The sequence below is a fragment of the Anabrus simplex genome, chromosome 1 (assembly GCF_040414725.1).
Source record: "Anabrus simplex isolate iqAnaSimp1 chromosome 1, ASM4041472v1, whole genome shotgun sequence".
In the NCBI taxonomy this organism is placed as follows: Eukaryota; Metazoa; Arthropoda; class Insecta; order Orthoptera; family Tettigoniidae; genus Anabrus; species Anabrus simplex.
The window spans coordinates 353,325,034-353,397,122 of record NC_090265.1 but is presented as its reverse complement, the minus strand read 5'-3'; the positions used below and the strand labels follow the sequence as shown (position 1 = coordinate 353,397,122).

Sequence of the window (72,089 nt, the reverse complement as noted above, 5' to 3'; positions counted from 1 at the left end):
CCTCATTACTACACCACATTAACGAATTTTGAACTCAGTGCCATACATAAGTGACGCAAGTTGATCTTTCTTGAGGAACAATATTCAAAAAAACTCTTTGTTACCGGTACTTCTGTGCATACCGTAACAAATGAATCATGGCTGCAACATTCATGTGCTATATGTAACTGACGCAAGTTGATCTGTAATGACATTCAACATACAAAAGGTACTCTCTGTTACTCATATATATAATAATATGTAAATCATAGCCATAACATGCCATATATAACCAACAAATTTTTACCTACTATGGTATCAAAGACAATCATCATTTGGCTTTTAGATTTTTAATTTATTTTAATAGATGACTTTCAAGTTTCAACTTGAAAAACAGTTGTTGTATGACCATCAAGTTTTATACTTGTAAAAAGCCGTGTTTGTTTATAACATGGATATCCGCTCTAAGCTACTTAGCGCATTTTAATTATAGGGTTTATTATGATTATGCCTATTCTATATGTCGTTGTAAGTTCCCTATTTGGCTGATGATGGCATTCGTTATGCAGAAACAGGTCCCATATAATAAATAATGTGGTGATTTAAAAACTCTCACATAATTTGTATTGAAAAGGATCCTTATACTTGAATGTATTGCTTTGTGAATCTCGATTCAATACGGACCAAACAATGAAATTCTTGACGTTGAATAAAAGAACCTACCAGGAAAAAGTAAAATCCCATATTATATGAACTTAAGAAAAAAAATAAGTAAACTGAGCATGGACATAGAACTTATTAAAAAGGGCATTAGGCATAATCTGACCTCAAACTGATGGGCCGATGACCTGCGATGTTAGGCCCCTTAAAACAACAAGCATCATCATCATAATCATCATCATGACCTCAAATGTTTTAAAGGGCTTCAATAACAAACGACGCATTCTTTCTCACCAGCGTAAAGTTCATCAGCGAACTAATGAACTATGACTTCAGAACGAATTAAAAGTCTTGCATAAGGAAAAAGTCATATCTAAATAACTGCCTCAACGAAATTGACCTCGAGGTCACACTTTTGCTATCAAATGCGCAATAGAATATCTTTCAAGATAAAGTTTAGGACAAGTTATCTATTTTGCTTTCTCAAAAGCAGTTAACCCTAAATAATAAGTTACAAACGCTCATGAACAAATCAAATACGGCTAACAGACTATCAAAAATCCAAAAATCAGGTCGCAAAAATGGCAAGAAAGATCAAACACACCATAACAGTGGTTCTGGCACATTTATTAGGATTGATGGTTGCGAACACTGTTCGATATAGCCTCCCAACTCAGTAACATGCTGCACCGTAACACGGTGTGGTCTGCAGTTGCCCGCAGCATATCGGGTGTAATCAGAGCGGCATGTCGTTCAGATCACGCAGAAACCGAATTATGCCCCTGATTAGAGATTGTCGATAATTCACAGCCGGCTACTTTGTCATAAATATGGTTCTGTTGCCGTTATATCAGGTACCGTACGCCGTCACGGAAGTAACTGTGACAAAATATCCTTTAAGTTGTGTGCTTGGATCACGTTCAAAGGTCTAACTCGAGGTCTATATCCGTTTTTCATTTAACAGTTACCTATAGCGATATTAAAGGTGTTAAGTCATGCATTTTAATCATAGTGTATTAATGATCACAGTAGAGAGAATACCTATCTAGCAACTCTGTATGTCAACAGCTAGCTCATGTTTCATACGTAGGTCAGTCGTCCGCTGGCCAATTAAGCACGTTTGAATACATAATTTTTTTACGAGTAGTACTTGTCCGATTTTCAAAATAATTACCGTGCTGAATGTATAATGTTTGTAGATTTAAGGTTATGTACACAAAAATAGCGTGGTGCTGTTTAAAAAAGCGAAGTAACTACCATGATCTCAGAAAATATTAACGCCATGACACAGTACCGTAAGTCCGAGTGAGCCTTTTAGTACGGTACCATTACTGAAAGAAAAAACAAAATGTCAAGATCATTAACCATTCACGAGTTATTTGAGGTGGACAAATTTGCTGAATAACCCTGTATATGTGAGGAATCTTTGTATTAATTTCATAAATTTATTATTTTTATTCATATATTTTTAAACTTACATTAAGTACTGTAAATAACTGGCATCTCGGAGACACGGCACGGGTAATCACATTCCGTTTGTCAATTTATAGCGCCTCATATTAGCAACCTTTTCCTATGCATTATTTAAACTTTATATATGTGAATATTATTTTTTCCCCACTTCTAATGTCCCGAACCTTCCGAAAAATACTACCCGACTTTGTCATCATATCAACTAGAAGTATATTAGAACCCCGTTTATCCGAAATAAAGGGGGCGGAGCTACTTCGGTTGATGCATTTTTTCGGATGACACATGGTAAATATTTTCGGAAGTTAAATCTCGAAAAGAATGCATAAACTCTGTTAAGTAAAGGTGCATACTGTACATTAACATTCAAATGTTTACATAATATCACTTATTGTATAAAACCAGTGAGTTTCTTCTGAATTTTTTTGGTGCAGCGCTGTCGTGCAGCTATGTTGCCCCACCGTTTAATCAACAGGACATGAGCTGGTGTAGATTCATTGCTTTGTTCAACAAAGCGCAACGCAATCTGAAATAACGCAACTTTTTTGTTACTATTGAACTGAATACTGTATACAGTAATTTTATTACAGTACTGCAATTAAAGCGTGTGGTACTGTATTCTAATAACAATTCGAAATCAGTCTTACCTCCAATGCATTAAATCCGTCATCTAATGTAACTCGATTCTCAGAACTGCTATTGTCAAGGTCGGAGTCGTCTGCATAATCTTCATGACGAATAATACATTAACAATAATAGTAATGATAATAATAATAACAATAATAATAATAATAATAATACTGTAATAATACTACCTAATAATAATTACGGCTTGTTCAAGAAAAATGTATCATTGGACGAACTAGGGGGCTAGAAACTGTTTTCTTTTATGCTACACGTGCATTCTGGCATAAGATATAATACACTTAAGAAAATGGAAATTGCAACGCCATGACGGCATTGGTCGTTTGTGTTGATTTTCAAGATATGGAATGATGCCATGTAGGTATGTAAACGATCAAATCTTCGGACCCATTGGATTGTTGCTACAGGTCTCCCCACGTGATTGGTCGCGGAGGAATCAACTCCAGTATACGGACTCTGGTGTAGCGTAGTTGACTTGCAGTCTGTGCAGTGAAGTGTTCCCCGTCAAACATCCCTCGACGACAAAGAAGAGCGCGCTATCAACAACTGTCGCCGTTTGAGAGGGCTCGGATAATTGGGCTGTGTGAGGTTGGATTATCGCTAGGGACTGTCGCTGCACGTGTTGGCCGACAGGCATCTACGGTACAACGTGTATGTCAGCAGTGGCCAAATGAAGGTACCCACACTCGTAGACCTGGCACAGGCCCAGCGCAACAGACAACTGTGAGAGAGGATCGCCGCATCATTCGGATGGCCCGGATGGAACCCCATGCAACAGCAGCGCAAATTCGAGCAGCTGTGGCACCCCACATAACACAACAAACAGTTGGTAATCGCCTGCGTGCAGCTGGTTTACGAGCCCGGGTGCCTGCAGAAGGTGTTTCATTGACCCCACAACAGCGACGTGTAAGGCTAGCCTGGTGTCGAGAAAGATCAACGTGGGTCGACGAATGGCATAGGGCCGTCTCTAGTGATGAATCGCGCTTCTGTCTTGCCCGCAGTGATCGCCGGAATCGTGTGCGCCGACGTACCGGGGAGGACGGGCCCCCCAGATCTTATTGTCGAGAGGCACACAGGGCCAACACCAAGCATAATGGTCTGGGGAGCTATTGGCTTTAATGTGAAATCACAATTAGTGCTTGCTGAGGGCACTATGACTGCTCGACAGTACGTTGATAGGGTACTCAATCCAGTGGTTGTCCCTATGATGGCGAACATTGCTAATGGGATGTTTCAGCAGGACAATGCCCGGGTTCACACTGCACGTATCTCCAGAGAAGCTCTCCACGACATCACAACCTTAGAATGGCCCGCCAGATCCCCGGACCTCAGTCCTATTGAGCATGTGTGGGACATGATGCGTCGAAAACTGGCCAACCGTCCTCAGACACCCACAACTCTGGAACAACTGACCCGTGCAGTGCAGCAAGCATGGGCCACAATTCCTCAGGAAGCGATCCAGGACCTTATTGATTTCATGCCTCGACGAATTCATCAATGTATTGCAGCTCGTGGTAAGAACATCCTGTGTTGATTATTGTCCAAACTTGCGGTCAGAGGGACCTGGAAGTGCAATAATCGATTCACAACCGAACACTCGCCTGCATGTTCAATTGCAGCAATGTAGCACCACTCCTTCCGTGTGTTGCAATTTCCATTTTCTTCAGTGTATAAACATAGGGTTCGCCTAGTAGCTCTCGGCAAATATAGCAAGAGAATTACTAACATCGATGGCTAAGAACGAGAGGGTAAAAACAAAGTATTAAAATGCAATTTTGCCAGAGCATTTCAGTTAAGCCAGGTTTCGGTTAAGCGGGGTTCTGGCCGCCCGCGACCAAAGATTGACCGTGACGATAATCATATGCTCTTGCTTCCTGTGACTGAATCACATATAAAAGTCACAGATACGCCGGTCACAGATACTATGTAATATCATTTTTAGCTCATCTCTATCTCTGATAGGTACGATCTTTCAAATATCCCGACAACTAGAAGTCCCATGGATTTAGGCACGAGGATATTAAAGGTCACGCATCTGGACGATGTCCAGAGATGGTGCGGTCGTAACTGAAGGTTTCTCGCAGCAAAACTTTCACCTGGTGAACGACATGTGGAGTTACACCATCTTGCATGAAAATAACGGTGTGATACTAATGTGCGTGTCCGACTCGTTGGCTGAATGGTCAGCGTACTGGCCTTCGGTTCAGAGGATCCCGGGTTCGATTCCCGGCCGGGTCGGGGATTTTAACCTTCATTGGTTAATTCCAATGGCCCGGGGGCTGGGTGTTTGTGCAGTCTCCAACATCCCTGCAACTCACACACCACACATAACACTATCCTCCACCACAATAACACGCAGTTACCTACACGTGGCAGATGACGCCCACCCTCATCGGAGGGTCTGCCTTACAAGGGCTGCACTCGGCTAGAAATAGCCACACGAAATTAAATTAATCTAATGTGCGTGCGTGACGCTTGGACTCGCGAGAACTGAGCCTGGCGGTTCTGAGCATCTCTGAGTAACCCGTGCGATATACTCGACTCTCCGCGGTGACATCACGATCGGTAACTTCGATATAGGACATGTTGCCGCACAGGCGGTACAAATATTCCAATCATTAAGTACTATCGCAACAGCTAAGTAAATGATGACCATAACGTAAAACACGCGAGTGTAAGACCGTATCATATTTGTTTCGATATCCTATTCGTTTCGTATGTTTGTCACACAATTACATCCATTCTTCTTCTTCTTCTTTTCCTTCTCCTTCAATATTGCTTTGGGCGCTTTCATTATGCTGCTGCTGCTGTTGTTGTTGTTGTTCGAGCCATTAGTCCATAGACTGGTTTGATGTAGCTCTTCATGCCACCCAATCCTGTGCCAACCTGTTCATTTCTACGTAACTATTGCACCCTACATCTGCTCTAATCTGCTTGTCATATGCGTACCTGGGTCTACTTCTACCGTTCTTACCGCCTACACTTCCTTCAAAAACCAACTGAACAAATCATGGTTGTCTTATGATGTATCCTATCATGCTATCTCTTTTTCTCGTCAAATTTAGCCAAATCGATCGCCTTTCACCAATTCGATTCAGTATTTCTTCATTCGTGATTTGATCCATCCCTCTCACCTTCAGCATTCTTCTGTAACACCACATTTCAAAAGCTTTTATTCTCTTTCCTTCTGAGCTAGTTACCGGCCATGTTTCACTTCCATACAATGCCACGCTCCAGATGAAAATCTTCAGAAACATATTTCTAATTCCTATATCAATGTTTGAAGTGGGCAAATTTATTTTCTTAAGAAAGCTCTTCCTTCCTTGTGCTAATCTGCATTTTATTTCCTCCTTACTTCATCGTTAGTTATTTTACTACCCAAATAACAAAATTCATCTACTTCCTTTAAGACATCATTTCTTAATATAATATTTCCTGAATCACCTGCCTTCGTACAATTGCACTCCAATACTTTGGTTTTGGACTTATTTTTTCCACCTTGTACACTTTACGCAAGACTTCATCCATACCATTCAGCAACTTATCCAGATCTTCTGCAGTCTCATATAAAATAACGAGATCATCGGCATATCTCAAGGTTTTGAATTCCACTCCTTGGATTTTGATACCATTTCCAAATTCCCTTTTGATTTCTTTTACTGTCTGTTCTACTGTATGTAAACACGATTTAAGGAGGGGGAGGACAAACTGTAGCCATACCTCACTCCTTTCTGGATTGCTGCTTCTTTTTCAAAGCCCTCAATTCTTATCACTGCAGACTGATTTTTATACAAATTGTAGATAATTCTTCGTTCTCGGTAACTGAAGCCTATCAACTTCGGAATCTCAAAAGCTTGTTCCACTCAATATTATCGAATATCTTTTCTAGGTCTACGAACTCCATGTACGTGAGCTTGTCCTTCTTAATTCGATCCTCTAAGATCAGATGTTAAGTCAGGATTGCTTCACGAGTTCCTATATTTCTTCCGAAGCCAAACTGATCTTCTCCCAACTCAGCTTCAAGTTGTCTTTCCATTATTCTGTAAACAATACGTGTTAAAATTTCTGGGCATGAGATAATAATCTAATGGCGTGGTAGTTTTCACACTTGTCAGCACCGGATTTCTTGGGAGTAGGTATAACAACATTCTGCCGAAAATCGGATGGCACTTCTCCTGTCTCCAACATCTTACACACTACATGGAATAACGTTCCCATGCTGTTTTCTCCTCAGGCAGTCAGTAATTCAGAGGGAATGTCATCAATTCCAGGAGCCTCGTTCCTATTTAGGTCTCTCACAACTCCGTCAAACTCTGACCCCAAAATTGGGTCTCCCATTTCATCACCATCAACAGCCTCTTCTTTTTCCAGTACCAAATCATCTAAGTTTTTACCTTGATACAACTGTTGGATATGTTCCTGCCATCTTTCTGCTTTGTCTTCTTTTTCTAGAAGTATTTTTCCATCCGAGCTTTTAATATTCATACACGTAGATTTCCTTTCTCTAAAGGTTTCCTTTATTTTTCTGTATGTAGCATCTACCTCTCCTAAGACGATACAACCTTAACATTCTTGCACTTCTCCTTCAGCCATTCTTCCTTGGTTATCTTGCACTTTCTGTCCACTTCATTCCTTAATCGCCTGTATTATTTTCTGTCCTCTTCATTTGTTGTATGCTTGTATTTTCGTTGTTCATCAATCAAGTCTAGTGTCTTCTGGGTTATCCACTGATTCTTCGTTATTTTTTCTTCCTTCTTAACATTTCTTCAGCAGCCTTATGACATTTTTCATGACTATCCATTCTCCCTCTATTGTGTTTTCTTCAGTCTTTTAATTTAGTCCTTGTGCTAGCTGTTCCTTGAAACAATCCCTCACACTCTTTTCTTTCAATTTGTCTAGATCCTATCTCCTTGCATTCCTTTCTTGAATTTCTTCAACTTTAGATGGCATTTCATGACCAACAGGTTGTGATCAGAGTCCACGTCTACTCCTGGGTAAGTTTTGCAATCCAACATGTTGTTCCTGAATCTTTGCTTAATCATAATGAATTCTATTTGATACCTTCCAGTGTCTCCAGGTCTCATCCACGTATACGGCCGTATTTTGTGGTGTTTGAACCAAATATTAGCAAGTACTTCATTATGATCAGTGCAGAATTCAACCAGCCGACTTCTTCATATTGTATTAAATCTTCTATCTCTATATATTCTTTCGATATCCTCATCATTCGCTGAACTAGTAGGCATAGAGACCTGCACTATTGTGGTGGGCATTGTTTTGGTATCTATCTTGGCGACAACGATTTTTTCACTATGCTGGTCGTAGTAGCTTACCCGCTGCTCAATTTTTTATTCATTATTAAACCCGCTCCTGCATTTCCCCTGTTTGATTTTGTGTTGATAATTCTGTAGTCGCCTGACCAACATCCTGTTCTTCCTACCAACGTACTTCACTTATACCAACTGTATCTAACTTTAGTCTATCCATCTCCCTTTTCAGATTCTCTAACCTACCTACAACACTCAAACTTATTCGTCTACTGATGTCATTCCACTGAGAGTTCCACTTGGAGTAGAAAACACGCCAACATGTTAAAAGTGTTAAACTCAAAATTCTCAGTGAATATGCGAAGTCAATTGGAAGACACAATCACAATATACACACTACATTTAACCTTGACGGTGTTCAGAGCCATCCATATTTCGGAAACCGTGCTTCGCTGTGTCGTCCTCACAGCTAATTATATCTCTCGCTGTGCTAGCTAGAGCGACGCATCGTGCAATTGTACTTAAATTCAAAACAGTGTAGGCCGGGAGTAGGCTATCACTTTTTGGGCAAAGAAGTTATTTTAATATGTAGTCTTGGCAAGGTCTCCTATATTCCCACAGGAACAATTAAGATAACGTTCCGCAGCCAAACGCTACCTCAATATGTTTCTATTTATAGGGTTCGATCCCCAGTTGAACCCTTTGTTTTCCAACTCACAATGTGCCATAAATGTCAACGTTACGGACATACTAGGAAGATTTGTCGAGCTCAAAGCCCTAGATGTGCAAATTGCGCATAAAATCACAAGACCCAAGAGCGTACTGATTCTCGACGACAATGTTCCAACTTTTCGGGGGAACATCAATTGGGATCCATTTACTGCCCCGAGCATAAACGACAACAGGAATTGAAGAGAAAGCTTGCTATAGAATTTAATACTTCAACTTCCGAGTCCTTTTCCCCAGTCGAAAATCGATTTGGCCCCCTTATGTCCCTACAACAATTCCCCCCTCGACCACGAACTACTTCTCAAGTTGCACAATCTCCTCCGTCAAGGAGAAGAAATTTCACGGTGGTTGTCCAATCGTCACCGCTTAAACACGATCCCTCACCAGGATTCTACGTACGGGTATACCGTGAGATTCTCCACGTGCCTTCCTCCTCCCGGAGTGAACTTACTCCCATGTCTTCCGTTTCTAGAAATCGCACATCGGTTCTTCCTGGGACGGTTGATACTGATGATAACACGTTAAGAGAACGCGCTCTAGAGTATCCCCCTTTCACTGCCACAATTACCGCTATTTCCGATAAACTATCTGCATAAACTCGGGCAGCGGAACATGATTCGAAATGGTCTAGGATGCTTCTAACCATGCAGGAGGAGGTCATGTCACTTCTCCATTCTTTAGCACTGTTTGTTCTAAAATCATGATTATTCTACAGTTGAATGCAGATAGTGTTTTAAGTAAGAGGCACGAACTTTTTTTTACTTTTTGATTCCTATAAACCGCACATAATTTTGCTCAGAGTAACTTGGCCGAATCCAGCCAAACAATTTTATGTTCCGAACTATATTTGTATTCGACATGATAACTATGGTTATGATGGGGCCTGTATTTTGATATCCAACCAACTACAGTTCCATTCTACACCTTTGCCATACAGAATTCCTGGTACGCAAGTGGTTGCAATTTCTGTTTCAAACATCCATGTTATTTCTCTGTACAGTCCACCGACAATTCAAGGCTCATATTCTAATTGGACACATTTTTATCGCAATTTCCGCACCCTTTTATCCTCGGGGTGATTTTAATTGTCATCATCATAGCTGGGGATGCAAGGTCTCTAATTCTAAAGGGAATGAGGTAGATAAATTAGCAGCACTATATAATTTATGCATCTTAAATGACGGTTCGCCTAATCGGGTGATGTCACCTTTCCAGAAGAAAAGTGCTGTTGATTTGACAATATGTACTAGTGAACCTGCACACAGAGTTGAATGGGAGATAATAAAGGACACTCACTCGAGTGATCATTTCCCCATCCTTACTGTCCTTGCTGACAGTCATCCAGCCGAAATGCCCCCGGTCAAAGTGAGTAGGAGAATGCGACACTTTAATACAACCGAGTTTCAACAGTTTCTGGTGAACAAGTTATCTGGTATTGACGGTCAACAGATGTCCTATAATACCGTTACGTCCATAATCACTCAGTATTTAAACCTATACCACCTTAAACGGCCACATTTTACATCCAAACTATCCAATACGCACGCTGGCGGGATGATGAGTGTGCTTCTTTAATTTCACAAAGGAAAGCAGCACTTCGCTCCTTTCGACGTTTTGGAACTTTCCAAGCATACTTACATATTATAACGTACTGGTCGCCCAAATTAGAAACACATTTAACGAGAAACGCCGCCTGGTTCGGAAATTCTTTATTTCCTCCCTTAATAGACTATCGCCGTCAAAGCACATCTGGAGAGCGATTGCACACCTGTCAAACCATTTTCTTCGCACACCATCTACTGTACACTATAATATGGAGGCTATAAATGCTTTTCTTTCATCAACTAACCCCGGATTTAGTCTCCCCGCATTATGGCTTCCACACCCCTCCTATCTCCACTAAATTTTCTTCGCTCCTTCGTCCCGTTGATATGTACGAATTAAATCTGGATATTCAAACGTCCCGCAACTCGGCCCCTGGCCGGGATGATATATCGTATTCGGTATTAAAACAACTTCCTACCTTGGCGAGACAGCCCTTACTCGAGATTTTCAATCGTTGCCTCGAGTCTGCTCAGATGCCTCCCACATGGAACGAATTTTATTTGGTTCCCATCTTAAAACCAGGTAAAAACCCTCTACTTCCCGAGAATTACAGGGGCATTTACCTTGGACAATGCCTACGGAAAAATTTCCAAAAAATCTCCTTGAACGCCTCAAATGGTCTTTATATATTATAATTTACTCCCAAATACCAATTCGCATTTCTATCGGGTCGTTCTGCCACTGACACTATTAACTTGTTGTTAATCGATATTACTCTGGAACGCTATCGGAAAGAACCCTTGATGGTTATATTTTTTGACTTACGTGGGGCTTATGACAACGTTGACCTCCACGTGTTATTTCAAAAATTGCTCCTCTATAACTTCCCGCCCCTACTTGTTAATCTTCTCTCGAACATATTTTTGAACAGAACACTTCAATTAAAACATTTTCCTCATATCAAGGCAAGAATGACGTCTACGGTGCTGTCTCAAGGTGATATTCACAGTCCTATTTTATTTACCCTATATTCGCTGTCCCTTGAGAAAATTACAACACGCAGGGATCGTAAGTTACAATTTGCCGATGACCTCGTTATATATCTTAGTCTACCGTCTATCGAAGCAATCTACACTTCCTTACACACGACTGTCCTGGATTTGACTACTTGGCTTCAAGATGATCAATTAGAAGTGGCCTACGAAAAATTTAAAGCGGTAATTTTCTCTTGGTCCCAGCGTACTGCTCTTTCAAGGTTTTTCGGTCCCGATTGTCCCGTCAGAGGTAAACTATTGTAAATGCAAAAATGACCTCGACAGGTAATTATTATGACACTCTCACATTCAATACCTTGCAGGGAGATCTCTGACGAACATTATATTTTGTCTTAAGGCACAGGTCTTGGGGATCCAATCCTAGTACATTGCTACTGTTGTATCAAAACATCATTCGTCCGACCTTTGATTATGGCTCGGATTTCGTTGATACGGCAGCTAATCAGAAGCTTGCGAAATTGGACTCGATTCAGGCACAATTTATTAAACTCTGTATCGGGGCTCTGCAATCTTCCCCCAATTGCGGAATTCCCATTATATTTAAAGAGAAAATTGCTTGGCTCCAAATTTATTCTCAGGACTCTCTCAATTACCTCCCACCCCTTCCTTCCCAAATTATCCTTACTCGTACGATACTATCAAGAACGAGGTATTCCCCTACGCCTCTAGCCAGCTTTTGCCTGGGCATATATTTCCCTTTTCCCTTCGACATTCTATCATACTTTCCCCGACTACATCTAATTATCTTCTTACCTTTCAAGCAAACTATGACATCCCTCACATTATTCTGCCCTCATTCGGTGGTTCTTAACCCTTAGGTAAATTCTTAGGAAACAGCTCTAAGATATACGTACGAATAGCATTGTCCCAGGATGTTCAATACCCTTCCCGATGGGTCCAAACATAATAACCCTCCAGGTGTAGGGGCCGCTTTTCCCCCCAGATCTACACATCTGGAGACATCTATTTTTACGGTGGAGGCTTTTGCGATCCGTCAAGCCTTACTGTGCATGAAGTATTCGCAACTCGACAGTGCCTACATTGCTTCTGATTCCCCGAGTGTTCTCCAAGCCTTAACAATCCAAGTTTCCGGAAAAATTGGTACATTCAAAATCTTTGTTCGATGTACATCAGTTAGGAATAATGGTCACACTACTTTGGATTCCCGGTCATTCTAATATTAAAGGAAATGAACAGGCTGATGCCTTGGCTAATGTGGCGGCTCCAGGACAGAGTGTAGCATACCATTTGGCATTACCATTTTACTAATTTTTGGAGCAGTTGTATAGATAAGATCAGACAATTATGGCAGGATGATTGGAGTCGCCCGTCGCGTAGAACGGGTCGAAGTTTGTTCACGCTCCTTCCGACTATACCCAAAGCTCCGTGATTTAAACAACATTCTTATTCTAGACGTCATATCACTAATATTATTCGCTTGCGTCTCAATCATATGTGCACGCCTGATCAGTTATATCGTATGAAATTGGTTGAGTCTAACCTCTGTAAATGTTGTACTTCGGTTAGTACAATTAACCATATTTTGTTTCAATGTCCGATGCTCGAACTTAGTAGAATAAAATTTTTAGGCAACAATTCGCGTTACCCACTCAACTATCAAGTTGGATCATAAATCCCACGCCCACTGCGGTGGTAGCTCTATCTAATTTCCTTTCCGAAACCAACACCTTCCTTTAATCATTTCTCCTTGTATCTCCCTTGTATGTTGATCCGGTCATGTTCGTGTGGGAGCAAGTCGCCGAGAAGGATCGCTCTGGCGTGGAGCTTTGCACCTTGTGTTCTTGTGCTATTCCTATGTGTTGTATATTCATAGTAGAATTGTTATCCTCTATTCTCCACTTTATCACTTGTGTTTTTTCCTCTCCTCCATACTTTGATGCTCATTATAGAGTCAGTGACTGGGTATACCGCTATTCAGAGAAGCCCATTACATTATAAAGTAGAGGAAGATGAAGAATGTGCAGTCTTTTGGAGGAAAATCTAGTCCATTCTATTCTATCTAGCGCTGTTAACGGAGCGGTTGTTTACGGAGCGGAGGCTCCGGGCGCTTTCAATCGGTGCCTCCGGAGAACCTCCGATTGAATTACAAGCGCGTAGTTTAACACTTTGGCGACTATGAGACCCGCCGGCGGGTCACGCCAACTCTTTACTTCTGGACGGTGAGACTCGCCGGCGGTCTCATGACACATTATATATACTGGAGCTGTATTGCGCGCCGTTCACAGATTATGCTTTCGTCCTTTCTGGTTCGTCTCTACATAAGGCAAACTAACTCCGTATACAGCGGGACATGCAGGGAGTACATAGGAGCTAGGATAATTCAACTTGCTTGTTCCATTACTCAAATAATTTTATATGAAGAAAATATGTACAAATATAAGAATAGACACACACTTAACATGTTGCTTCACAACACTACGTTCGATCAAAACGAACAATGCTGCATAAAGAGCGCCAATTTCAGTGAGGTCGCCGGCGGGTCACAGAGTGCGCACGAACCCCGTGCGTTACTTGTGGACGATGAGACCCGCCGGGCGGGTCACAGAGTGCGCGCGAACCTCGTGCGTTACTTGTGGACGATGAGACCCGCCGGGCGGTCTCAGCACACAGTGCACCCTAACGCCTATAGGCTGTACTTAAAATGTGTAATAGTATGTAATATATCCAATAGAGTTCAAGTACCTCTGATTTTTCACTTCGTTCCTCATGAATAAACTCGGAAAACAATACGCCGTCGTCAACGTGTTAAACTTGACACGGGAGAAATGAAAGAGCATTTGTACAGGAATTTATAACTTGTCGCTATTAATGTGAGAAACTACGCCCCTCCGTTAATACTTTAGTTATTTGGCGATATTACAGATAGCATTCTTTCGTACAAACATAATTATGTAACAATACCGCCGATTGAATTACAAGCGCGCAGTGTGAACTTGGTACAGGAGAAATGAACTAGCATTTCCTCAGGAACTTATAACTTGTCACTACTATTGTGCGAAACTACTTTTTTTTGCAAGTTGCTTTACGTCGCACCGACACAGATAGTTCTTACGGCGACGATGGACAGGAAAGGGCTAGGAATGGGAAGGAAGCAGCCGTGGCCTGAATTAAGGTACAGCCGTAACATTTGTCTGGTGTGAAAATGGGAAACCACGGAAAACCATCTTCAGGGCTGCCGACAGTGGGATTCGAACCCACTATCTCCCGAATACTGGATACTGGCCGCAATTAAGCGACTGCAGCTATCGAGCTCGGTGTGCGAAACGAGGCCCCTCAGTTAATACCTTAATTATTAGGCGATATTACAGATAGCATTCTTACGTACGGTACAGACGTAATTATGTATCAGAACCTCCGATTGAATGTCAAGCGCGTAGTGTGAACTTGGTACGGGAGAAATGAACGAGCATTTTCACAGGAATTTATAACTCGTCACTATTATCGTGAGAAACTAGGCCCCTCAGTGTATACCCTTATTATTGGACGATATTACAGATAGCATAGTAGTGTGAACTTCATAGGGAGGAATGAACGAGCAATTTCAGAGGAATTTATAACATGTCGCTATTACTGCGCTAAACTACACTCCTTCTTTAACTTTTTTAATGTTATTTGTTCGGGGCGTCGACCTATGAAGATATTTCGCCCCTACTTGCACCATATGTGAGGAAACCTGCGTGTATTTTTTTTCAAAAAGTACGCCACCGTACGAATCAACAAGGACTACTTTTTAATAATTGCTAGTTGATGTACCCGTGCTTCCCTACGGGATTTTCGGAAAGACTGAATTTGTGGTTTTCCTAACTGAAGTCAACATAGGTTATTACAACAAAGTCAGTAGGAATGTAGCGATTAAAAGCAACGTTATCATATAAAATACTCGATCAAATGAAAAACTGCAGATTTTCTCACTTTCAACGAACAGTACCTACTACGGTGCCGATCTAACAGTTCAAAGTTCCAGAGCTGGAATGACCAGGCCGTAGACATCCGTGAAGACTCCTCTGCCGTTATTCCATTAAATATGCGCACTGCTCATTCGAGTCGGTGCCACAGAGTAGGGATTGAACACCTCGAATGCTGTGATGAACCAGTGTGTTATGTACCAGTAGCATCAGAAAATTTATGAACCAGAGGAATATCATGCTAAAGAAGAAAGTTATATAACTCCCCAGCTACTTCCCGCCAATATTCAGGTAGGCTGTTACACTCGGTACGACCTGGCGAGTTGGCCGTGTGGTTAAGGGTGCGCAGCTGTGAGTTTGCATCCGGGAGATAGTGGATTCGAACTCTACTATCGACAGCCCTGAAGATGGTATTCCGTGGTTTCCCACTTCACACCAGACAAATGCTGGGGCTGTACCTTAATTAAGGCCAAGAACGCTTCCTTCACACTCCTAGCTCTTTCATATCCCATCGTCGCCATAAGACATATCTGTTTCGTTACGATGTAAAACAAATTTTAAAAAATACTCGGTACGCAGCAGCAATCCTATCTATCGCAGATAGGTGGCAACAGAAGACACAAAGCACGTCACAACAAACAATGGTCAATGTGATGTTATTGTTGATCAATTTTATGAGCTTTCTATATTGTAGCCCTTTAATTTTTTTCGACTCTGCTATATTAGGGCGTCTTATAAAATTATTTATAGCGTAGATTGTAGTTCCTTATTCTCCGAATTTACATACCAATTTTCATTAAATTCTGTTTACCTAATTTTTCTTTGTGACTCGGCGCTGATATGGACTTGGTAACAAAAATCCAAATTCATGAATATATCTGTGATCATAGCCGGTACGGTAACAATATATAAGACATAAATGATCGGAAATTTAACACTATATAACTTTAGTTTTGCAGTATTTATTGATACGACCACTATTAACATAAATATTTGAGAATTAAATGTTAGGCCTTCCCTCAAACTGCCACTTAACTCAGCGTGAATAAAATTATTTATCGCCTAGATTGTAGCAACTTATTCCCCGACTTTTCATACCGATTTTCATTAAATTCTCTTCAGCGGTTTTCTCGTGATGCGTGTATATACATGCAACTGCGACTTTGGTGTGGGTCACAGTTTGACCTTTGAGTGTGATGCTGTGATACAGACAGACATTACGGAAAATTAAAAAGTTCATTTCCTTGCTACTGTGGACATGACTGATACAGAAATACCATCCTTTTTAAAATCTGAGCAATGTACAGAAAAAAAAACCCTCATAGATTTGTGGGTTAACCAGCTGTCTTTTATCAAAATAATTGGTATAATTGTATTGGAATTATAGACCTGCTCATTAAGGAAGAAAATCAGGGAGTGAGGTGGAGGAAATGACTTCTTCTTCTGACACTTTTCCCACACCTGTGGGTTCGTGGGTGCGAACTGCGTCGCACATGTGTATTTCGCCCTGTTTTATGGCCGGATACCCTTCCTGACGCAACCTTATATGGAGGGATGTAATTTGCGTTTTTCTGTGGTGGTTGGTAGTGTAGCGTGTTGTGTGAATATGAAGAGGAAAGTGTTGGGACAAACTTAAACACCCAGTCCCCGAACCAGAAGAATTTCTTTTTTTGCTATTTTGCTTTACGTCGCACCGACACAGATAAGTCTTATGGCGACAATGGGACAGGAAAGGCCTAGGAGTGGGAAGGAAGCGGCCGTGGCCTTAATTGAGGTACAATCCCAGCATTTGCCTGGTGTGAAAATGGGGAAACCACGGAAAACCATCTTCAGGGCTGCCGACAGTGGGGTTCGAACCCACTATCTCCTGGATACAAGAAGAATTAATATGACGCGATTAAAATCCACGACCGGCCGGGAATCGAACCCGGGATCCCTCTGAACCAAAGGCCTCAACGCTGACCACTCAGCCAAGGAGTCGGACAGGAGGAGGAAAATACTATTCGGATAAAAAGCCCAAAACTCACTCAGAGTTCGTCTGCTGCCAATTCTCTTGTTGGCAATACCACTCATTTTAGTACCGAGTACTTATACTACTGTACAATAGTGTAAAAACAAAAACGATAGGCAAAATATTATGCCTACGTCGCAAATCACTGATTAAAATGCTGCTACCAAAACAATTTTTCACTTTTAGACCTACAACCACAAGCCACACCCCATTAAACAGAATGAGATAATGAGAAGACTAAAATAAATCGCAGGTTGGGAGGTTATAAATCCCACAACACGACAATAGCTCCTTTCAAAAATGGGCAAGATAGCTTTCACGGCCCCAGATTCTATTCACTTCTCCTTCCTGTGATCGTATGACAATGTCGACACTTGGTGTTTACAAACACAGCGCAGCCGCAACTGCGACTGTGAATGAGCCTTTAAGGGGCCCATAGACGTGCAATATTATTGCGCAAAATGGATTGTATAATATACTGTTAGCTGCCCACAGACATACAATATTATTGCACAACAATCGGGTTTGTGCAATAAATGGAATCGTGTGGAGATAATATTGCTGGTTGTGCAATATATTGTGCAAAAGCGCCCATAGACGTACAATATACTTGGCGATATATAGTCAGTCCATGCCGGTATTTTGATTGGTGAACACTATTTTCTGTATCACGAAGCCGCTTCACTTCCTTCCGGAAGTTTGTACGCAGAGAACTGATTTTTAAAAATAACTTCTTGTTTGTCGGCGTTCGAGTATTTTTCGCTATATTTCTCAATAAGCACCTCGTTCTGTTTACCTTTTTTAACGCGATTACTGCAATCTTTGCTCTTAACGTCCCATAGAGCCGAAAGGCTTCGATAAACTCCAAAATAAACTTTTCCACCACCTGTTTGTCTGCCATCACGATACGTTCTCCCCCACTTGTTGATACCAACTGGCTGGAAGACGTGATATTACACAATATTGCCAACACACGGCACAGTATTTTGCGATTTGCGCAATATATTTCAAACTATTTTGATTTCGTACAATATATTGCACAACCCTTCAACATTAAATACACACTATCAATTATATTGCACAAACCCCAATATTGCGCAATAATATTGCACGTCTATGGGCCCCCTAGACTTGGACTTCTGAGTGTTATGCTGTGATTACTGATTAGATTAGTTGCTACTGCTATCTTAACTGCTACTGGCTGCTATTGGCCTTGCGCAGCGCTGCCGGTACTTGATTAGGTTATCTGCTACTGCTACTGCTTTCTTAACTGCTAACTGCTACTGGTTGCTATTGGCCTTGCTGTGCGTTTCACGCTGGTTGATCACGTTAGTTTAGCGATTTCTCGCAGTGCAGCGCTGCCGGTACTTGATTAGGTAAGCTGGTTCTATTGCTGTGATTATAATATCTGCTAACTGCTACTGGCTGCTACTATTGGCCTTGCTGTGCGTTTCACGCTGGTTGATCACGTTAGTTTAAGGATTTCTCGCAGCTCAGCGCTGCCGCCTGCGAATCATCACAATCGCAGTTAAGACCTGCTAGTCTGGCCAACCCGCTAGCAGGTTAAACTGTGATTTCACACTAGCAATGATTTAGTAGCAGGTTTGCAAATCCCTTCCCATCACTACTTGTATTTCTTAACAACTTGAAGCGGTACACCTTCTAACATTATATTGTCTTTTGTTGCTTGTTTCCCTCCTTTTCTGAATACCATTTGGACAGTTTTCTCCTTATTTATATTAAGATGATTCACCTCAGACCATTTCTCTAGTTCAGCTATTGCTGTTTGCACTTCTTCTTTGTTTGATGATCCAATCATCATGTCATCTGCATACATGACCAAAGTAGCCTTCGAATTATCGTTTATAATTGATTTGACATCTGCCGTTAGTATATTAAACAGAGTAGGACTGATAGGATCACACTGCATGACACCGTTGGTTTGCCTTATTTTCCTTGACCTTATATCGCTATTACTAATTTCAATGTAATTGTATCTCATGATGTTTTGTATTATCAGGGTGAGTGGGTGGCTTTCCCCTATAACGTCTCTCATCTTTTCCATTAGTGTTCTTCTGTTCACTAGGTCAAAGCCTTTTCTGTAATCTATGAATACTGCATAGTACTTTCTCTTGGGATGTCGCAATGCTTCTTCTATATCCTGCATTAGAAGTTTCAGGTATATGGGATATGTATTATATATGTCGATATAATTACATTTTCTTGATAACAAATGAGAGGATGCATTAACCCTCTACTGCATGAATTATTTTTCGTTTCCGTTTGGTGAAGAAAATTTCAAGCTTTAATGTTCAACATACGCTCAGTGGTTTAGATATACCAACAATTCTTAACTGGGCCTCATAGCTTAACACTCGTATGTGAAGTGAATTGCCATATTGGAGTATATATATGATTTTCCACGATTTTACGCTAAGCTTTTAACATTCAAAGACCGAACATTACTGCCTGCTGGCCATGGGTACGTATTGCAGGGCGCAAGTATACTTGCACGACCGTAGGTCGGTAATGTCTTTGAGGTTGAGCCAGAGGTACTCCTGAAGCCTGTGGTAATATGATGGGGAGGGCCCACGTGAAATAAACGGTGGTTGGTTCGCGTGGATGTTGACGGGGTGGAAGGAGTACCTTTGGCTGTAGGGCTGTTTTGTCTTATGTTATATATATATATATATATATATATATATATATATATATATATATATATATAAACCAAGGCATCACTGGGATATGTGTTTAATTGACTGTACAGTTGAAGGTGTGCCGTAAAACTACCTCTGTCTATAATATTTATCCATTTACACAGGTGAAAAGTTATTTGTTGCCTAATGGCAACAGTATGCAGTAGAGGGTTAATTACTGTGAATGACTATACGTTCTTTGTTAAGGGGTATTGTATGGAATATCGGTGATATAGATCAATTTTTGTGTACGTAGGTAACGATTTTTATAGGGCGCCTACATTCATGGACGTAAGTTTGAAATTATAGGCCACTACGTCCTTACGCTACTGTTGCGAATAGGAGGCGGCCTTCCGATTAACCTCCGGAGCTCCGTACTGCCTTGCCTCCGTCGGTAGTACCGGAGATCACCGGAGGGGCGCTGTAATCGTATTATCCGATTCAATCAACAAGAGGTCCACCTCCTCTTCACAGCGCTAATTCTCTTTGATTTAGTCAAATACAGTCTTCACCACTCATTCTCTTTGGTCTTCACCTAACCTCTCGAAGGATCCGTTATCGGATAAGGCTTATCCGTCCTAGAGAAAATTAGGACAGAAAAGTATGCTCGGTGACTGATGCCTAAAGGTCTCTTAAATAGACAGTAGTATCCCGGGACGAAACTATTAAAGCAAACCATTCATTTGATATTATAAACGACTGAAATGCTATAATAGGAGTCTGATTCAAAAATCTTAGATAAGAAGGTTTACAATTTTACAACGTAAAATCGATGGCCTTTAAGGATTTGCGCTGTAGTTACATATCTGTACAGTCATACATTTCGTGGTATATCCTATAATCATATTTTACAAATCCGATAGCTAATACTGGTAAATAAATTAATTTATACCAACAGTTGTGGATACAATAATTTCCACGATGGTAAATTTAGTGATGCAACGGAACTTGTAAAAGGGAAAAATTATGTTCATATAACATTAGGGATAACAAGAGAGGAAAATGATGCGTCAAATGTTGGGGGGAATAATCCATTTCACAACATAATTTCGATATTATCTCCTGTTTTAACTAGCTATTTTATCTGTGTCGTAATTTGTTCTCCCGGTAATTTATTTGAGGGTATTGATTGCGTAATTACCGTACTCGTTTTCGGTTTCAGTCAAGAACTGAAATGATGGCATCACCTTCGTGTTCAGTGTTTCATCTATGCAATATTAATTTTAAACGTTTGTACCAATTGTACTTACATTCAAACAGAATATCACGTTTATGGCTAAGAAGTTCTTTTAATGTGCGGTCTTATGCGGTAAAATCTAGTCTTCAGACAGATGAGCTGTCTTCACCTAACCTCTCGGAAGGTCCCATATCCATCCTACAAGAGAAAATTAGGACAGGCGAACTTATGCCTGATGACTATCAGAAACAAATTGCTGAGAGATTACAAAGAGTGTACGAAGACATTCGGACCTATTCGCCTCCACGAAGAGGTTTATTTTATAAATTATTTAAAGGAAAGGTAGAAAATGTTCCTTTGGGTTTGTACATTCATGGTGCTGTGGGTGGAGGCAAGACAATGTTAATGGATCTTTTCTTCAATTGCTGTGAGGTTTGTCTATTACACATCTCTACAATTACGTTAAGAAATATGATAAGACAGTAAAATTTTAAATAAATATGGTAGGCTAATTCCCCTTGTTATTTCCTATTGATTCTGAACATAGTTTTTATATAATAACATTACTGCAATTAAAATTCAGAGATGTGGATATATGTGGCAAGAGATTTGCTTACTGTTATATCAGACATGCAGCCAGTTAAGAGTGACAAGAGATGGAGGTAGTCTGTATGGGAAGTAATAGTTCTTATGAGCGAAGTCCTACTAAGGTTTTGTTTGCTAAGTTTTATTCGTTGTATTCACAAGCCCCATGGAGTAGGGGTAGCATTCCTGTCTCTTACCTGGAGACCCTGGATTCAATTTTAATTCTAGATTGAGGGTTGGAATTGGCATCACTCAGCCCCTTGAAACAACTGAATAGCTGTCTGATACGAGAGGCATCAGACCCAGTCGCAAAGGCAGGCAGTATGGCTGAGTATGTTGTTCCAATAAGCATGTGACACGTCACTTTCTGGGTAAGAGCTCTCTTGGCAGGCCAAGGCCCTCGGTGGGTGGTGATTTATTTACTGTTAAAAATAGCAGTGAATTCAGTTTAAATCATTGCAATTGCCCTTTACTATGTAAACAAAGCTGGAAAGGTCTCTTAACACCAAACAAATTGCTACACATATAGGCCATTAAGACCCTTCACCTGCCAAGATGACTGATCCCAGCAAGATGGCCTGTGTCTCATGGTCATCATGACATCAACATCATCAGTCTTGGCTTTTTTTTTTAAATTTATTATTATTATGAATTTCAGCTCATTCAGTGGTGGACACACTGGCAGTGCTAGGTGCCCAGATAATTTTGAAATATTTATGGAGAAGTGGTGATATTATACTCCATTATAATTTTCTAAAGGTCATGCCTTGTCAATATAACAATGTTTCTCTTCTTTCTGCATCAGTTCTTTGTATGTGTTATTTCGTCCAAGTTTTCATCTGCAAGGTCGTGCTTTCAGTTATGTTTGTGAAAAATGACCAGATAGTGATTTCTTCTTTTTCTGAATTACATTTATTTCATTAAGACTTGTTCTTTTTTTTTTTTTTTGTCAGTTTCCTTTCTGTCAGATTAATTCTGGTCATTGTTCTCCAAATCGACATCTCTATTGCCTCCAGATGTTTGTAGTCTTTCTTTAACAACGTCTAGCTGTTGCAGCCATATAAAACCACACTCCAGATGAAAATCTAAACAAATTCTTTTGTATTTCAATGTTGAGTGACAATTAAAGTAGCAACAACTGATAGAGAATCTGCAGCCCTAAATGCAGATTGATAGTGACTGATTGAGAGTTGTTGTATGAATTTAATGTTTACTTCTGTATGGCATGAAAATTTTCTTCCTTTGAGATAAGATCAATGGCTGACAATTGAAAGAGAATAAGTTAATATTGTTCAAGTGTGATAGAATGTTAGAGGGTAAGATTTTCTGTTCTTGATATTCTTAATATTTTAAAAGTTTTATGTTGTGGCACTTTGTAGTTCTAGTTTTCATCCACCCTCAGTTTAACAGAGCACCTGACTCTTCAGGTAGATAATTCTATCTATCTACAGAAACTATAGTAACAGAATCTATCAGATTTTTCATACCTACTAATTTTTTTGAAGTTGATGGCCCAGAAGGATGACATTTTGAAATATTTATCGAACCATTACCACCACCACCACCACCTATAAGTTATATGTAGGCCTAGGCTTAATATCAGTCATAACTGATCTGCATTTAGGGCTGCTATTTTTTACAATCTGCTTTATGTCGCACCAACACAGATAGGTCTTATGGCGACAATGGTATAGGAAAGGGCTAGCAGTGGGAAGGAAGCGGCCATGGCCTTAATTAGGTACAGCCCCAGCATTTGCCTGGAGTGAAAATGGGAAACCACGGAAAACCGTCTTCAAGGCTGCCGACAGTGAGGTTCGAACCCATTATCTCCCGGATGCAAGCTCACAGCTACACACCCCTAATCGCACAGCCAACTCGCCCGGTTTAGGGCTGTTGACCAAGTGACAGATTCCCTATCAGTTGTTTACGTAGTCTTTTCTTAAATGATTTCAAAGAACTTGGAAATTTATTGAATATTTCCTTTCATAAATGATTCCATTCCCTAATTCCTTTCCCTATAAATATTTCCCTGTATTTGTTCTCTGCAATTCCAGTACTATCTTCATATTATGATCTTTCCTACCTTTAAAAGCTCCTTAGGTGAGTTCTGGCATTGCTTCTACTTACTTGGGCCAGGCTCTTCTCTTTCATCTATCCTGTCCGACCTCGTTGGTATTAGAGCATTCAAGGCCTAGGGAGTCTTTCATTTTCATGCCCTTTGTGGCCTTTGCCTTTCTTCATACGATAATTCATTTTTCGAAGTGATGGATTCCTTCTTTTTTTTTTCTCTCTCTACCCCTGTGGGTGGGGGATGCGAATAATACACCCACAGTATCTCCTGCCTGCCGTAAGAGGCGACCAAGGGATGATTGAATTAGAACCATAAAACTACTTGTGATTAGTACCATCACACGGGGATCACAATGGGTTGCCTTTACTTGCGAATAGTACCACTATGTGTTTGGTACACAATATGTTTGTGATTAGTAGCAGCAGAGAGTGGTTCACTGTGGGTTTGCAGTACATGTGATTAGTACCACTGTATGCAGAACACCACAAGCTTACGTTGCCTGCGATTAATACCATTACGTGAGAAACACCACGGGTCTGGGCGTTGCCTGTGATTAGTACCACTATATGAGCGACACCGTGCGTCTGTGTTGCCTGTGTTTAGTACCCACTATGTGAGGAACACCACGGGAATACCGGCATCCGTGATTAGTACACCTAGGTGAGGAACACTATGGGTTTGCGTTGCCTGTGAGTGGCGCCATTATGTGAGAAACACCATAGGTCTGCATTACCTGTGTGGCATACAATACTTGTGGGTAGTACCATAATGTATGGAACACCGTGAGTCTATTAGTACTGCAACATGAGAAATACCATGGTTCTACTTTACTAGCAATAAGTACCATTATGAGGGGTTGTTGACCTGATTTTGGATTTCTTTAGAAAACAAGCATCATCGATTCAGAATTGTGCTTTGGAAGTAGTCCCTTGGTCAGTACAATACTATTGTTTTAAGATAGTTCAGATCCACTGATTGTTTTAAGTTCATAATAATTGATTTCATCGTTGTCTCTTTTTTAATTCTAGTCAGTGGAATGGTTTTGGAATTTTTTTTGAACTTTCAGTGCTGTGAATTGGATCTGCTGATTATGTTAAATTCATTTTTTCCTCTCATTAATGTTAATAGAGGATGGTTGCCTAATTGTACTTCCTCTTAAAACCATCACCACCACCACCACAACCATTAAAACTGGGTAGACTTTCTTGTGATCTGAAAGTAATAGACTGGAAAGAATCAAGAGTGATTGGTGGTGCAAATAGGTGAGACCAATTGCAAGAGGGTGCTTGGAATGAGGAGATAAAGTTAAGGATGAACTTGAGGATGAAACTGTGCTTATGAGCCAGCTTTGGTGCTGTTATCATGTGAGGTGAATAGAGTATGATAGATTACCTAGGGCAGTAATGGACTCAGCCATTGAAGGTAAGAGAAGTAGAAAAAGACTAACATGCTAATTCTTCTTCTTTTTTAAGGTAAGAGATTTGGAACTGATGAAGCCTGAGATAGTTACAATTAGAGGGTTGTGGGATACTTATTTCATTCACAGAAGCTTGCAAACTAAATACCGAAAGGCATAACAGTTTATAATGAAGATGGATGTGTTTTATTTAGGTGAGGCGCAAGAAACGTGTGCATTTTCATGCATTCATGCTTGACGTCCATTCCCGCATTCATGAATTGAAGAAGAATGTCGTTAGGGATCATTCCAGCACTAAACCTCAGCCATTTGATCCAATTGCTCCTGTTGCTGAGGCCATCAGTGAAAAGACTTGGCTTATTTGTTTTGATGAATTTCAGGCAAGTTATTTAAAAAAATAATAATAATCTTCCGTTGCATTGTTTTCTGCATTGTGCTGGACTATCAAATTGGATTTGTTTTTAGGTTACTGACATTGGAGATGCAATGATTTTGAAACGACTGTTTACAGAACTCTTTAATCACGGTGTGGTGGTTGTGGCCACAAGCAATAGACCTCCTGATGATCTGTATAAAAATGGCCTTCAACGATCTAATTTTGTCCCTTTTATTAAAATACTCAAGGATCACTGTGAAGTTGCGTCACTGGACTCAGGAATAGATTATCGATTGAAATCTATTCCAGGGAAGGAGAGAACCTATTTTATGTGAGTATATGAGGGCAATATGTGACAAATTAGTGTAGAATGTTTACTATTTTATTTAACATATGGTAAAGCCTTAATGTATCATAAAACTTCACTTAGGAGATTTTCAATGGATTGGTGACCTCGAAATTTGGCCTTTTAAGACAACAGTCATAATCCATCTTTATCAAGAACTAGCTGTATTATCCGGCACTGCCCAGGTACTTTATTGAATGTTTACTTGTAGAATTTGTATTACCTGTTAATTATGTGTGAAGCAAATTTATGTAGATTTCTTTATTGTGATGTTGATTGATCTTCTAAAAACTATTTTGTAGATATAGCTTTATTGTTTTGCATTTAATTTTTTATGTTTTAGTTTCAGATTATTTTGTTTCACGCTAATTAAATCATGGCCTTGTGGCAACTGGGATTATCTGGGAAGGAGTTGATTCTTTCAAATAAATAATAAAATTATATGATAACTGTATGTATTTACACATATGATATGATACATTACATATTACATATGATATGCACAATTCCAACTGTCACCGGGACTGTCGCCAATCAGCCTAAGGATCCTGAAAACTGTGTATTCAACATCAATCTCGGTCAGTTTGGACATTTTTAATTTTCACCCCTTCTCACTCCCATGCCGATGGGGGCTGGAGTTATAACTAAACGTCATCCAGAGTGTCACTATTCATCTGGGTGTCCCTAAAAACTATGGATTCGACACTAATATGTGTTGTTTTCCATTATTTTTGTGTGTCACCCCTCACCTAGGAGTGCTAGGGGTGTCTTACCTGTATAGTATATTCTCCTGATAGTAAGTCATGTGTACCAAGTTTGGTTGAGAACTGTTCTGGAACATACGCAGATCACATCCATAATCTCAGGCCTTTGCACATTCTTTTTCATCTCTTGTTACTCCCCATGCCGATGGGGTATGAACATGGACTTAAATGACATCCGCAATGTCACTATTCAGCTCAGCAACACAGAAAACTATGGATTAGACACTAATATTGGTTGTTTTTGATTATTTTCACATTTCATCCTTTCCCTGGATGTGCTAGGGATGTCTTACCCTGACAGAGTAATTTTTCGAGATAGTAAGTCATATGTGTAGGAATTTTGTATGAGGGCTGTACTGAAAGTAACATACATACATCCATAATTTTGATCATTTTGGACATTGTCTTTCTTCACCCCTTGTCATCGCCATGCCAATGGGGACGGAACTTGGACTTAAACGACATCCAGAGTGTCATTATTTGCCTCAGCGACCCCGAAAACTGTGGACTGTAAATTAATATTTGTCCCATTATTTTTGTATTTCACCCCTTTTTCTGTATTTTTTATGGTAGGGGCATCTTAGCCCCATAGTAATTTTTTTCCAGATAGAAAGTCATACTTGTACCAAGTTTGGTTCAGAGGTATACTACAGGGTCTTTATTTATGCTTGGAAGGGACTTTATCGCTCAAACTTGGCCGCCGATGCCAGGTCGCTACAGGCCGCTGGTGCGCGCGCTTTCTGGCACTCTGCAGTTGTTGAGAGTCAAGCTCCGAGATAGTAGGGTATTCAATGAAGCTACTGCGTACTGTATGTTGTATGAAGGTGGTTTGAAAAGTCCATGCAAAGTCTATATGATGGCACCACTGGCACGTATCGAGGTCATGTTTAGTTAGTAGCATCTCTTGAATGAACACACACCAAGTTTCAGCCATATTGGTCTATTTCTTTGTGTTTGGCATTCGTGTGAATCAAGGAAGTTGAGTGATTTTCAAGAAATGGACGAAAAAGAATTTCGTATGGTGATTAAACATTACTTTATGAAAGGCGAAACGCCTCAGGAGACTAAAGAGAAGCTTGATAAACATTATAGTGACTCTGCACCTTCGATTAGAACAGTTTATAACTGGTTTCAAAATTTTTGGACTGGCCATATGGGCACAAGTGACGCTGAACGTTCTGGATGCCCTGTGGAGGTTATGACTCCAGAAATCATTGATCAAATCCATGATATGGTGATGGATGACAGAAGAGTTAAGGTGCATGAGATTACTAGTGCTGTGGGCATCTCGACTGAATGGGTACATAATATTTTGCATAAACATTTGGACATGAGAAAGCTATCCGCAAGATGGGTGCCGCGATTGCTCACACTTGACCAAAAACGGAATTGTGTGAAGTGTTGCAAGGATGGTTTGCAGCTGTTCCAGAAGAATCTGGAGGACTTTAAGCGTTGTTTCGTCACTGTGGATGAAACATGGATATATTACTATACTCCTGAGACCAAACAACAATCTAAACAATGGGTTACCAAGGGGGAATCTGCACCAAAAAATGCGAAGACTGTTCCTTCGGCTGGAAGGGTTATGGCGACTGTCTTTTGGGGTTCGCAAGGGATAATCCTCATCGACTATCTGGAAAAGGGTAAAACTATTACAGATGCATATTATTCATCGTTATTGGACCATTTGAAAAACAAGCTGCAAAAAAAACGCCCGCGATTGGCCCACAAGAAAGTCCTTTTCCGTCACGACAACGCACCAGCACACACCTCAGCATTTGTGGTCGCAAAATTAATGGAAATAGGATTCCAACTCATTTCACATCCCCCCTATTCTCCAGACTTGGCTCCCTCGGACTACTATTTGTTCCCCAATTTGAAGAAATGGCTGGCGGGACAAAGATTTTATTCAAACGAGGAGATGATTGCAAACACTAATGGATATTTTGCAGACTTGGACAAATCCTATTATTCGGAAGGGATCAACAAAGTAGAACATCGTTGGACAAAGTGTATAAGCCTAAAAGGAGACTATGTCAAAAAATTAAAAAGGTTTACCCCAAACACATAAGTAGTTTTTATTTTTGCACAGAATTTTCAAACACCCTTCGTATTGTATAGTGCTGTAATGTGTGTGAAATATTTGTTACTTGAACGTGTATATCTGCATAATACATTATGTGCAGAAAATCGTGCACTAGGACAAGACAAAAGTTTCGAGCGATATTTCCAGGGAGACCCATTCCTGTCAATCGGACAATAAAACAACTGGCCAAGAGATTCAAACCTACAGGTTCAGTAAACAATAAAAATACACATAAAGGTCGTTATCTCCTTACTGAAGCGTGTTTGGCACGAGGATCGTAAGTAAAAATCTGTGGCCCCCTCGTAGCCCAGACTTAATGGCATGTGATTTTTATTTGTGGGGAATGTTAAAAAATGTAGGTTATGGGAACAACCCTCACACACTAGATGAACTTAATGGCAATGTAAGAGTTGCAATTGCATCCGTCAGTGCTGAAGGACTTGGTAGAGTAACTGAAAACTTCCTTAGGAGATGCCAATTATTTTGGCAGCGTATGAAGAACATTTTCACCATAAACTGTAAAAAGGTGAGTAAAATGCATGATAATGCATGATAATGTTTTTTGAGCATAAACTGTAAACGTGGTGAGTAAAATGCATGATAATGATTTTGAGCACCATATTCTGCTGTACGTACGCACGCACGGTAGCCGCCAACTGAACCGTCACTGGTGGCCAAGGTCGAGCGAGAAAGTCCCTTCCAAGCATTAACAAAGACCCTGGAGAACATACATACGTCCATAATTTTGGTCATATTGGACTTTCTTTTTCAACCCTACCAACCCCCATTCTGATTGGGGCTGGTCTTAAATAGACTTAAATGACATCCAGTGTGTCACAATTCATCTCAGTGACCACAAAAACTATAGATTTGACACTAATATCGCTTGTTTTTAGTTTTATATTTCCTGCCCCTCCCCAGGGGTTCTGGAGATGTTTTGTCCACACAGTATTGTTTCCGGATAGTAATATTTGTACCAAGTTTAATTGACAGCTATGCTGGAGCACTCACACATACATCCATTTTATTTTTCCCACCCCTTCTCACCTCCATGCCGATTGGGGTTCAACTTGGACTTAAACGATATCTGGAGTGTCACTATTCATCTCAGCGACCCTCAAAACTGTGGATTTGATATTATTTTCATTTATTTTTATATCTCACCCTCTCCCACTCCCACCGTTAGGGTGCTAGGGTTGTCATACCCCAACGCAGTTTGTCTCCTGATAGTAAGTCATAAGTGTACCAAGTTTTCTTGAACTCGCTCCAGTAGTCCCAAAAACTATGGATTCAACACTAATTAAGTTAATAAATTTCATTATTCGTCCGTATTGAACCAAGATTACAATTTATTAAAATTTGTATGCACCTTAATCAATACATTAAAATGTTAAGATAAAATTACAACATATATTTTATCAGAACTAGTTTCAACGCCTTATTTTGCGTCATCATCAGCTGATATACATTTTAGGAAATATTGGCAAACACATAAGTTTATCTACGTCACATAAAACAAATTTTAAAAAACATATTGATGATCTAAAAACTGTGTTAAAATTATATTATTTCAAAGTCTTCTTAAAGAAACATTAGCTCAGTTTAACACTTCTTTAACCGTGATGTAGAACCGTGTTTTCAGTGGTTGTTCTTGATAAACCCACTTGAATTTATGAGGAAGCAAACCAACTTACATCGGACCTCAGCAACTTAAAGTTTAATACTCACAAGTCTCAGATAATATGGACTTTGAAATAATATAATTTTAACACGGTTTTTAGATCATCAATATGTTTTTTAAACATTTGTTTTATATGACGTAGATAAACTTACGTGTTTGCCAATATTTCCTAAAATGTATATCAGCTGATGATGACGCAAAATAAGGCGTTGAAACTAGTTCTGATAAAATATATGTTGTAATTTTATCTTAACAACATTTTAATGTATTGAATAAAGTGGATACAAATTTTAATAAATTTCAACACTAATATCGGTCGTTTTTAGTTATATTTATATTTCACCCCTTCCCCTAGGGGTTCTAGGGGTGTCTTGCCCCCACAGTATTTTTTCCAGGTAGTAAGTAATATTTTTACCAAGTTTAGTTGACATTTATGCTGGAACATACCACACATACATCCACAATTTCGGTCACTTTGGACATTTTCTTTTTTCACCCCTTCTCACTCCCATGCCGATTGGGGCTTAACATGTACTTAAATGACATTTAGAGTGTCACTATTCATCTCAGTGACCTCAAAATCTGTGGATTTGTCACTATTTTTGATTATTTATAAATCTCACCCCCTCCCATCTCTTCCTTTAGGGGTGCTAGGGTTGTCATACCCCTACGTGGTTTGTCTCTTAATAGTAAGTCATAAGAGTACCAAGTTTTGTTGAAATCACTCCAGTAGCCGAAAATGATGGTTTTGACACTAATATTGGTCATTTTTAGTTACATTTCTATTTCACCCCCTCCTCTAGGGTTGTTATTCTCGTGCAGTATTTTTTCCAGATAGTAAGCCTACTTGTATCAGTTTTGGTTGATAGCTATACTGGAACATACACACAGATACGTTCATAATCTCGGTTGTTTTGGACATTTCCTTTTTTTTATTACCCTTCGTCATCCCCGATGTCAAAGGGGACTGAACTTGGATTTAAAAAGAATCAGGAATGTCACTATTCATTTCAGCAACCCCAAAAACTATGGATTCGGCACTATTTTCCATTATTTTTTTATCACGCCCTCTCTCATTCCTCACCCCTAAGAGTGCTAGGGGTGTCTTACCCCCACGCGATTTGTCTCCTGATAGTAAGTTAAGTGTACCTAGTTTGGTTGAAATTGCTCCAGTGGTTTAGGAAGAGATGTAAAACACACATACAAACATACACTGCCGGAAAGAAAACATGCAACATCCTTAAGGACTAAGGACTATGTTCTGTGGTACCAGGGTATAATATGTGCATATTGAGGGGTGGTTGTGTTAGTGATTCATTTGTCATAGACATTGGCGATCACATGGTGTTTAGGTGGCGTGTCTGTGCGCACTCTGTTTTGACTCAGTAGGCAGTAACTGTGCTGAGGTTAGAGATGAACAGTATTTGCAACATTCATTCTAGGGTACAACCATGCCCCGTCAACAAGTACGTTCTCCTGTTGAACAACTACAGCCAGTGGTTTGGGGCCACGTTGTGGGTCTGCGGGAAGCTGGATGGACATATCGATGGATTGGTGCACATGTTGGGTACATTGTATCAGTGGTGTGTCGCTGTTTTCAGCAGTGATTTGCGGAACTTTCCCACATCCATAGACCAGGCTCTGGATGTCCACTTAGTACAGATGCACTTCTTGTTCAAGCAGCGGGGGCCTACCGAACGTCATCTAAGAACGAAATCTAGTCACATGTTGCACCAGCTGTGTCAACAAGGACCATTGGGAAACATCTGCTTGCAGCAGGATTATGATCACGTGTGCCTCTGGTCAAGCTAATACTGACACCACTTCACTGCCAAGCACGGCTACTCTGGTATTATGAATAAGTTGACTGGAGAGGGAAATGGTGCTCTGTTGTTTTCAGTGATGAAATTAGGTTCTGTCTGTCTGTAAGTGGAGGACGTACACGCGTACCGCGTATACCTGGTGAGCGGCCTGTTCCAGAGTGCATTCGCCCATGACACCCAGGTCCCACCCCAGAACTTGTGGTCACAGTTGGTGATGCTGGGTGACATAACCACTGCCCGCTACATTGCACAGGTTGTTGTCCCTGTGCTACTACCATTTCTGTGACAGGAAGTTGATGTGCTTTTTCAGCAGAAGAATATACGTCCACATACAGCTGCTGTGATGCAACGTGCTCTACGCAGTGTACAAAAAATGCCCTAGCCAACAAGATCACCAGATCTCTCACCAATTGAATACATATGGCACACGATAAAGTGGGCCTTATGCGTTCTCCGGAGCCTGCAAGAACCATTGCTGAATTGCATCAAAAGGAGCAAGATGCTGGAACACACTACCACAGGATGCCATTTGGCACCTTTATGATCATTTGCACGCGCGAATACACGCTTGCATTGCCACCAGAGGGGGGAGAGTTACACTGTGTATTGATGCAACTGTTTGGGCACCCTTTACTGTGAGATGTGTGTTTCATTTGGTCTGAATTAGTAATCTTATACTCCTGCAATGATGAACTACCTGTCGCATCATTTGTGAACAAAATGACCTTGTCCTTGAGCATGTGCGTTTTTTTTTTCCCCAGCAGTATATATAATGTATATATTCTAGCTGTAGTACCTGTCATTGACGGGACAATAATATAGCATGTGCAAAGTTATTTACTCTCCAGCTACTTCCCGCCAATATTCAGGCATGGTGTTTTACTCGGGACGCAGCAGTAATCCCATCTATCGGAGATGAGTGGCAGCAGAAGAGGCAGATCACATCACAACAAACAATGGTCGATGTAATGTTATTGTTGATCGGTTTTATGAGCTTTTGATATTGTAGGCTTTCACATTTAGTTTTCTTCCAGCTAGATGATATTAGGGCATCTAATGAAAAGTGATCGTTCCTTTACGATTTTTCTCAGTTTTTATAACCATCTTCAATTTCATAATTTTCCTTGTTGATATGGACTGATGACCATGTGGTTCACATAACACTATCCTCCACCACAATAACACGCAGTTAACTACATATGGTAGATGCCGCCCACCCTAATCGGAGGGTCTGCCTTACAAGGGCTGCACTCGGCTAGAAATAGCCACACGAAATTACTATTATTATTACCATGTGGTTTTACACTTGAAGACAATCATGACAAAAACCATTGCCAGTTTACATGACTGAACAATATTTCCATGTAGCAATGCTCGGCATTGATATGGACTAAGCAACGAAAGTCTAAATTCATAAATTCTATTATCATAGTTGGTACAGTAAAACTGTATAAGACATAATTGTTCATAAATCGGATTCTCTATAACTTTTGTTATTTAGCATTTTTCGATAGGACCAGTAGTATAGGTATTTAAAAATGAAATTTAGGCGCCTTACTCTAGACTACCGTTTCATCCAGCATGAATAAAATTATTTATAGCCTATACTGTAGTGCCTTATTCCCTGACTTTAGATACCAGTTTTCATTAAGTGGGGGCCCTACTGAGTTTTCTAAGTCTTGCAATTTTCATCGGATATTCACCAAATTTTGGGAGTTCATTTATGATGCCAAAATTAAGATTATTCTAAAATCTGGAACAATTTGATACAATAGTTTCTGATTTATAGCACATTTTAGAAAAATAGTTTGCATAATTTTAAAACATCCTTGCATGCCATTTTTTGAGTTTGTCATTTCAAACTTTTTTGTGATAGTTCTTACGGGTATCTGAATAACTATTGATATCATTATTTGAAAAATCACATTAGTAATGTTATTAAAGTACTTTTTCTCTCACCTGTTTGCATTTTTCTTAGAAATTCTCAAATTTTCATATTTGACTGAAGATATCTCTGAGAGATATCATTATTTTTTTAAATGGATACCAACTTTTATGCATCTCACATGGTAATATAGGCATACCAAGTTTAAATACAATCAGATAAAAACTGTTGCACTTAGAGCATTTTGAATACTGAAAAATAAAGTTTTGAGAAAAAGCTAATTTTGTAAAAAATATTAGTTTAACTTACAGTAGTTGCATCAAAACTTCCCAGCACCATACATTTCTCCTTCCTTGGCCTTTATCCTCTCCTTAGCATTCTACTCTTCTTTTTTGCAGTTTTCTCTCCATTTTATCCTCTCTTCCTTGTTCTGTCAGGCTCCACACATACCCTGTAAGACGTGTCACATATATCTGTTCCTTCATTTGCCATCTTGAGTTTATTGCAGGCAAGTGCACGGATATTGAATTTCCCTACAGCATTCACAACTGCCATATCAACTCTGAATTTGGAAACAAAGGTTTGCTTAGGGCACTTTTACCAAATTATAGAGTGTAAGGTCTCATTTAGGTTCTGAGTCCTGCCCCTTACATACTTTTTCAAGAGTTCATTATTTGCCAGTCTCAAATACAAGGGCATTAGTTTTTCCACAAACTTGGGGTCAACTTAACATGCATTTTATCATGTGGTGTTTCGCCCTTCGCTATCGCTTTCTTATAGAAGCACCACGAGTTGAACAAACACTATTTAAAATAGTTTTATTTGAATCCATCTTGTTAATACACTTATTAATGAAAGAAAACTATTTATTTAACCATACATGTTTCGGGAAGTCACCCATTCCCTTCATCAGTGGCCAGTTCAAAGAATAAAACAATATAACACAATCTTTTGTTTTTACAATTCAAAGAAGTATTGTGTCCTAATACACCATATCAATGAATAAAGAAAACATGAAATATTATAAAAATGATCAATACATAACATTTTGTTGAACTGAATGAGAATACTTATATAAATTTAAGAACTTTAAGTTTTTCTTCTTGTTTCTTCTTTTTGTTCTTAAATGATCAGATGCTAGTCTATACAGAGGGTTATCTTATGCACTTCTCTCATTTAAACTTGATTCAAAATTATTTTTTTGTGTAAGATAAATATCTAAACTTTCCAAAAGAGTCATTAATTTTCCCTTTTTGGCCGAATGTAATAATTTCATGTCGTTAGAAATGTCTGTAAATTTATGATTCCTTTCAACCATATGTTCTCCCATTGCCGAATATCTTTTAGGTTTGACTGCATTAACATGTTCTTTGTACCTTATAGCCAAACTTCTTCCAGATTGTCCCATGTATCGTTGTTTACATGTTTGGCATGTTCATTTGTAAATTCCTGATTTATTAATTATACATTTATTCTCTATCTTATCTGAATTGAAAATGATCATATTAGTATTATTATCCATTTTGTATGCGACATTGATGTTCTTTTTTCCTGAATATTTTAGCCAGTTGGTAAGAGTGCTTATTTCAAAAAGTTAGAACTGCTAGACATAGGTATGTTCATAATTAAACTGTAAGATGTTGCCTTTTTATGTTGACCTGGATGATTGGTGTCATTTCTGATAATAGTATCTGTTTGAGTAGCTTTTCTGAAAATTTGAAAATCGAAATGACCAGAATTTCTAGTAATTGTTAAATCTAAATAATTTAAAGTCCTATCATTTTCAGAATCCATCGTAAAATGCACTTTTTTAACCAAAGTATTTAAATACTCTAATATACCATCAGGTTTAACCTTTTGTTCATCGATAATAACAAATATATCATTGACGTATCTCAACCATGTAATCAGTCCATCTATTTTATCCACTATTTTATTATATTCCATGTAATCCATGAATATGTTTGCTAAAATACCTGAAGCCAGTGAACCCATTGCTAGGCCTTTAGACTGTTTGTAAATTTCGTTGTCAAAAACGAAATAGTTATTTTCCAAAGTAAATTCTAGTAATGTGAAAAATTCTTCAGTTTCCACCTTACTTAATGTGCTTTGTGGCATTAAATTCTTTCTTACAATTTTTATAGTATCTACGGTAGGAATGTTGGAGTACATATCTTTGATATCCAAACTATGTATCATGTAGTACTGTAGTCTGTTAGCTCAATGTTTTCAATTCTGTTACAAAAGTCAATAGTATTAATTAGGTGCATCTGGCTATTAAACTTATAGTGTTCTTTTCAAAATCTTTGCACGAATTTGGTCGTCTTATATGCCGGACTATTTCTAAAATTAACTATTGGTCTAATAGGAATTTCTTGTTTATGAATTTTTGGTAGTGCCTTTAAAGTAGGTATTTCTGGGCTCATGTTAACTAGACAGTTAGTATCTTTGGAGTCTAATAAAAAAGTTATGTTATTGAGAATTTGTTTAAGTTTTTTCTATATAGATAACGTAGGATCTTTTTTTATCAATTCAAAATTATTGCTAGTTAGAAAATTCGTAGTATTTTCAATATAATCTTGTCTTCCTATCAGCACAATAGTATTACCTTTATCAGCTTTTGTCACAACAATATTATTATTATCTATCTTATTCTTCAATAATTAATATTCTTATTCAACTCCTTATGGTTCTCTACCTATGTGCTTTCATACTGGATAATGTTCTTCTAACTTCGTATCTAAGAGGAACTTGTTCATCAACTGGTAGGTTAGCTATGGCCACTTTAGTTTCAGCTATTAACTTTACTAAATCTTTTCTATTACTATAATTCTTCTTTTCCCAATTGAATTTAGGCCCTTTACTTAAAATGTTCATTTCATTAACATCAAATTTGACTTGAGTTAGATTTCTAACAGGTTCAAATAACTTGTGTTCATTATCACGCAGAATATTTACCTTCTTATTACCTTTAAAGTGTTCTACTTTATTATCAAGTACATTTTGGAACTTCTTATCCAATATCACTTGTTTCTTGCTCAAAATATTATACATTGAATTTTCTATGTTCTTCTGTAACCATTCCCATTCTATTTTTGATGCTGCAATAGTTCTGTAATACATTCAGACTAGTCAATACGGATCAACCAACCATATTAACATTATCAACATTGGACAAACACATCAACACATGACTGAATATAAACATTGTCACATGCTTCCTGTTAGAGTTCCAAAACAATCAACACTCATTGATAAATAAACAATATTTTAAACTGATAATACCCAAAATATCAACAGTAATTAGTCTTCAGTGTATAATAAACATGAAAATCAGCACAGCATTTATGTACAAAATTGTCACGTGAAAAAGATTTTAATTTGACTATTTCTAATGTTTCTCTGTGCATACAACTATGGAAACTGTCTACAAATGGCAGCATAAACCAGTATTATTAATAATAATAATATTAATAATACTTTATTAACGGTAATACCATTTTACATAACAGAAGAGAAGAATAAACAAAACAAAACACACTAAAAAGATGTTCAGTGGAGTATAAGTAGAAAAATATGTTCAGATATATACACAGGTTATATTACAAGTAATCACAGGAAATAATAGTCAATTCTGGAGATTATGCAAGTGATTTCTCAGTTTCCACCTTACTTAATGTGCTTTGTGGCATTAAATTCTTTCTTAATCCAAGAATAGGCAGGAATTCAACAGAGGAAATATGAAATACATTGAAATTCTGGAGGTATTCATCAAGGTAGTGGGTGTGCTTGCTTCATTTGAATGCCTCAACTGGACTTTTAAAAATGGCTGTACGTGAAAAAATCACAATTTCTATTTTCAGACAATTTTGGCTTAAAAACTCAGTAGGGTTCCCATTAAATTCTGTTCACCCAATTTCTCGTGGTTGGTCGCTAATTCAGATTTAGTAACAAAAATCAATATTCTGAATATCTTTGTTATCATAGTTGGTATAGTAAAAATGTATAAGACGTAAATGATTGGAATTGTAATTCTGTATACCGTACTGAATATTGAATTTTCACGACCGCATTGTAATCGAAACCGACTTTCAACCTATTAGGTCGTGTTATGTACATTTACTATGTGTTGAAGAGATGTTAAGTACAGAACAAAAATGGCCAACCAGATACCAGTGGGATCCGGACCCACAACCTCCCGATTTCACGTCAGTTGCTCTACCAATTGAGGCATGGTGGCCCAGGCCATCTTTATTCTGTTGGAAAGGAACTAAGCTACAGGTCTGGCACTACTGCCATCACACTGTAGAGTATCATGTTTAAGTATGCCAAATTAGGTAAGCATTTTAGTGTTGATTTCACTGGCGACTGCTCCACAGATGAGAAAGCTGTTGTTACGTTTCTGTACTTATTGCAGATCTTTTAATTTATGTCCAATTATTCACATTCCCTATTTTAAATGCACACTCTTTCCCCCACTATAATGCTATTCTTAGGGGATGTGAAAATCTGGTTTGGTAGTGATATATAATTTGCTATTAGTTTTGCATCACACTGACTATGATCTTATGGTGACAAAGGGATAAGACAGGGCTAAACTGGGAAGGAAGCACCCATAGCCTTAATTAAAGTACAACCCTTGCATTTGCTTGGTGTGAAAATGGGAAACCACAGAAAACCATCTTCAGGACTGCTAACAATGGGGTTCGAACCCGTCATCTCTGATATGCAATCTTAGACGACCCAAACTGTGCATTCTACTCGCTCAGTTGATTCATAGTATGTCTTTGAAACACCAATATGGACTCTCTAGTGACCCACCCTGCAGTAACCAAATGCTCTTCACCAGAATATGCACTCATATTGACTAATCACCAACTTTTTTTGGTGAAGCTGATGCATGCTACCACCTTTCCACATGGTTAACAATTATTAATCATTGTTAGATGTCCTTTAGAATACTCAAAAAATTCTATTTACAGTAGATCTTACAGATCTGAGCTGACAAGGGAGAATCAACAAAATAAATAATTGGATTATTTGTAGTAATTTAAGTCATGTGGGCATGAATATGAAACTTTGGTTTAAAAAATAATAGTTTTGAATAATCTCCTTCTGATGTGCTGCATTGATTCCAACGTTGAATGCATTGTTCAGAGCCCTTTCTTTGATTGTTTGTTTAATACACATAAAACAGCACTGTTGAAGTCACTGTCTGATAGAAAATGAACCAGTTCTGTCTTCTTTGAGAAAAATTAATTGAAGTTAAAAGGTGAAAAATAAATCATATTAAATTTTTCTTTCTTTCCTGGCCTGTCTCCCAGTTATCTGGGGTTGGCACTAATTTGGATTGTCTAACTTTATAGCCATATGCCCTTCCTGTTGCCAACCCCATTTGGAGGGATATATTTCTACACTTTTGTGTTCCTGTGTTGGTGGTAGTGTGATATGGTGTGTGTAAATAAAGATGTGTATTAAGACAAACACAAACACCCAATCCCCTTGCTAGATGAATTGACCAATCATGCTTAAAATCCCAACCCCGGCCGGGAATTGAACCCGGGATCCTATGATCTGAAGGCCACTATACTGACCATTCAGCCTAGGAGCTGGACGTATATCATATTGAGTTGTTATATCTCTATGTCCAGTTTATTGATTTATTTGTGTAACATTTTTAATGAGCCTTGGTGCTTATGCACTTCAGATGAATTCTTTGGCCAATCCATGAATAAAGTGCACTATTGTTTCTTATACTTCTAAATAATAATAATAATAATAATAATAATAATAATAATAATAACAAGAAATCTTTTTTTATTCATTTCATCAGTGATGTTAGTATTTCCATTTCTTCTCTCTTTTTAATTGACAATCTTCAGCTTTGTGAAATCATTTTTGCCCTCTACTACTTTTTTTTTTTTTTTGCTATTTGCTTTATGTCGCACCAACACAGATATGTCTTATGGCGACGATGGGATAAGAAAGGCCTAGGAAGTGGAAGGAAGCGGCCGTGGCCTTAATTAAGGTACAGCCCCGGCATTTGCCTGATGTGAAAATGGGAAACCACGGAAAACCATCTTCAGGGCTGCCGACAGTGGGGCTTGAACCCACTATCTCCCGATTACTGGATACTGGCCGCACTTAAGCGACTGCAGCTATCGAGCTCGGTCCCTCTACTACTAGTTGTATTCTTTGTATAGCTTGCTGTATCATTTATGAATTGTCAGTTGCAGATATATTCGAAAGAATTCTAAGCCCTATTGCTGTGCACTATTTTCACTTCAAATCTGTGGTGGGTGTAGGAAACACATTTTAGTGCAGCATGAGCCATGTGTGATCTGTGAAGTTCCAAACTCAAATTAAGAAATATAACTTTAGGAAGTGAAAACATGCTTTCAATTGCAGTATGTTAACTTTTCTTCTTTTTCTCTTTGCTATTTGGTTTATTTTATAAAAAGATGTTATGAACCTTTAAAATAAATATTTGTATTTTGTTTTCTTCTACAGAAAAAGTGAAACCAAAGCTGATGAAGACCTAGATAAAATTTTTAAAATTTTGTGTTCACATGAGAATGATATAGTGAGACCTCGAGTCCTCACTATCTTGGGACGTAATGTAACATTCAAGAAAACTTGTGGTCAAGTTATGGACACTACATTTGAAGAAGTTTGTGACAGGGTAATATATTCTATTCTTGTGGTTATTATTATATTATTATTATTATTATTATTTTATTTCAACAAACCTGAAGGACTAATATAGTGTGTTCACATTTTTAGCCTCTTGGAGCCAGTGATTATCTACAGATGTCTCAAGCATTTCATACGATAATAATTCGAGATATCCCTCAAATGAGTCTGAAGATGAAATCTCAAGCACGGAGATTCATCACACTCATTGACACCTTATACGATAATAGGGTATGTGATACATCAATTTTAATTTTTTCTTTATGTAATACAGTAGTCTCTCAAACATAACCTGATGCGGACTTGAAAGTGTATGAAATAATGAAAATATTGATTTTTACAGACTCATGGAAGGGTGATATAAAACTCATTTCAAATTATATTCAAATACTGATAGAAGCCAAAAGAAAATAGGTTTGTTCCAACAAGGAGTTTGTGTATGGTTTTGTACCAATTTATGGACTGATGTAAGTGCATGTGCAAGATTTGTATTAGTTGGGAACTGTCACTAAACAGGAGTCTGTTGTGAATGGTCAAGAGAAACTACAATGCGCATGGGTTTTTGATTTTGTGGGAGATTCATGGACTGTACGTTTATGAGATTAGACAAACTGGTTTTTGTTGTGCTTCTGCTTGGTCATTTATTGAACTCAGCTAAACAACTTGTTACTCAATGGAAGGTAAGTAATTGGCTATAAAATCACTCACTGTTTCTAAAAATAATAATTACTTTATTCCAGAATTACATGGATTTGTCATTCTGTCAGCAGTACTGTCAACATCTTCTGTTTCTGTGCCCAGTGTTGTGAGCAATACTGAGTGCAAATGGACTGTACAAATGACGAAAATGTTGATTGACTTGTATGATAAATATAGACCAAAAATGGGGAGTTTTAAAATTAGAAATGTAAAGCAGATGTGGGTTGTCCTTGTAGAAGTTTTAAGTGGAGACTCGCAAATGAACATCTTGCCTAATAATTGTGAGAATATAATACCAATATAATGGTCCGTTGTGAGAATAGGTAGAGAGTGCTGGAACGGAATTACAAAAAGTATGGGTACCTGTATGGAATAGTGTCCTTTTCTGTTTATCTATGAGTCGGGATTCTTCACAGGTGTGTCAATTTCAATGTGACAGCAATCTATGGCACCAATGACTCTTTGAAAATCGATTTTCTCTAAAATGTAGGAAAATCGATTTTCTCTAAAATGTAGGTCACGTTATAACTTGTGGAGATAAGTTGCTAATAAAGACTGTCAGTCAGCCATCTGACAGTTCTATGCAGAGAGCTCAGGGAAATATCAAATCTATCTGCAACATCCTGAAAACTTGGATTCTGAACCTATATCAGCAAAACTGCTGATTATTATCATCATCAACTAAGGACCACAATGCACAGCTCACCATTATTTTGGTGTACTGAACATGTCTCTGGTGAACAGTTCTTGTTCTTGTTCTGGACTACAAACTGCTTTGCTAGTCTGCAAACTGGTTCGTGAACAATCTACAATCTGTTGAAACAACCGATTCTAACTCTGCGTTTGAGTTTGAAGTTAGTTGGAACGCTCTTTCCTTACTGTGCATGCGTTGGGCAGTTTGCAAACTGTTTCTTGTCGTGTTGGAACAAACCTAATATAAAGCTTAATCTAAAAGAATTTATTTAAAAAATAACAAAACAACTTACATACATGTGTATGAAATTTTTAACTTCTTTTTTTAAGAAAAATATGTGATGTGGCTTGCTTCTTGCACTCATTCCTTCTTTTGGAGGCTTTATCATGCAGACATTGGAGGAATAAAGTGTCCTTGGCAGATGCACCTTTCTCCTCAAAATAACACAGTATTCCTTGAGCAGCCTTCAGTCTTTCAGGTTTTCCATTGTCTTGCAGCTCCCCATCCTCTAATTTCTCTTCATCTTTTTCTTCTGTCTCTCTCACCACTACAACTACTTCACTGCCACCTAGTAATTCACCATTTTTATCCTGTTTTGTTAACGTTATTATGTATTAGAGAATGTTCCAAATATTATTGCCCCTAGTCATACCACTCAACCAGAAGTACAGTAATAAATTAATAAGGCTAATTTCATGATTTATCCACTAGGAAAAAAAAAAAAAAAAAAAAAAAAAACACAAACAACTTCAGCAAATGTCAAGATACTGAGAGTTAAGTTTCCAGGACTCTGCTATATGTATATATCTTAAAAAATTGAATGGTGTTCTTAAATAATGCTGTACTATGCAACATTTCACAGAGTTTACAGAGGAGTAGTGATAAAGTATTTGTTTAGCTACTGATTTCTATTTGTTTGGTATTATTAAAGTAGCCTAAGCAAGTATTCCATTAACATTTATGTTCCTTGTCTTAAGATTAAAAATAAAATAAAAAGGCTGTATACTGTGGTACCCATTGATGTTTAATGTCATTACTTAACATGTGTTGTATGGAACACTGTTTTGATCATCAAATATGTTCTCTAATTTTGAAAATTTCATCTATATATATTACATCAAATCACCCACTGTCATAGTTCAGATTGCAGATGTGGCAGATCATTTTTCTGCACTGTTCAGAGCTCCTGATAAGTGACCATTCCAGATTTCATGTTTTCTTCACTCCTTCCAAACAGATAGGGTCAAAACCAGTTTTAACATCTCTGCAGGGACCATTAATTAATTATCGTTATAGGTGACAGTCGCACACACTTTTTTTTTTTTGCTAAAATTGTCATATCTGTAAGTTTTAAGCTACACACGTACATGGTCAATTAACAGAATAAAATTAAAACTTAAAGAAACCTGCAATACAGTATTTGTGGAGTGGGACCGAGAGGGTATTTTCTTCTAATGATTACACACTATGTACAGCAATAATATGCCAGCAAAATATAAAATAATAAGTGAGGAAAGAAGTAGCAACAATGTAAATTGATCAATAATGTTGTCGCACATGGTCTTGGCTAATAAATGAGATGTTCTCTCTATCATTCCAAATTGTAGAAATCGTTGAGTGTGATACATCCAATTCCTTTGTGACGCTGGTGTTGTTTCCGTATTTTGTAATCGTCCCATTATTTCCGATTTTCCTTCAATATCCTCTTTCCCTCTTTTTTGCAACATCTTCACAGTGATGCTTGCCTTGACTATTTATTTAACAGACAGACTGATTTGAAATCTACAACCCACTGAAAACAAGAATTTGAAAATAAGCTTTACATTGTTGTCAGCAATTCCCAAATGCAAAACAAACAAAAATCAACATTGGATGATATAGTAGATACATTTCCAATGCAGTAAAATATGTCATTTTATACGATATGTCATAATAAATAATATCACACTAAGTGATTTTGTAAATACAGTGCTTATATAGGATTTAGACGGGACCATTAGCTTTTGTCATTATATCCAGTACGACATTAAAAGCAATGTCGCAATAAACGGTTTCACCTGTAGTTCCTTAAAACTAAGCAAAGCAGCTATTGGTACATACTGTAGGTGCATTACCCTGAGAAAAGAAAGTTCCATAAACCTAAGGACAATTTGAAGAGTTTTGAAAGATGATAATTTTGTATGGCTATTGCTAGCCTGGTGCAGCCCTTGTTAGGCAGACCCCACTCAGTCATGGAGCCAGGCAGGTTATGAGTGTAAAAACATAGAAATATATATATATTACAGGCTGTCAACACCACTTGCAACAGCTTACTACTAAGTTGAATACAGAAATAAGTAAGCTGGTCCTCAGGTTGTTTTGTTGGCTATTCGGTATGATGATGTTGAATACCTATATCCTGCCAACAGATACACAAACCACCAGTTATGCTTGCCATCATATTCTTGGCTGACTACTTCATTAGATTCAATTTCCTTGTAAGTTCCTTCAATTTCTCCTTACTTCCACAACCGTTCCTAACACTAGTCCTTTCTAACTTGCACCAATTTCTTAGCTGCTTTATTTCTTTGTTTCACCATTCCTTACCACCTTTAGAGGTACATACGTGTTTTCACACTCCTCAACAATTGCTTTAAACCCATCCCATAAGCTATTTACATTTTTATTTACCATTTTCCCCTGATCATGATTTTGTTTTGGTTTTCCCTGTCATCTTTCATTCCAGCAACACTCTCCATTATCATTTCATAGCATTTATCACTCATTAATAAATCACCTTGGGAGTGGCGACCCCTTTGTAATAACAGCCTATATATGTTTCATTCATTACATCCCTGACCCAGTCAATGACTGGAAAACAGGTTGTAGGTTTTCAGTTTTCATTCAGATCTCAGAGAATTAGAGTAGGTGAAGCTTTATTTCACCCTGTAATAATTAAGAAGGGAATGTCTCAAGGTAGTAATATTGGACCTTTCTGTTTCCTTATATATATAAATGATATGAGTAAAGAAGTGGAATCAGAGATAAGGCTTTTTGGAGATTATTTTATTCTGTATAGCGTAATAAATAAGTTACAAGATTGTGAGCAACTGCAAAATGACCACGGTAATGTTGTGAGATGGACAGTAGGCAATGGTATGATGATAAACAGGGTTGAAATTCAGGTCGTGAGTTTCAAAAATAGGAAAAGTGCTTTCAGTTTTAATTACTGCATTGATGGGGTGAAAGTACTTTATGGGAATTGTACCGGAAGGTACACCTCTACGCCACGCATTCAAAATTAGCGCCTAAAAGAACTCCTCTTTTGGTAAAACAGTGAAACTGAAACTACACCAACTTGGAACTTTAATCGGAAGATGTCACCACTAAAATATTATGTAATTTTGTTATTACGCAGTTGAATAACCTGAGTGAATTTCTCCTTGTTTTGTTTGCCATTCAAGTTTGGACATTTTTCCACAGATGACACTACAAAAACTATGCGAAGTGAAAGAACTTATGATTTAAATAAGTTTTGTATTTCTAGGTTTTGGGGTAACTGATTGATGCTCGTTTAATTTTGGGTTGGCAGTTCTACCTTTTATTTCCGCCAGTTGAATCTAGCCAATCCCTAATTTATGTAATTAATTTCCAACCAATCCCGTATTTCTTCTTTACCTTGTGTTTAACCAATAAAACCAAGAGGGCGTGTCCTAATTCATCTTAAATGATCTCGAACCTTCCCTGAGGGTTTATGAACTGTGACTTTTCACTTTTCTTGGCCAATTGATCATCATCTTACTAAGTGTGTGTGTCAAAGCAGGAGGCGGGCGGCCTCTTTCTTCGGTCAGCAGTACATCTACAAGGTAATGGCCTCATAACATCTTTTTTTTCTTGCTAACACTGCAGTTTAACCCGAGGGAAATGTCCTAATCGTTAACTATGTAACCTTCTTTTCTAAAAATGTAACTTTCTGCCAGCAAATGTAAAAACTTCATAAATCTTTAACTGTAAATCAGGGATAGAGAGTGATGTACCCTCCCGAGCTCCTCTTCATCTTGGTTTGAGGTGACTACGTTTCATAACTGTTTTTCATTTTTTATTATGGTAATGTAAATTATATCCGAGTCACCTCAGTAGTTTGGGAATAGCCCCTGTTTCATCGGCCTAGAGCCCCTTAGGTTGTTTTAGTGTTCATATCTTGGAGTGCAAGTATACACCGCCATTCAGTTTGTGTTTCGGGCCATTTACTTAACCTGTTCTTTTCCGCAAAGGCCCTGTAGGTTTGGTACTAGATACCTCTGTATAACATTAACTTTCAATTTGTAAGTTGTGCCTTGATGGGCTAGTGATTGTAATGCTCGGATATTGCCTTGAATAGGCTAGAAGAAACTTGAGAGCCTGTTAGCTCTTTTCTAAAATTTTGTAATTGTAAAGAGTGCCTCTGGAGGGCTGGATATTTAGATTTTGGAGAGCAAGTGCCATTGTATTAGGGGATTTCTGAACCTGAATAATTTGTACTCGGTTGTAAATTTGAGCTTAGAGCTCAGGAGATGTAAAGCTTGGGGCTTAAAGCCCAAAGTGTTAAGATTTTGAATCTTGGATTTTTTCCAATCTTGTTGAATGATTGCTACCGGTACCTGTAATATTGTCATAAAAAAGTGTTAAGTTTGAAATTTTGAAAATATAACCTTCAGTGTAAGTTGTAAATTCAATTTTTGACATTGTAGTTAGACCCATTCACCCCGGCACATTCTTTCACCTCTGCGTTCCACGGGAAACCCCAGAACAGGAATCATTGTAAGTACTTAGGTGTTAATATAAGGAAAGATCTTCATTGGGGTAATCACATAAGTGGACTTGTAAATAAAGGGTACAGATCTCTGCACATGGTTATGAAGGTGTTTATGGGTTGTAGTAAGAATGTAAAGAAGAGGGCATATAAGTCTGTGGTAAGACTCCAAATAGGGTATGATTCCAGTATATGGAACCGTCACCAGGATTATCTGATTCAAGAACTGGTAAAAATCCAAAGAAAATCAGCTGGATTTGTTCTGGGTGATTTCCGACAAAAGAGTAGCGTTACAAAAATATTGCAAAGTTTGGGCTGGGAAGAACTGGGAGAAAGAAGACGAACTGCTTGAATAAGTGGTATGTTTCGAGCTGTCGGTGGAGAAATGGTGTGGAATGACATTTTTAGACGAATAAGTTTGAGTGGCGTCTTTAAAAGTAGGAAGATCACAATATGAATGTAATGTTGGAATTTGAGAGGACAAATTGGGGCAAATATTCATTTATAGGAAGGGGAGTTAGGGATTGGAATAACTTACCAAGGGAGATGTTCATTAAATTTCCAATGTCATTGAAATCATTTAAGAAAAGGCTAGGAAAAACAGCAGATAGGGAATCTGCCACCTAGGCAACTGCCCTAAATGCAGATCAGTATTGATTGATTGATTGATTTGTTTGTTTGTTTGTTTGTTTGTTTGTTTGTTTGTTTGTTTGTTTGTTTGTTTGTTTGTTTGTTTGTTTGTTTGTTTGTTTGTTTGTGTGTTTGTTTGTTTGTTTATTCTTAATGCAGTTGGTACAGATGTTGCTATAGTCTTCTCAAATATTCAGTATCGGGCACCATAAGTCCAAAAGTGTTTTCTACAGTCCTTCTTGCCCTTGGCAGCCTTTAGTTCACTATTTTACAGTTGTTGTTGTTCTTGTTTGGGTCATCAATCCATATACCGGTTTGATACAGCACTCCATGCCACCCTATTCTGTGCTAAACTTTTCATTTCTGCATAGCTACTATATCCTACATCTGTACTATTCTGCTTGTCATATTCATGCCTTGGTCTACCCCTACCGTTCTTACACCTACACTTCCCTCAAAAACAAATTTAACAAGTCCTGGGTGTCTTAAGATGTCTCTTGTCATTTTGTCTCTTCTTCTGGTCATATTTGGTCAAATCTATCTCCTCTAATCCCTTTATTCATGATTCAATCTACCCAGCTCACCTTCAGCATTCTTCTATAACACCACATTTCAAAAGCATCTATTCTCTTCTTTCTGAGCTAGTTATCATCCATGTTTGACTTCCATACAATGCCACACTCCAGACGAAAGTCTTCAAAAAAGACATATTTCTAATTCCTATATCAATGTTCAAAGCGAGCATTTTTTTTTAAATGGTCTTCCTTGCTTGTGCTGGTCTGCATTTTATATCCTCCTTACTTCTTTTTATTTTACTGCCCAAGGAACAATATTCATTACTTCCTGTAAGACTTCATTTCCTAATCTAATACTTCCTGCATCACCTAACTTTGTTTACTCCATTACCTTTTTTTTTGGACTTATTTTCATCTTGTACTCCTTCTCTAAGACTTTGTCCATACCATTCAACATTCTCCAGATCATCTGCAGACTCAGATAAAATAACAATATCATCAGCATATCTCAATACGGTTCCAAGCTGCTTCTTTTTTCAAAGCCCTTGATTCTTATCACTGCAGACTGATTTTTGTACAGATTGTAGGTAATTCTTCTTGGTATCTGATCCCGATACCCTTCAGAATCTCAAATAGCTTGGTTCAGTCAACATTATTAAATGACTTTTCTGGATCTAATGAGCCACAAGCACGTGGGCTTGTCCTTCTTAATTCGATTGTTTAAGATCATATGTAAAGTCAGGATTGCTTCACATGTTCTTCCTACATTTCTTCTGAAGCCAAACTGATCTTATCCAAACTCAGTTTCAGTTTGTCTTTCCATTCTTCTGTAAATATGTGTTCAAATTTTGCAGGCATAAGATATTTAACTAATGGTGCGGAAGTTTTCTTTTCTCCAAAGATTTCATTGATTCTCCTTTCCTATAATCATACATCCTTCAACGTTCTTGTACTTCCCTTTCAGTCATTCTTCCTTAGCTGTCCTTCACTTTCTATCTACTTAATTCTTTGATTGTCTGTATTTTTTTCTGCCCTCCTCAGTTTTTCATTCTTGTACTTTTGCCATTCATCAATCAGGTCTAGTACCTCCTGAGTTATCCATTGATTCTGTTTGATCTTTACTTTCTTCCTAACCTTTATTCAGTTGCCGTATTGATCTTATTGTTCATGACTGTCTAGTCTTCATCTATTGTGTTTCTTTCAGTCTTTTCATTTTGTCCTTGTGTAATATGTTCCTTGAAACAACCCCTCAATATTTTCTTTCAACTTGTCTAGATCCCATTTCCTTACATTATTTCCTTTCTTCAATTTCTTCAACTTCAGATGGCATTTCATGACCAACAAGTTGTGACCAGAGTCCACCTCTGCTCCTGGGAAAGTCTTGCAAACCAACACATTGTTCCTGAATCTCTGCCTATTAAATCTATTTGATATCTTCCAGCGTCTCCAGGTCTCGTCCACATATACAGCTGTTGTTTTTAATGTTTGAACCAAGTATTAGCAAGGACTAAATTATGGTCAGTACAGAATTCAACCAGCCGAGTTCCTCTTTCTTTCCTTTGTCCCAATCCAAATTCTCCTACTGCATTACTCCTCTTCCTTGGCCTGCCACTGCTTTCCAGTCTCCCGTCACAATTAGATTCTCGTCAGCTTTTACATATTGTATTAAATCCTCTATCTTTTCATATATTCTTTTGATTTCATCATCATCTGCTCAACTAGTAGGCATGTAGAACTGAACTATTGTGGTGGGAATTGATTGAGTGTCTATCTTGACAACAATAATCCTTTCACAATGCTGATCATAGTGGCTTACCCACTGCCTTTTTTCTTATTTATTAGTAAACCAACTCCTGCATTTGCCCTATTTGAGTTTGTGTTGATAATTCTGTAGTCACCTGACCAAAAATCCTGCTCTTCTTGCCATTGTACTTCACTTATACCAACTACATCTAACTTTAGTCTATCCATTTCCATTTTCAGATTCTCTAACCTACCACAACAATTCATACTTCTAACATTCCAAGCTCTTGACTTGCAGAATGTCAGTATCCATCTTCCTGATGATTGTCCCCTCTCATGTAGTCCCCACCCAGAGATCTGAATGGAGGACTGTTTTACCTCCAGAATATTTTACCCAGGAGAAAGCCATCATCAGTACTTCATTCTTATAGAGAGAGCTGCATGTCCTCGGGAGTTAGTTATGGCTGTATTTTCCCGTTGCTTTCAGACATGTAGCAGTATCACCACAGCTAAATAGCTAAGCCATGTTAAATACTGTTACAAGGCCACATCAGTCAATCATGCAGACTGCCGCTCTTGCAACTTCTGAAAAGTTGCTACCCCGCCTTCGATGAATCATTCATTAGTATGATCTTTCAACAGATATCCATCCAATATGGTTGCACCTATGGCTCAGCCATCTGCTTCACTGGGATGCACAAGCCACCCCAATGTAGCAAGGTCACATGCTTCACAGGGGAGGATTTTACAGTAAATATTTAATTCCTTTCTCGGGTAGGGCCTCATCAAATATGATTTCAAGTTTCATCTCCAAGAAACACAAAGTTATTAGAAATAATGGAGTTCATTGTGTTCAGTGCTTTACTTTAAGGAGCTGTGATTAAGAACATTATCATCAGAATATCTACATTGGGTTCAAACATTAATATACGGGAAGCAATAATTTGTATCGTTTACAACAAAGAGTATAATTCTGAACAAATTTTTGTAATTGTAATAGTCGCTGCCAGAAAACATTGGAGCATTAATAGCCACATGTTTGCCGTCAATAGCTCTGATGCATCCTGGGAAATGCTTTCATTTATATTCTTTTGATTTCTTTCCAGCCTTCTCGCAGTTCAGCATCTAAAATAAACAAAACAGTCAGTTAAATAAAAATTAAAAGTAAACACACTTGTCTCTTTCTTCACTCAAAAACTCTTTTTGGGTATCCTGAATAAATGCTGCAGACCGACAAATGAATTGCCAGTAGCTAAGAATCTTACAGTGACATGAAGTTTTGATTCTGCCAGAATTGGTCTTCTCATATTGGTGTGTTTTTTTTTGGAATTATTGCTTTCACTTTATTTAGCAAAAACCTAAATGTTCTATAAAAAGTTTCTGAGCCATTTTTATCTTCTAAAGATAATTTCCAGCAAATAATAGTGGTGGCATCGAGTAAATTCCACCTCTTCACCCAGTCACGAACCCACATATTTTAGTTTTCAAATGATTTCTCGACTCATATTCTTCATCATCATCATCATCATCATTTTACAGTTCCAGTTTCCTGGGTACTGTTGGCGAACCTCTTCCATTCTGTCTTATTGAGATACATTCTGTTGTTAATGACGTCCTCCAGTGTCCTTCCCCGATCTGCAATGTCCATCTTTACGATATCCATCCAGTGGGTTCTTGGTCTTCCCACTATCCGCTTCCCTGCCACATGTCGCTCCAAGTTAACATATGCTGTCCTTGTTGGCTCCATCCTCATTACATGCCCAAACCACCTCAGTCTAGACATGCTAATCTGATCTAACAATGATGTAACAATCACAGCTTCCTTCCGAACCACATCATTCCTCAACTTGTCCAGTTTGGGTTTTTGAATTGTGGACCTAAGGAACTTCATCTTGGATGCCTGCAACCTTGATGAGTCTTTCTTAGTGAGGGTGCAGGTTTTGATACCATAGGTTAAGATTGGTATGAAGTATTGATTGAAGATCACCAGCTTTGATTTTGTTGGTACTTTGGGATCCCAGATGAGTGTTCGTACTTGCTGGTAAAAGTGAGAGCTCTTCTGCACTCTGTTTGCCACCTCTTTTGTGGTTAGTGGATCTCAAGATATTACACTGCCGAGGTATGTAAAGCTTTCCACACTTTCTAGTGGATGGTTTCCTAGCATGATGTTCGTTGGTCGTCCCTCGCTGTTTATTGCCATCACTACTGTTTTGAGTTCGCTTATCTTGAGATTGAATTCCTGGAACTTAACCTTCTATTCATTGAGTCTTGATTGTACTTGTTCTTCGGTTTCTCCCCAGATCATAACATCGTCAGCAAAGGCCATTGCATTTAGTTCACCAAAGGTTTTCTTGATGTTTTCATTATGTCATCCATGATGGTGTTAAACAATAATGGGGATAGTGCACTGCCTTGCTGGACTCCACTTTCGGTCTTGAACCAGGATGAATGTCCGTCACCCAATTGCACACAGCTGGTACAGTTCTCATACAGCATCTGAACTTTCCTCACCAATCCCTGTGGCACATTCCTTTTTCTCAGGCATTCCCGTGTCTTTTCTGTTGCAATGCTGTCATATGCCTTCTCATTGTCAAGGAAAACCATAAACAGATCTGTGCCTTTTCCAAATATTTTTCCATTAACATACTGACACTGAAGATTAGGTCTGTTGTGGACCTGTTAGGCCTGAAGCCATACTGTTCCTCTTCAAACTGTGGCTCTAAGATGACTCACAATCTGCTCTCTTAAGCCCATGAGAAAGGAGTGTTATTCCCCAGTAGTTGGAGCATTTTCAGCGATTTCCTGTCTTAAACAGCGGGGATAATGACACCCTTACTCCAATCAGTAGGTATCTTGCCATCTTTCCAAACTGCATTGAGCACTCTGTGTAGCCACTGTAAATACTGGACTCATGCTGCTTTAATCATGTCCGTGCTGACCATCGATTACTGGGGATTTCCCTTGCGGCATCTTGAGGGCTGCTTCTGTTTCTGCTTTTTTTTTTATGGGAGGTACCTCTGTGCAGGTTTCAACAGCTGGTCCTTTTGTTCTCTGATCTGCTTCTGTCCTGTTCAATAGGTGATCAAAATGATTCCTCACAACCTCTCTGATGCCCTCTTCTTTTCTGGCCAGGTTTCCATTAGGATTCTCAATTGCTTTGATAGTTTCAACTGAATTCCTTTTGTTTCTGATCACTCTGAACAATAGTTTCTTATTGCCTCTGCTGTCTTCCTTCAGTTTTTGAGTAAATTTCTCCCTGCACTTTATCTTCTCCTCCTCTACTACTCTTTTAACTCTCAATTTCTTGTCCCGATAAACTTGCTCAAGGTCTCTGACTTCCCCTTGTCCCTTACCTGTTCTGGCTTGGATTTCTCTCTATCTCATTCTTTTTGTGCCATGTTCCTTTCCTTTATTGAGGATCTTACTCTCTCACTCCACCAGGGTGTGTCTTTTTCCGTTACTCTCGCACTTGTCTTCCCGCAAACCTCTATTGCTTCTTTTATTAAGGTGTTTTTAAATCTTGTCCACTCTACCTCACGACTCTCCACTTCTTCCGTAGGCAGTTGTCCTCTTATACAGTCCTGATAGTCGGTCCTTTTTCCAATCTGTTGTAGTTCCCACACCTTAATCTTAGGTAATTTCCTGGTTGTTATCTTTGGTACCATCAACTGGGGTTACTATGGTCACTTTTTTCAGTTTTTTGTGAATATCTTGCACATTTTATGAGATATCCATGTAAAAATGAAATATGATTTAGTATAAAGTGTTGGGTATCATCTCCTTACTAAAATAAATATTTCGAACATCCGGTAATTGTCTCACATCTGAAAATGTAGCGACCATAGTAACCCCATGGGGTGGGAACACTATGGTCATATATTAAAATCACTCAAGAATTGTTACTAAATATGCAGGAATTAGTAGGGGATGACTATGGTCAAACAGAACATAGTTTTACAAGCATATTGATGTAAGAAATCTTGTATTTAACTATAGTCTAAAGCTAAAAATTACAATTATGACAAACATTAAAGAAAAATGTTCAAAATGTGTTTAATTTGTCCTTTTCATTTATAATTGTCTCATTTCAAGTTGAAGCCAGTAAACTGTATATAGAAGCTTAGCTTACCCCCATCTCTGCTCAATTGGAGGTGGTAGTATTTTAAGAATTTCACTTTGATAACAGAAATGTATGCTTCCTTTGGTCACACAAAATATTCATGACTTCTAAGAAATGTAACTTTCACTTCATCTTCTTGACAAGTGCCATCATCATCTATCACTTTACTATGTAATGCAGTTTTGTTTTTTTGGTACTAAACTCAACCAGAAAACATAGTCTCCTGCTGTTGGCTTCCTACAGCATTCATCATTATCTTCTTCTTCTTTTTCTTTTTTTTCTTCTTCTTCTTCTTCTGCCTACTTTCATCTCTTCCCAAGTTTCTTCATCACTTGCATTTAAATTAATTTCAACATCATTTTCAGAGTCTGATGAATCTTCTCTTGTATGCCTTTTCTGCTTCTTTCTGAATACTGGTAGCACTGATGTTTCACCACTTGCTCCTGCTTGAAACTGATCTTGAAGAGGTGGAGAAGGTTCAATATCCTCCAAAGAGACACTTTTTCCTGGCTCAACAAAACATCTCTTGTGGGGCCATTTCTTTACTTTGAATAGTGCATTTCTTGCAAAAAACTTAGAACTGACTCAGCAATGTCACGAACAACTGAAGAATTACTGTCAGTTTCTAGGACAGACCTCACCATTTTGCCACTAACACTGAAATAAAAAGGACACAAACATGAAGTATGAAAGGAACAAGTGAATAATAAAATATAAATATATTAATTGTATACAATATTTAACAAGAGTAATCTAATATAACCCATAAGACAATTGCAATGAGTTGATACTCGTGACCATAGTAACCCCAGAAAACAAGACAATTGTACTATTGTTTATAAATTTGCACTTTTAAGGTACAAAACAATTTCTTATAAAGATAAAATTACATACCGGGTACATACTTTCACAAGGAATAAACAAAGGTAAACAACACTTTCAGATGACATTTAGAAGTGATGACCTAGGAGCAACAATGAACAGTTTAGCCAACTGTTGTTTTTGTCAAAAAAAAAAGTGTGTTAAAACAAATGATAGTCAGAAAAATGTATTTCAGGTTAGAATCACAAATTTTCCCTTTCTGGAAAGAAAAATGTGCCTAAAATGGAGGGAATTTTGAAAATTGAGATTTTAAAAATATATAATATAGGCCTATAAATAAGCCTCAATAACATTTTTCCTCAGTTTTGTCCATAGTCACCCCTGGGACCGTTGTCACCCCGGCTGACGGTGCATTAATGTCTTTCAGATCTGCTACTAATAACAGGTGGTTGCTATTGAGGTTCTCACTTGAAATCACTTTGACATCATTCATAAGTCTACTTCTTTCTTTATCTGTAATGACATAGTCAATGACCATCTTGCTCTTTCCATCCCAGCTCTAACTGATAATCTTGTGACTGACTCTTTTGTTGAACCAACTGTTTTTACTACCAAACAGTTTCTTATGCAGAAGTCTAGGAGATGTCCACCTTCCAAATTCCTTCTCCCATAGCCATGTGGTCCCATTACCTTCTCATGGCCATTCCTGTCTGTCCTGAGCTGTGCATTAAGGTCCCCGATGATGATTGCCCTCCCTTGAATTATGATCTCTTCTAGGTCTTTGAGAAACTTGTTCTTTTCATCTTGATTGCAACCCGTCTGAGGGGCATACACTTGCACCAGTGTCAGCTTCTCTTTCCCAAGGTGAACCTGCCTTTATTATCCTCTCATTGATGTACTGGATCTTTGTAGTACCATCTAACTCTTTAGACAATATCAATCCTACTCCATTTTATAATCATTGCCATTAAATTTATACAGGCTTACATCACTTGTTTCCATTACATTTTATTTTTAAATCACCTATATTTCTTATTTATTTTCTGAGCTTATATTCAGTAGATTATAATATAATCTCTTCTTTTAAAAAATTGTACTAAATTAAATCTATTACTTTATCAATGCATAATTTATCATCAGAATGGAAAGTTTTTTTCTTTCACTCTCAGAGTCCGACTCGTTGGCTGAATGGTCAGCGTACTGGCCTTCGGTTCAGAGGGTCCCGGGTTTGACTTCCGGCCGGGTCAGAGATTTTAATCTTCATTGGTTAATTCCACTGGCTTGGGGGCTGGGTATCTGTGCTGTCCCCAACATCCCTGCAACTCACATACTATCATCCACCACAATAACACGCAGTTACCCACACGTGGCAGATGCCACCCACCCTCATCGGAGGGTCTGCCTTACAAGGGCTGCACCCGGCTAGAAATAGCCACACAAAATTATTATTCACTCTCAGAAACTCCTATACTCGACGAGATCTGAAATCTTCCACCACAACAGAATGCGTGAAGTTCAGATGTCCCAAAAAATAATGTTCACATGGCAAAACATCACATCATAATATGTGAAAAATCAGCACACAGTATCACACAAAGACACACATGCAAATACACGTTTATTAATGGTGTATTTAAGTGGTTACTAAATTTTCTGATTTTTAATCTTTATTATTTTCTGTTTATCATGGCAATATTAACGATGACCATACATTTAACGTACCTTTCTAAATTACGTCGACTTAGGCATCTTGTGACAGAATTCATAAATGTCACTTGTTAGAACTAATCTTTCAATTTCAAATTATTATGACACTGTGATTTTATTAGAAGAAATAATCTCCTATCACATTATTATAATATTCCTTGGGATAATATACCTTTATTTCTGTTTGTGTTGAGCAACGTACAGAATGATTATTATTTAAACTAGTCAACATTTGCTTGCAATGGCAAGGCACGCTCACAATATATCATTCCGATCTACATTATTTACCTACTAGTTCATAAAATGGGCTCATCCATACTGTATATTCCACCGGTTGAATCGAGCACTTTTCACTTTCTTAGCAAAATATTCACCAATAAATAAATTCTATTTATCTGCTCATCTACATTATTTATAGATAAGGTTCCCTACTATCATCTATAAAACTATCAGTTGTATTTATAATAATAATAATAATAATAATAATAATAATAATAATAATATATTATTATTATATATAATATAATATTCATCTTGACTGACCATGGCTCTGAAAATTGGATTAAATACTCATGAACCATAAACATTACAGAGGAACTTTTCCATTTAAACCACGAGGCTTGAAGAGAGTTCTTGTGTACCATAAAAACTCATCTGATGAAAATCCAAGAGAGGTTGGAACAAGTAAATAAGTTGGATTTCTGTCTGTCTGCCTCTCGTTAACCTTACATGCTGCGTGCAGTTGAGCCATAGACGCCTATTATTATTATTATTATTATTATTATTATTATTATTATTATTATTATTATTATTATTATAATTATTATTATTATTCCCTGAATGTCTATGAAATTGAATGATGACTGATATAATTTATTCCTGGAAAGTTCTCGTAGAAGATTCTTGCCAATATCACATTAATCAAAGCCTTGGTTGGATTCTAAGTCAGATAGTTAAATTAATTAATTGTTGATTATGTTCAGTCATTATTACTTTAATATTTTTGTATGCCAATATAAAGTGAATTTATCTCTCTAGATGATCTACATGCATTCCTTCCTCAAATTCGAGCTACTCGGATACACTCCAATCTACCTTCCACCTTATAAAGAATAAGAGAGAAAGAATACTATTCTACAGCAAAATAATATGAAAATATTAATTCTATGAGGAAAATCACAGTATAATCTACTGAAATTGAAAGAAAATACAATTGGTACTCATTTGTAGCAGTTGGGAGTCACTTCTTTGTTGGTCCGTCCTCATGCTGGATGAATTATATAATGGCTCCGGTTGATTTACTCCGTAGTCTTGGCTGCATTTCTCCATTAGGCTGTCATCGTAGAGGTAATGTCCCACGAAGGAGGCCCCAGTCAAAGAATTGATGATCCTGTGGATGGAAACGTGGTAATCCCTCGCTAGTTGTAAATTATACCAGATGATGTCCAGTCGATTTAACTTGCTCATAGCCAAAACTAATAGACTATATCAATGTGTGCACTTGACCAGTTTATAACATGTAATTGAATGTTTCTTGAATAATACTCAACTTATAGTTTGGAAATCCAATGTTAAGTTGCTGTACAATTTCACTACAGTCCTATTGCACTTCAGAATTTATCTTCTTGAGTAACAAATGTTTTAAACTGCACGATGTCTCCATGAGTCAAAGTAATTTCTCGTGGAAATATCCCTTAACATGTTGGCTGTATGTAACTCATAGAATGTTCTCCAATGTCTTAATACAAGAAAATAATAGCATAAGATACCTTTTACCCATGAAGAGAATAATAAGTAAGAGAGGAAGATTATAAGAGAAATGTTTGTCTGCGTGCGTCTTATATTAATTGCTGTCCTGGGAGGCATGTATGCTAATCACACATTTATTGGTTGTCCCGTACACTTCCAAATATCATTGCTTCGGTCCTTGTCTTGGTCGACGTTTCAAGAATGATGGAGTTGATTTTCTTATGTGCACACTCAGCATTCTCGTCACGTGATCAACACCTCACTTGCAGCAAGCTCGTAGAAAAGAGAGAAAAACTATAGCCTTGGGTGGAAATGTGTTCCCCCGCTCTCACTGAGACCTTCAGCTGTTCGCCTCTGCTTGCGCTGGCAATCAAAAGAATAAATTACAGTAGAGAATGTCATATTTTATTTAAGCAATAAACATGTACCATTTTAGACGGGTACAATATATACTTACTATTTGTTGGATATAAAGGAAAGCTATATTCTGTATTGCACTGTACTAGCTTTCTTCATATTATTCATATCTACTACTTATTGGTTTCTTAAGTTTTGGGAAGAGGATGTCTACTCATTTCACTGCTCTGGTTTTCTTCAGACTGTTGATACCTTCAAATTACTTCCACTCATTTCTTGGATATACTGGGCGAGTTGGCTGTGCAGTTAGAGGCATGCAGCTGTGACCTTGCATCCGGGAGATAGTGGGTTTGAGCCCCACTGTCGGCAGCCCTGAAGATGGTTTTCTGTGGTTTCCCATTTTCACACCAGACAAATGCTGGGGCTGTACCTTAATTAAGGCCACGGCTGCTTTCTTCCCACTCCTAGGCCTTTCCTATCCCATCGTCGCCATAAGACCTATCTGTGTCGGTGCAACGTTAAGCCAGTTGAAAAAAAAAAAAAAGAAAGAAAGAAATTCTTGGATACGAAGGAGAGTATGTTTACTTATCACACTGGTGGTTTTTTTTTTCCCAGGTTGTCCACACCTTGTTATTGCTTCTAATTGTTTTAGGACATAAAGGAGTTTATGTCCACTTTAAGTTCTTTCTAAATTTGTTGTTGTTTTAATTGAGTGATGAAAAACATGAATTTTTATTCTGTCTTTCCAGGTTCGTTTAGTGATGTCGGCCGATGTATCACATAAAAATCTTTTTATGAAGGAGAGAGCTGATGATCATACAGATGAGCACAGGATGTTGATGGATGATTTGAATATCCAGCATGGATCTGTGAGTTGTTTGTTTATTGTTCATTTTCATTTTCAAGCTGAAATCTGTTGTCTGAACACTGTACAGCATGCAGTCTCATACAAAACGTACCTTTCTGAACAGACTGTGAGTGTCCCAGCGTACAAGAGAACATACTTATAATATGCTCAATAAGAGAGCTGGCAGAGATATTTTACTCAATCACTAATAGTATAGTTTTATTCTTGTCTGTTTTTATAAATTATATCTATATACTGTATCTTGTTTGGACTGTCTTTCTTCAAGAAATTATAAAAGCAACAGGGGGACTTGAGATTGACACACTGTTACAGATCCCAGTGAAATATAGAGCACTTTCAACTGGCCAGCTGAATGGAAGGAATCAGTATACATCACACTACATAGAAAGGGATCAAAACAACATTGCACAAACTGCAGAACCATCTCGCTAATAAACCATGCTAGCAAGGTTGTTTGTAATATTATACAAGAGCATTTAAAGTGACTCTCTCCTTCTGCAAATACTCTCAGAGCACATAAGCTTCGTACTGGCATGGGGAACAAGAGACTAGATAGTAAATGTGAGGCAAATGATAAATTCTGCAATTTGATTGTGCCTGTTTTTCTGTTTCTTTGATTACTCTAAAGAATTTGATAATGCTATTTGGAACAGTCTTTGGCATATGGTTGAGGAAACGGCAGTATCAAGTCATCTACTGTTGAGATCATTGTATACCAACAACAAGGCATACGTTAGACTTGATGGGAAGTTACCAGAGCCCTTCAAGGTCGGAAAAGGCGTCAGACAGGGATGTGTTTTGTCACCATACCTATTCAACATCTATGGGGAGTGGATCGTCAGAAAAGCCACAGAGGACTGGAAAGATGGGGTTCAAATAGACAGCAAGACAATCTCCTATCTCCACTACACAGACTGCTGGCTAGTTTGAACTTCTACAGCCCATTGAGAGGTTCAGTGAGGAAGCAGGCCTAAAATTAAACCAAACCAAGTGTGCGTTACTAAATGGTAGTGGACAGACAGGGTGCATTACTTCATCTCTTTAAACTTGTACACGATATTGATCTCAAGGAAGAAATAATCTAGTTAGGAGTTTCTATTTCCATTAAAGGAAATTGTGAAGGCAGAATTAAGAGAAGAATAGATATGCCTATTCATGCACTGTCTGCACTAACAAAAATATGGGAAGATCATTTTACCAAGAAAACTAAAAAGCGACCAGTTCAAGCTTTGGTATTTCCTGTGGGCATGTATGGCTCTTCATTCTGAGCTATAAATGCTTCATGTTGTAAGTGAATCAAGGCCTTTGAGATGATTCATGCTATTGAAGAAAGATCTTGTAGACATCTGCTGTGAAGAGGGTATGGCACCTGACTTTAGCAGACCTAAGTAGTTCGCCAGCTGAGACAAGCAGAAAGATCATAAGTCTGTGAACACTCACTGCTAGCAGGCCATCACGTACAGTACAGCAACACCAAAGTACTGTCAACTACTGTATCTTATCACGCCCAACTACAGAGGGAAACCATTGAAATCCTGAAGCACAACAACAGCTTCAACCATAAGAAGGAATCTGAACAGGTAAACAAAGTCTGGAGGACATGTTGGCCACGGCAGACCAGAAAAAGCTACAGGTGATCAGTTGCCGGTCTCCACCAAGGCAGGTCAACGTACATCGGGCTCCTTAATGCTTCAATCATTGGCCGAAGAACAGCCAATCAGCGACCGCCCCTCCAGCATGGCGGACCAATAGGCAAGCAGAGCACCGTAGTCTGCACTGTATAATGAGGTGGAATTGTAACATCACTCCATTCCACTGTGAGCTTTGTAGCTATCGAAGTCAGTCTGAATGCTTAATGATTAAATCAATAAAAGTAAATTTCCACCTTTTTGATACTTTTATGTATGTGAGCCAGGCTGAATGGCTCAAATGGTTGAGACACTGGCCTTCTGATCCCAACTTGGGAGGTTTGATCCTAAGAAGAAAAGGAATGAAAACAAATGATACAGATGGAAGTGAACAATAGGTGCACATGGTGAGGTTGCGGACCTCATAGTTTACAAAATATTGGTTTTGTAACAATAACAAGTTGAAATCACTGTCGAAAATTCAGGCAGAAAATCTATCCTTGTAGAAACCCATCGCATCAAATTGTTTAGGAGGAGAGTGGGAGCAAAAAATTTTTGAGAAACCAAGCCTGATATAACGTGCACCGATGAAATTTAAAGCTTTAGAACAGCAGCATTCTTAATATCTTCTCAAACTAGCGGTCCCTTTCTTGGTTATCGTTTCATAATGTTGGCTGGTTGGTTTGCCTTATTATAAAGGGTCGGAAGGGCCGCGACATAAAGTTGAGAAACTGTGTTAGGGAGATGACAGATGCATGGTAAACTGTAAGTGACCTAGTGGAAACCGTCAAGGAAGTTCCAATCTGTAATGGGAAAAAATGAGGTTGTGTAAGAATCGTGGGCTGATAAGTAAAAAGTGTGGAATGGGTGTGTAGAAAGTTTAAACTTACGGTATTTAGCAGGTGCTTGTCCTCTCGAATGGCCTGGCCTTCTCAAAGTAACGGTCTCATTCATGCGATCAAGTCTATTGTTGGTTCAGCTGTGTTTGCAAGGATGGAAGGAGCAGAGGGGGAAGGGGTGGTGCAGGGCTGGTGTGGGGAGGGGGGGAGTGGTGGTGAGTTGGAGAGATGGAGGTGGGGTTTGTTTGTATTATGGAAGTTCTGACAAATATATGGAATGAATGTTTCAAGTAGAATGTTCTTTTTCTTGTTGACTTCATTTAAATTGTGAGAGGGGTTCATAAACTGATCTAAATCGATGTGGATGCTTTCAAGAATGTTGAGCAAGGTGCCTTTATGCTTGTAATGCAAGATCTTAAGATCTTTATCTATTAAAGTGTATTTGTGGCTGGATGCTTTATGATGTTCACTCATAGCTGAAAAATGATTATATTTGAGAGCGTTGCGATGTTCAGCGTATCTTATGACAAAATTGCGGCCTGTTTGACCAATATAGCTGGAATTACAGGATTGGCATTCTAATTTGTAAACTCCAGAGTTCAAATATTTGTTGTTAATGTTGTTATTGTTATTGTTGACTGTGTGGATTGAAAATGAGTTTTGAGTTGGTGTGGGAGGTTCTATATGCTATTTTGATGTTGTGTTTTTTAAAAATATTAGAAATTTGGTAGATGCTACTATTATTGAAGGTGAATGTGGAAAACTTTTCTTTAGGAGCAGAATCTTTTTCTAGGGTAGTCTTGGGCCTGCTCTTATATCTATTGATGATTCTGCTGATGAAGATTCTACTGAAACCATTGTGTTCTGCAATATTGTAAACAGTATTAATTTTTTTTTTTTAAATTCTTGCGAGATAAAGGAACAGTTAATGCTCTGAGGACCATGCTATTGTAAGCTGCTTTTTTATGTATGTCTTGTAATGGATCCAAATTTACTGTAGAGGATCAGGTGCGGTAGTATGGTGTTATTCATATGGTGCACATGTCCTGCCCATCTGAGGCAATGGCCAGCAGTCATTGCTTCTACACTCTTAGCTCATGCCTTCTCAAGAAATTCAACATTTCCCACTTGATGTTCATGATGGAGCGTAGTTTTTGCTGGTGAAAGCGCTCCAGCTTTTTGATGTCTCGGCAGTATAAGATCTACATTTCACAGCCATAGATAAGTGTAGAGATGATTACAGCCTGGTACACCAGTTTTGTGCGAATTGTAAGGTTTTAATTCCTGAAGACTGTGTGATAGTTGGCCAAAGGCCACATGGGCAGATGAAGCCTATTTTCCACATTCTGTTCTGAAGTACAGCTCTTTGACAAGATACTCCCAAGATAGGTGAAGTGGTCTACTTGTTCTGGTTTGGTGTTTGAGATGGTAATGTTAAATTTTGGGATGTTAGTCCCTGGTAGGGGCTGAGCAAGTACCTTTGGGTTTTTTAACATTGATGGTGAGGCCAAAAAGGTCATGTGCATCCTTGAAACTGTTGACTGACTGTTGCCGTTCTTCAGGTGTAAGAGCCGGTGATGCGGTATCATCACCTTACTGCATTTCAATTACTCTAGTAACACTGGTATTTCTTCGCGAGTGAAATCTGGCCAAGTTGAAGAGGCCACCATCAGAGCGATATTTAATCTTAACGCCCGGGGTTGTCTGTTGTTTCATAAAGCCTGGCCATCAGATACAAGGCAAACAGCAAGTACGCAACCCTGCTTCAATTCATGTGTGATTGTGAATGGTTGGTAGAAGTTATTTTGATGGAGAATCCTACCATCATGAAGTGCTTGCACCAGGACAGGCAAAGCATCTGAGAACTGCCCATATAGCAAGTCTTGGAACACTATCAAAGGCCTTTTCCAGGACATAAAACACAAAATAGGGAGGCTTCTGTTGCTTTCCACATTTCTCTTGCACAAAAGATCATGTCAGCTATACCTCTGGAGGCTCGGAAACCCCATTGAGACTTTGGTAGAGTCCTCACGGAGATGGCTTGCAGGCAGCTAAGTAGGATCCTTGTGAGAAGTTTACCTACAATGGATAACAGAGAAATTCCACTGTAGTTGTCACATATACTACGATCACCTTTCTTGAAAATAGTGATATTGGCATTTTTGAGATTACCAGGTACTTTTTGGGTTTCCCAAATTGAGAGGATGAGGGTGAACTTGTTTTTAGGAGTAAGCCTCCACCTTGAATTAGTTCCAGAGGGATGTTGTCTGGACCAGGTGCTTTCCTAGGTTTCAGCTTATCAAGTGCCACACAGAATTCCTGGTAAGTTGGTGGCATTGCCATCCATGATTGAGAAGGAAGTTGTGGAACATCCTGTAGAAAGTCATCAGCAGCAGTGGAGCTTTGGTTTAAAAGAGTGGAGAAGCGTTCCTTCCAGTGCTCCATGATGTCTCTAACATCAGTAAGGGTGTTAGCAGCATCAACCGTTTTCAGAGTTCCAATTGAAGACCTCTTTCATTCACACGTAGAAGTTCTGCAGGTCTCTGGCATCAGATAGTCTTTGGAGTACTAGAGTCTTCTCCTGCCACCAGTTGTTCTTCATTTCTCTGATTTGAGTCTGACATTTCTGTTACAGAACTTTGAAACACAGCTTTTTTCACATTGGATGATGGATCTTGAAGAAGGGATAGGTGGATGATGGATCTTGAAGAAGGGATAGGTGGGCTTCCCGTTTGGTACTGATAAGGCTCAGAATTTCTTCATTGTTGTCCTCGAACCTGTCTTGCCTCTTTCTTTTCTCGTAGTCGATGATTTCCTCAGCTGACTCAATGATCGCCCTTTGGAGTGTTGACCATTCTTACTCCACGTCATTTGTGCATACAGGATTGCTTGCCAATTGGTTCATGTCACATTTTGGATGTCTGACGATGTGGATGTATCTAAGAGTTTGAAAGTGCCAAACTTGCACCGGGGCTTGCTTGGGTGATGCATATGTAGTTGGTTTATGATTGAAGGATATTCTGAGTCGACAGATCAGAAGTTTGTGATTTGTCCAACAATCATCAATACTCCTCGCAGTCTTAGTGATGAGAACATCTTTCTTGTCACACTGTTGGGTGATGATGTAGTCAAGGATGTGCCAGTGCTTGGATCGTGGGTGCATCCATCTGGTCTTGTAATGGTTAGGTAGGCGAAACTGACTGTTAGTGATGAACAGGACCAGGACTATAGCAATTTTTAAAAGTGGGGATATATCAGACATAGGAAATTACAGACTATTGTGTATCTTGTCTTCCTTTGCAAAATTACTTGAGTCAGTAATAAAAGTACATAAGTTTAGTATTTTTACCATTAATTGTAAAGCTGTAACTGTAAAGGGCAGTCCCTCCCTTGAGCTGTTAGCTCATTGGGACAATATTCAGAATAAATAAATAAATTAATTAATTCACAGAAGCAAACCATAATTTCATTTCACTGATTGCAAATGTCATAGAAGTATTCGAGCTCTTTAGGCTGTTTTTTCTTTTTTGTTTCTTTTTGTTTCTTTTGACATAAACTACTTGAAAAAGAAAACATATGAAAAAGGAACAACTTAATTAAAATATTCAATTTATTACTGAAAATTAGTTTTGGCAGACTGAAGAACCTAAGAATTATAAAAATCTTTAGGCTTTTATAATCAGCATCTTGGAGAAATGTGGCAATCCAACTGATGAATCCAATGCCACACTGGGATGAAACACTGATAATTTCACAATTAAAATAGCCTAAAGAACCTGAATAAATATTCACAATTGATGAAATAATAAAAAATAATAAATCTATGGCTCCCTTCTGAGAAGTTTATTTTTTGTTTTACGTTAATAGTAATAAATGTTCAGTGATATGTTTTCTCCAAACTGTCAGTTTGTTTACTTTAACAAATGTTTACTTTTGTAGGAAAACGCCTCTGCAAACATTTTTACTGGAGATGAAGAAATATTTGCATTTGATCGAACTGTTTCTCGCCTTTCTGAAATGCAGACAAAGGAATATTGGCAGCAATGGGACAAACAGCACAGATAAACCAAGTAGAATATTAGATTATTTTATAGATAGTTAAATAGTGACAGGTAATTTTTATAGATATATTTAGAAAACATGTTGGTTGGTGTGCGTGTTTTCCTTTTTGTGCTCATTTTGATGAATGATGTAGCAGATGGTTTAATATCTATTGTTAAATAATTTTAAATTTATGATTTCTGTAGAAGTTACTTTCCCAGTACAGATTATCGTTATCAGTACCTTTCTAAGAATTTATTTTTCTGATGTATTAAGGTAAATTTTTTGCATTTGTGCATAAAATCATTATAATAGCTAATGAATTTTAAGAAATAGCATGTTATAGAAATATTTGTTATTTACTGAAATTTTTTCACTCTTCTTAGACCTGAGACTATGTCCATTACAGCTTGAGATATTACTATAGATTTTAATAGCTGATGGAGGAATTTAATTTAGTGTAGCTCTCTTAATTAATACATTGAAAAGCTAACAGTTATGGAATTTTCTAATAGAACACAATGCATAATTTTGAACATACCATACTGCATTACTTGTTGACAGTGAGATGTCAATGAGAGTAATTACTAGTCAAGATGTTTGCCACCATAACAGTTACTACAATCATATCATTGTGAATTAATTCCAGTTTCACTGAGTGTTTGGTGGGATAAAACATCTTTCCTAGTCCTTTGCTAAAGATATATTGTATATACTGTAACTGCTGTAATATTACTGTGGATGAAAATGCTCAATTTTTTTGCACTGTATCTTCATTAATTGTTCAAATTCACTCACTTTCTTGGTACCTGTGTCTCAGTATGATCACATATGCCTTTATGAATATTAGAATTAGTATCACTTGTGAGAAATATTCCAGAAGTACTTTCAGTGCAAATATCTCGAAGTAGTATTTTGTTTTGTACAATAAAATTACAAAAGTTCTCATCACACCAAGCTGCACAGTACAAACTATGCAAGCCTCTGGAAGATTATAGTACTCACTACTACTGCCATAACTTGCAGTATACTGTATCTCATTCAGCCTAAATGAATACAGAGATGGCCATAGTAGTACTTGTGGAGTTTAATTTGTCACAAGATTTTTTAGAAAAGCAAAGAGACAGTAACATTTTAAAAACACATCTTGACAATCACCAAACTTCTCCTTGATTCTAGCATTTGTTTTAATTCATACATTATTATTTTATTACTGATATCATCCTGATCCCATCAATCACATACTAAATTAATGTCTCTTCTTCTGTGATTCCCCTGTTGACTATTTCCTTCATAACACGTTCCCTCTTTTCACATTTTTTTTTCTTTTTTCTATTTAGCATCTTATGGACTTTTTTCTTATTGATTTTTCTGGAGAACCCATCCTTCAGTACTGTTGAAAGCCATTCCCAATACATTATTTCACTTTCACTCTGAATGAACAGTTTTGCAAAAACCAACTTTTGCATTTCATTCCACCCAAAGAGATTTGCTGAGTTTTCAAAGTCTGCTACCCATCTTTCAACTGACGAATAGAATCCTCCACATCACGGAAGATCATTGTAAATTTTGAAGGCTACATCACAGGTAGTTGAAATTTACATTTCCTAGATCCAATATCTCATCCAACCCTTATTTCAGCTTGTTGGCTCATTGATTGTTCACTCTGCTCATCGTTGTATTCATCATCTCCTTCCAGGTGTATTAGCATAATTATATTAGATAAATGTAAACAAGTCTGATCCATTAACCCTTCATTATAAATCAAAATCAAATCACCCAAAGTTCTTATCTGCACTCTGAACCCCACACTAAATGAAAACCCTTTAAAATCACGTAGCCATTTCCTGTTATTTCTATTACTGTGATTTTCAAAAATGAACATATGCAGCACCTTAATAACCTTGCTTGGTGACTTGCTAATCACTTCATTAATTCTCTTAATTTGGCCTAATGCCTCCATGTCATGATAATTCTTGTAATTTATAGGTTTTATTGTACTGTACATTCCAGTTTTATAATTATTGATAGTGCATCTTCAAAACAAGGCACAAGTGCACAATTTTAGTGTATTCTACCTCTTTTTATGGCTATTTGGCTGCAATAAAAGTATTATATTGCATCTTCAGGGGAAATCAATATGTTTGTTAATTTATCGAAGACTTACTCTTCAAGAAAGAGTTGTTGTTATTATTATTATTATTATTATTATTATTATTATTATTATTATTATTATTATTATTATTATTATTATTATTAACACAAATTATAATTTAAAATTTTTTACATTGCATAAATGCAGAAAGAACATTATATAAAAAACAGAAGAAAAGTTCTAATGGTAAACGGTACACTTTCTTCAGCATGTCCCATTAGTTTGAGGAGGCTGCTGGTCTCATTTTGGATTTTGGTCAGAGGTTATAGTTCATTAAGCAATACAGAAACAACTGGTTTAACATGACCAAGCAAGTTAACTCTGTGGTATGACCCTTGTAGCTCTAAGCGTACATTTGGGAGATGTCAGATTCTAACTGCACTGTTGGCAGCCTTGAAGATGGGTATTCATGGTTTCCTATCTTCACACCAGGCAAATGCTGGTTCTGTACATTAATTAAGGCCTCAGCTGCTTCCTTCCCAGTCCTAAATCTAACATTAAACCACCAACAAAAAATAGTTTAACGTGAGTATTATAGTATTATTGGCGTCGACATAATGCCCTGTAAAACAACAGATTAATAATTATACAGGAATATAGTTACACAAAGCAACCTACTTTTATGAAAAGGCTCTGAAACTGCTGCATGTGGCACATTCTGTTATTTGTCTTAATTTGTATTCTGGTGTCTTCCCTTTACTGTATGTGAATGATCAGCCATACTTATGGAACAGAGCTTTCCTAATGTGCTGTTCAACTCTTCCCATTGCATTGTGTACGCCATATTGTTGGGCTTTAAAAAAAATGATGGTATATACATTTTTTTGAACAGTTTAAACTTATTTTAAACATCCATATTATATAAATTGCACATGGCCCGGAGGTTCACTCAGCCTACACCAAAAATGAGTTTCCTGGGGGCAAAGGCGGCTGGGCATAGAGCTAACCACTCTACCCCATCAAGTGCCGAGGTTACAGGTGGTGGAAGCCTTTACCTTCCACCCCTCCAAGGGCCTTCATGGCCTGTACGGAGATGACTTTGCTATATTATATAAATGGTCAGAAACACTTTAAAGCATGAAACTTGTTCCATCTGTGATAGTGAAAAACTGTGTTGATAAACTTCTGATCTTAGTACAGTATTTGCAGTCACTAATATGTGTTATCTCCAGTAGGAAAGGTTTTTACTTTACCTAATGAACAGAAGTGAAGCTGTAATGTAATGTAATTCCTGGATGCAGAAATTTTCTCACAGCACTGGAGTGTGTATCGTAGAGATAGGATAGGAAGGGTGGGAGGGGGAGTGTTCATTCTGGTGAAAGAAGAATTTGTAAGCTACGAAAAAGTTAAAGATGAGACACATGAAATTCTAGGTGTAAGGCTCATTTCTAAAGATAGTAGGCAACTTGATATATTTGGAGTGTACAGATCGGGAAAGGGTAGCACTGACGCGGATTCGGAATTATTTGATAGGATAGTCAGCTATGTGGGAAACGACATGGAAAGAAACGTGATTGTAGCGGGAGATCAGAATTCGCCAGATGTCAATTGGGAAGGAAATGCGAACGACAGGAAGCATGACCAACAAATGGCAAATAAGTTGATATGGGAAGGACAGCTGATTCAGAAAGTGATGGAACCAACCAGAGGGAAAAATATCCTGGATGTCGTGCTGATAAAACCAGATGAGCTCTATAGGGAAACTGAAGTAATAGATGGTATTAGTGATCATGAAGCTGTTTTTGTGGTAGTTAAAAATAAATGTGATAGAAAGGAAGGTCTTAAAAGTAGGTCTGTTAGGCAGTACCATATGGCTGATAAAGCAGGCATGAGGCAGTTTCTAAAAAGTAACTATGATCGGTGGAAAACGGTAAATAAAAATGTAAACAGACTCTGGGATGGGTTTAAAGAAATTGTTGAGGAATGCGAAAACAGGTTTGTACCATTAAGGGTGGTAAGGAATGGTAAAGACCCACCTTATTATAACAGAGAAATAAAGAGACTAAGAAGGAGTTGCAGACTGGAAAGAAATAGAGTTAGAAATGGCTGTGGAAGTAAGGAGAAATTGAAGGAACTTACTAGAAAATTGAATCTAGCAAAGAAGGCAGCTAAGAATAGCATGATGGCAAGCATAATTGGCAGTCATACGAATTTTAGTGAAAAATGGAAGGGTATGTATAGGTATTTTAAGGCAGAAACAGGTTCCAAGAAGGACATTCCAGGAATAATTAATGAACAAGGGGAGTGTGTATGTGAGGATCTTCAAAAGGCAGCAGTATTCAGTCAGCAGTATGTAAAGATTGTTGGTTACAAGGATAATGTCAAGATAGAGGAGGAGACTAAGGCCAAAGAAGTAATAAAATTTACATATGATAACAATGACATTTAAAATAAGATATAAAAGTTGAAAACTAGGAAAGCGGCTGGAATTGATCAGATTTCTGGGGATATACTAAAGACAATGGGTTGGGATATAGTACCATATCTGAAGTACTTATTTGATTATTGTTTGGTCGGAGGAGCTATATCAGATGAATGGAGAGTTGCTATAGTAGCCCCTGTGTATAAAGGAAAGGGTGATAGACATAAAGCTGAAAATTACAGGCCAGTAAGTTTGACATGTATTGTATTTAAGCTTTGGGAAGGCATTCTTTCTGATTATATTAGACATGTTTGTGAAATTAATAACTGGTTCGATAGAAGGCAGTTCGGTTTTAGAAAAGGTTATTCCACTGAAGCTCAACTTGTAGGATTCCATCAAGATATAGCAGATATCTTGGATTCTGGAGGTCAAATGGACTGTATCGCGATTGACCTGTCTAAAGCATTTGATAGGGTGGATCATGGGAGACTACTGGCAAAAATGAGTGCAATTGGACTAGACAAAAGAGTGACTGAATGGGTTGGTATATTTCTAGAAAATAGATCTCAGAGAATTAGAGTAGGTGAAGCTTTATCTGACCCTGTAATAATTAAGAGGGGAATTCCTCAAGGCAGTATTATCAGACCTTTATGTTTTCTTATATATATAAATGATATGAGTAAAGGAGTGGAATCGGAGGTAAGGCTTTTTGCGGATGATGTTATTCTCTATAGAGTGATAAATAAGTTGCAAGATTGTGAGCAACTGCAACGTGATCTCGAAAATGTTGTGAGATGGACAGCAGGCAATGGTATGTTGATAAACGGGGTTAAAAGTCAGGTTGTGAGTTTCACAAATAGGAAAAGTCCTCTCAGTTTTAATTACTGCGTTGATGGGGTGAAAGTTCCTTTTGGGGATCATTGTAAGTATCTAGGTGTTAATATAAGGAAAGATCTTCATTGGGGTAATCACATAAATGGGATTGTAAATAAAGGGTACAGATCTCTGCACATGGTTATGAGGGTGTTTAGGGGTTGTAGTAAGGATGTAAAGGAGAGGGCATATAAGTCTCTGGTAAGACCCCAACTAGAGTATGGTTCCAGTGTATGGGACCCTCACCAGGATTACCTGATTCAAGAATTGGAAAAAATCCAAAGAAAAGCAGCTCGATTTGTTCTGGGTGATTTCCGACAAAAGAGTAGCGTTACAAAAATGTTGCAATGTTTGGGTTGGGAAGAATTGAGAGAAAGAAGAAGAGCTGCTCGACTAAGTGGTATGTTCCGAGCTGTCAGCGGAGAGATGGCGTGGAATGACATTAGTAGACGAATAAGTTTGAATGGCGTTTATAAAAGTAGGAAAGATCACAATATGAAGATAAAGTTGGAATTCAAGAGGACAAACTGGGGCAAATATTCATTTATAGGAAGGGGAGTTAGGGATTGGAATAACTTACCAAGGGAGATGTTCAATAAATGTCCAATTTGTTTGAAATCATTTCG

The 72,089-nt window shown here is 38.1% G+C and overlaps 1 protein-coding gene across 1 annotated transcript; it reads left to right on the top strand.

Moving 5' to 3' along the window:
• The first annotated feature begins 21,054 nt into the window (after nucleotides 1-21,054).
• Nucleotides 21,055-66,732, top strand: LOC136856786 (putative ATPase N2B). The gene is made up of 7 exons (XM_067134896.2): nucleotides 21,055-21,595; nucleotides 25,431-25,616; nucleotides 25,702-25,943; nucleotides 40,708-40,879; nucleotides 40,981-41,121; nucleotides 59,447-59,566; nucleotides 65,972-66,732. Exons 1-7 carry the CDS (start codon nucleotides 21,161-21,163, stop codon nucleotides 66,095-66,097), a joined length of 1,422 nt encoding a protein of 473 aa, XP_066990997.2. The 5' UTR covers nucleotides 21,055-21,160; the 3' UTR covers nucleotides 66,098-66,732.
• The last annotated feature ends 5,357 nt before the right edge of the window (nucleotides 66,733-72,089 follow it).

Excerpts from the sequence above, each read along its gene's own strand:
- LOC136856786 (XM_067134896.2), top strand. The coding sequence starts at position 21,161 with ATGATGGCATCACCTTCGTGTTCAGTGTTTCATCTATGCAATATTAAT. Across the intron at positions 21,596-25,430 it reads TTTTCTTCAATTGCTGTGAG|GTGAGGCGCAAGAAACGTGT; the intron begins GTTTGTCTATTA and ends TGTTTTATTTAG. Across the intron at positions 25,944-40,707 it reads AAGGAGAGAACCTATTTTAT|AAAAAGTGAAACCAAAGCTG; the intron begins GTGAGTATATGA and ends TTTCTTCTACAG.